At 39.4% G+C, this 60,948-nt stretch overlaps 1 protein-coding gene across 1 annotated transcript; it reads left to right on the plus strand.

Annotated features, from left to right (window-relative positions):
- Window positions 1–28,179: 28,179 nt before the first annotated feature.
- MMP2 (matrix metallopeptidase 2) lies at window positions 28,180–60,735 on the plus strand. Its single transcript, XM_008933482.3, has 13 exons — window positions 28,180–28,510; window positions 31,982–32,208; window positions 33,583–33,731; window positions 35,832–35,960; window positions 37,548–37,721; window positions 43,375–43,548; window positions 45,375–45,548; window positions 46,604–46,759; window positions 48,520–48,673; window positions 53,530–53,666; window positions 55,442–55,601; window positions 58,897–59,006; window positions 59,721–60,735. Exons 1-13 carry the CDS (start codon window positions 28,367–28,369, stop codon window positions 59,822–59,824), a joined length of 1,992 nt encoding a protein of 663 aa, XP_008931730.1. The 5' UTR covers window positions 28,180–28,366; the 3' UTR covers window positions 59,825–60,735.
- The last annotated feature ends 213 nt before the right edge of the window (window positions 60,736–60,948 follow it).

Consider the following 60,948-nt stretch of genomic DNA (forward strand, 5'->3'; position numbering starts at 1 on the left):
TTACTAATTCAAGAATGCCCACACCAGTCACTTTTATGGTAGGATTCAATTAGGCAATACTCCACAGGAAGCCCAACTTAGGAAATATTTTACAGCAGTCCACAGACATCTTTGGGACAAGCAAAAGTTTAACTACTCTTTTACACCACACCACAATGCCTGGCCACCTTCATGCCTGAGATCAAAATCTTCCTGAAACTCTACTGGTTTTCTTATCATGCTGTTCACAGCTATTGGTGAAGCCTGAAGGTAAGAGTGGGAGAGTGAGAGCAGGCTGCTCACACAGGGGTTTTCCTGCCACGTTTGGGGTTGGGACTGTACCCACCTGCAGGGACTGCTCCATCCCGCCACCCTCCCAGCTGTGCACACAGCAGTACCACTGTCTCCCTCTCCAAATCTTACAACCACGTGCTGAGTATACAAATGATCAAACGCCCCTTAAAATGCAACATCCAACCCAAAACTTAGTTCAAGATCCATGAAGGTTTCCATTGGCTGTAGCCAGCTGGCAATCCGAAAACTAGGAGGGCTGCTCTTACCCAGAGTTAATCCATCCCCCAAAGCAATCCTGCATCGCAGTTAGCGGGAGCTACAACTAACCGGGGCTACTAAGGCATTTTAAAAAACAGTCCTTTTTCTTCACCCTAGTTCTTTCAGAATGTTTGTGAAATGTCACCCTGGAGCTGACTGCAGATATCTGACCTTAGGAAGGGCACTTTAGAGCATTTACGAGGTGCTAAATAACATTGCACAGACCTGCCAAGCCATTGACTTTCTGTGCCGGGCGGGAAACTCCACAGCAAACAGCAAAGTCCTCAAATTGTTTCTTCCTCTCATTCAGCACTTACCTGCCTGCCTGCAGTTGGTATCAAGAGGCTTATGGAATAGAAACCAACTACCATGACAAGAACAAAGGACAAACTGCTGCCTCACAGCATTTCAAACACTTTTTACTTAGCTTTTTTTTTTTTTTCCATTTTGAAACAAATACACACAAAAGCTTTTTGCTTTTAAAGAGAAAATAAATACACAGAAAGGCTCTCTGAAGGTCGAAGGAAAACACTCCGCAGAAAACAACTTTGGATCATAAATATTTACTAAAACAAGTCTGTAGCTATATAAGGTCTTTCAGCCTGGGACTTCAATGTACTGGTTCCTGTGGTGAACATCCTACTCTGCTGTGTTTCTTCTTTCTGAACGACATCCCCTATTGAGCTGCCTAGCTTTTACCATGAAATACCTGAAATTTAAAATATCTTCATATCTACTTTAATAGTTTTTTTGAAATACAGACACACAAGTTGCATTAACTGCTGGAAGTAACAACGTAACATCCAGGAAGAGAGCCCTCTAAATTTTGACTTCCATTACAATACCTGTGACAAATATTTTTCTCTGTATTGTAGAAAAATATTTAAAGGTGCCTGTCTTTAAAAATCAGGGATACATATAACATAATCCTGCAAACAAACTCAACCTCTTTATCCCATGCTAGTTTTACACCAGAGAAATTCCCATCTCACTTGAATTGTCTGATGGATTGAAAGAAACTCCAAAAGCCCAAGAATAAGCCTAAATCATAGGGTTTGGACTGGACATTAAACAGAGCCAAGGTTTAGGGTGTCCATTACAGGACCCTGAACCATCAGGCACTGACCTAAATTTCAGAAAAAAGAATTGTAGTTGTGCTGGCCAATTACTGAAAATATACAGATATTACAAGACATCTCAATTCCTGCATCCCCTTCACACGTGAAGAGGCATGGAAACGTGCCATTTAATTTCCTTCACACTTTTTTTTGGTTGCTGCTGATAATACAAACCTTTAGCACTCGCCCAGCTTTGCAGGGGAGGGTCACATTGCTTTGCTATTCTGGCAAACATACAGCAATTTTTTGAGCTGGACGTTCATCACACGTTGCCCGAAAGCTGCTTCCCCGGCAGGACATTCCTTCTGAATGAAATACCATCCTCTGCCTCCCGTCCCAAACTGCAGAGCACAGCTGCAGGGGGGAAATGCTGTCACCTCAAAGCTGCAGCTGCTGCAAGGCCAGGAACTGCTTCAGAGGCTGTGCCACAAGGATTGCCTGCATCAGCCACAGCCTGGAGGACACCTTCGTGTTCTCAGCTCAGGAGGGTTTGAATTTCTGCTAGGGTCAAATTAAATTATGGCCATCCCCTCCTCTGTTTATGTATGTGGGCAGGTATAACCCAGAGTTTAGTTTCACTGGCAAAGAAATACTCAGACTTCCTTAGTGGATTTGGCCATTTGACTAATTAACTTTTTGTTTCCCCCATCCTTCTTTTTCCTTTTTGAATATACAATCTTTCTTTAAAAAAAAAAAAATCTGCAAGACCTGTCAGAGTATGTCATGGCCACCTAAAGTCCTCTAACACGCAGACCACTAATAAAACTGCACTATAATGCACAACAGCTGAGTGATTTATGTGCAAATCTAAATGGATTCACATGGAAAAAGCAAAAACTGGTAAGGTACCATAGAGACAAGAGAAATTGCACAGACTATTATGTAAAATCTGAAAAAGCAACTATTACTGGCTCAGCAACAGCAATAAAAGAAGATGCAAAAATCCCAAAGGTCATGTTATGTGCTCTGATGTACTAAAAGTAGGTTAACTTTCCCAAACTGTGTTGGTATTCACTTGTATCCCCAAAAGTCCACAATTAACCTTCTAAAATACATTTTTAAAAGTCTAAATATAGCAAAGTACTGTAGGAGAGTTGGGGGTTTTTTCCTTGCTTTCTTTTCTAACAAACAATTTGCAGCATTATTTCTCATGTGATTTCACTGATTTTCATTAATATTTTCAGAAAAATAATGCAGAGATAAAGTAGACTTTTTTTTCTGAGCTTGATGATTGTGTTCAAAGAATTGTACTATAACCTATTTTAGGTATGCAAAAGGGCCAATATATGCTAGAGAATCTGCGTTACTTGTTAACTGAAATAAAATGTCCACACAATGAAGCTGTGAACTGAACACAGACAAGAAAAAAATCCCCAGTTACTGAGTTTCAGATGAAGACATTTGTAACCCCTCTGTGCTGGAGCACACCAGGTATGTTCAGTTATAAAATACAGGTGAATCAAATAAGCTCTATGTACTTCCAGGTACACTTCAGCCCTGAATGAACACATACAACAACAAAAGACACAGACAACAACTCAAAAAACCCACCAAGGCATCAAATCTCCTGACTGACACCACAGCTACAAGACTGGATTTTTTTATTGCCTCAAAAGACCAGAATAAAAGAATTTTCTTCAGACTCAGAAAAATCCAATTCCCTCTCTGTCAACAAAGTTTCATTACTTGAGGATTCAGGTAAAACCATTTTACATGAACAGGCAGCACATCACATTCTAGTCCTCTTAAACCACACAGAGAACACCCCTGGAAGTCATAGACAATTAAACTAAGCAAGGTTCCACACCTGCATGGAAATCTGCACCCCAAGTTTAGCAGAGATCAATACCCATTCACTGTACATTGCAACTGTAATAGTAACACAATACTTTTCAATACTATTTCTAAGACAATGCCCAAAGTAGTCTCAAGACTTTCTGGTTTTCCAGCTGAGCTGACACAAAATACTCATTTCAGCTTCACAGCTGTAGATATTTAGTCACTGATAGTGGTAAAGTTGGCTTCACAAATGCACATGGCCTGCCTTATGTATATACACTAAAGCCAAAAATACAGGCAGGAATTCTGTTTTGCTTGCCCAGCAAAGCCCATTTAATTTTGAGAATTTATTCCCTTTATGTTACATTTATGCTTCCCAAAATTCTGAAGTAATTTATTATCTTCTCTCAACAGAAACCTGAGTCTGGAAAGCGAAGCTGTCTCCTAAAGAACAAACAGGCTGAAGGTAGAGCAGTCTACACTAAGGCTTGAAGCAATTAAAAAAAAAAACCAAGTTTTAAAAGTTCTTTATCACAGTATCTTCTATATTGCCCACATAAGCAGCCTAGCATTGATATTCTTCATTATTAGAAGCAACCCAAATAAACCACTGAGAGGAAATGAGGAATATTTGCTACTCCAAACACGTGGGTTCCAAATCAGCTGCTTTGACTAAAATCTGAACTTCTTTATGTTGAGATTACATCAATCCCCACTACAAAATACAACTTTTAAACAGGAACAAAATCCTTGAGACACTATATTTCATTAGGAAACATTCCATCCCACGCATTTGTTTTTTCTTCTCAAAAGCTGAGAAGGCCAGATAAATTGTCTGCAGTACCTCCAAGGCCTCTTGGCAGAACTGCAACACATAATAATAATCAGCCCAGGCTCAATTATAAGTGCATTAAAAAAACCAAAAAGCCACAATCATGATTTATCCTTAATCAGAGTTACACACCTCAAAAGACTCAATTAATCTAATGAAAAACCCTGCACAAAGTTTGGCTTTACTTTCTGGAGTTTGTTTAAGGTCACCAAATGGTCAGATGAGTTTATCACCCAAGACATCTCAAGGCCCAGAAATGTGCAGTTAATCCTCTTTCCTCTTGTATTTCAGCTTTATCTGCGACTTTCTAAGAGAAAGGTACAAGATACCTACAAACCTGACCCATAAAATATTCTCTCCTTTTTGAGGCAGAACATTGCCATGAAGTTCCTTTGACTCCAAACATAGTTTGCTATTCAATAGTCTGAAACTAGTAATTAACTATTCACTAGTTTTATAACATTGATCCATAAAACTTATTGCATCCCATTTAATGAAATATGTCTAGTTACTTACTTTCTGTGCTTCCTACACGTTTGAAACTTTAAACACAAAGTAGCACAGTGCTGCTGATTTCAGTGAAGGTATGTTAAGTAGCTTCATTTTTGTAAATTTTTTCACTACATGATATCAATAATTATTCCCAAATATAAACAAAACTTTCTTCAGTTAGCAACTGAACAGGCCTAGCTATGTATTTAAAGCAGAAAATAGGGATTTTTTTCAATTTCATAATAAGAGGCTTGTAAAAGTATTTTCTTTCCTGATGGGAGAAAAGATTAAGGAGAGTAAAGCCACTCAGGGATTCTACATTACTCACATTGCCTTTGAAACACACAGAAAAATTGATACTGAAAAATATCTGTTATTGAGTAAAACTTACTTTGTAGCAGATAATGCCTTCAACAAAGATGCAGATCCACTCCAGCATTCATAGAGACTAACTCCTCCGAAGTGAAAGCAACCTTTAGGGAGTGGGGGAAAAAAAACCTTAGACCCCTTAGATTTTCAGCTGCTGCAAATCTAGGTAGCACAAGTGATTTCAATTCCCTTTGACTTTAGGGATCTCATTTTGAGTTACACCAGCTGAGGACATTCCTGTAGATGTATTTACTTATGGAGACCTAATGCAGCAAATCATTTAGGGAAGGATGGGCCTGTCGGGGGGGATGCACAGCTGTAAGTCAGAAGCCTATCAGTGACCATAGGGATGGCCAGGAACTGAAGTAATCTGTGCAGTTCAGTTCCTGCTCACATTTGCTTTGCAAATGTCTTGCTTGCTTAAAAATCAATGCTTTGTTGCCTTGTAAGAGAATTGTTCCATTTCTCCAGAGAACTAGGTAGGAAAAGAAGGCATAGAAATTTTAAGCACATCTCCCTCCCCATTGAATGCTAAGGATGCATTGCAGACACCACAACAGAGTGTTCTAGGAGATACAAAACTGTGTTTGCCTGTAGGAGCTTCCCTGGTCTGGTTTCATGCACCTTGCCAAAATTCTTTGCTAGGAATGCAGCTGCCCTAGGCTTCCTATGATAGAAGTGACTCTGGAAGTGTTTGCTCCATCAAATGACCCTGCTATCCCTTACCCAGAAATTAACTATCTTGTTTTCTTAAGTGACTTTAATGATGTTCAAAACATCTAGATGGTTTAAATCTTAATACAAAACTCTACAAATAAAACCAACACAAAAGATATTTTGTTACATTTCAATAAACAAAGGATGTCCAAGACTGGGGGATCCATTCTGCCTGCAATTATCCTGATGTAAATGAAGGAGTGGGGGTATTTGCATGACATGACCAAATGCTAGCCTTGATCTGATCAGATGTAACTGAGAACAGAATTTGGCCTACAGCTACAAAGTGTTCAAGTTGAAAAATCTAGCTTTATCCTCCCAGGCAGTCTGCACTACACAGACAAATGCAATAACATGTAGATTTGGCAAACAACGTACTACGGGAGAGGGAAATGTCCCAGAGCAGCCCACAATAACAAATTGTCACTGTTCAGGCTAATAAGAACAAGCACTTAACAAAGTTGACATGGAGAACTAGGCTGATCTTACATGGGAGCAGGTGACAGCAGCGACAGAGACATTTATGGAATTTGGAACAGTACACTGAACAAGGGGACTGCTATCCTCCCACTGTGAGAGTGCCTTAGGCTGTACACAGAAGCATCAGGCTTTAATCTCCTCCATATTGCTCAGAACTGAGACCATAATCAGTATTAGATAAAGAGGTATTTTCATATTTGTTTATATTCTGGATGGCAGAGAAACACATGTCGTCATTTGAAGCCTTAGAAATGAGACGTGCTTGGGGTTTTGTGCATGTGTCACCAAGCATTAAAGACAAGTATCTCTCACTAATTTGCTAAAAGCTATTCCAGGCAGTTATAAAACAACTTTATAATTATCTGTTTGTGGTGACTGCTCCTTTTCTCTTTGATGTTGCATCCCAAATAGTACCCGACAGCAGAATACCTAGTGGGATCATCATTCTGCTGCTTACCTATAGTTCATCTGCTTGCTATTCTCTCACAAGCAGCAAGCCAAGCCTTTGTTTCACTCACTTCTAACCCATGCTGCCCATTAATTTTGCTGATCTTATACAGCAGAATAGAAGAGTGAGAAAGAGCACTTCTTACCACAGAACACTTGAAAAGACCATCACTCCTTCATGTCTGAATGAGAAGTTAAGAAAGGATAAGGATGAGAATGAGGAAGGAATGTTTTGGTCGTGGTTAGACAAGCACAAATGGAATGGCTAGAGGTTATAAATGTTTGCGTTTTTTAATAGGGTGCTGGAAGGCATTTTTCAGATAAATACAGACATAAAATGCATGTTTTGAGGAGCCCACAATCCAAACATTAGATTTTGGGCAACTGTTCAGGACAATGTTGGTCTATCCCTCACGTTTCCCTGAAACAAAAAGATCCTTCTTAACAACTGTTAGTGTGTCCAAAAACTAAGAGCTGATCTCTTCTGTTGCCCCTCTGACCTGAGCTAGTGAATGCAGCAGAGCTGGATATGGATGCAGTACAACAACACCCTCACACAGCGTGCCTGAGGAAGCCACACAGACTGGAAATCTCAGAGGGCCCTCTGTCAGGCCAACCCTGTAAGCCAACCTGAAGGGGCCCAGTTAGTGCAGAATGCTTCTCATGCTCCCATACAGTACAGGATACCTACTCTGCAAGGTCTGCTTCCAATTTACTGATTGGTACAACAGCAAATGGTCTTGATCTGAAAAGACTTGTGTGGTGGGTTTCTGCTAAGTCTGAGAAACTGAATCCCTCTCCAAAGTGGTGTCACTCCCAATTACATTCTCTGTGACACACACAAAAAAAGTTCCAAAGTTCATGCCAAGAGGCGTTTCCTGTTTCTCAGCCCTAGTATTCATAATCCTTCTTGGACCAAAAGTTAAGATTAGTGGGTGCCTTCAGCTTAAGAACACAAGAAAGGCCATAATAGTTCAAAGAAAATGTCCCATCCAGCACTATTAGGGCTGTCCCTGGGGTCAAGAGTACATGTCAAGGGAAAAACATAAGAGACTATAAGCTCATAGCATGATTTTTCTGTGTATAAACTTTACCAGCTTCTCAGAGTCAGTGGCTCCAGAGCTGGAGGATGCCTTTAGACCACTTTGACAGCAGTGGACTGATCTCTGAACCAGTTAAGATTAGTATGAACTCAATAAGCTTAGTACTAGAGTTAGGATCAGATCTGGCATTATTCAACATGACTGTATGTATATTAATTGACATTAACATTTCCTACCTCATCTGTGGGCTGTGAACACCAACTGCAGAGGTTGTATTTCACTGCTTAATTCAAGTGAACGATATATATTTATCCAGGTCACCTTGACATTGTTATTTTGAGGTAGTTCATAATCTTTCTTGCTCATAAGAGTTCACAGACCTGTGGCATAAGAGTTTTCATCACCACATGTGCTCTTAATGAGCAACTCAAGCACCTGAGAAAACAGACCCTCCTTGGCAGTTATAAACAGCCAGCATTCTCAGACCTTCGTCTGGTGGCTCAGTGATGTGGCATTTAGCACACTCACCATACACAGCCAGAGGAAGCACAGAGTTAGGGACAGCCCTAGCAGTGTGATGTGCTCCCTTCACTTCTCTATGGACTCCCACAAGTACTTCTGCTGTCAGTTTAAGTGGAGCAAAGGTCTTGTTCGTCTGGATTAATTTTAAGCTTGGAACAAGGAGAAGAAATTGCAATTTCCTTCTTTCGCCCTATTTCACTGTCGCAATCCCATGCACATTTACTGGGTCTAACACTTGGCATGGTTCCTTTCTCCTGACTCTTCAGAAAGGCAACTTCTCCAAAGAAAGCCTGACACAGGTACCTCCAGAGTGGAAGCATTGATGCTATTCAGTTACACACAGTTCCAGGTGATGTGCTCTGCTCAGTGCCTGAAAGTCACTCACTGGCTGTAACAAACTTTGATAGATATTAGTATCCCTTCAGACAAATTTGATGCCTTTATTATCACTTGTTGCCTGCAGAGAGTGAACTGTCTGACGTGGGTTGACACAGAAGACCCAAAATAGATTATAATGCTAAATCTGTAAAATGTCACTTTTTCTGCCATTTTTAGATGACCTTTGGGTAAATACAAGCCTGGAAAATATATATTAACTGTAACTTCAGCAAATCCTGCTGTAAGATAACAGAGATAACCTTTTTTACTTGCCAACAAACTTCACCCATGTGCTGGAAGTATTTAGATGAATTTAACATTCTTGAATTATTTGGGCCCCTTATTCTTAGAAATATTTATACTCAGCATGAATACAAGACGGTGTCTCCATCTAAAAATAGCATTCTGATTTGTAACTTTGCAAACATGAGTTCAGAAGTCAGAGCATTACAAACTAAATACAGCAAGTGTGTGTAATTATCCTCATTAAAATACTTTGAGTGGAAAATTTTCATTACCCTGGGACATAAGAGAAAGCAGGACAGGCACCCCCTGGATCCTGGTTGCAAGCTACTTTTATAAAAACCATGTAATCCTGCATTTCTAGTAATTTGCTCAGACTTTCAGGGACTTCCCTCCAGCCCTGAAGCTACAACCTGTCCATGCAGAGCTGAGGCAGATCCATGGCCACTTCCTGAGTAAATCCCTGTAAAATTACTCCGTGGATTTCTGAAGGCAGGTGGTCTGGACTTCCAAGTGTCAGAGCTGGAATTTGAAAAATGTTATGGGAAGGGTCTAAGCAGGACATTTAGAGTTCTGGTCTTCCAAGATTTCCTTGTTTAAAAAGCAATCTGCTTGACTACAAGCTGAGTATTTGGTGTTGCCACTCAATGGATTCTGCCTACAAGTGGGATCTACAAGTTGAAGTATAAATGAAAACATCACCATCCCATAATTGCCAAGCTGTTTGATATTCTGCAGATGTCTTCATGAGAATGGACATTTTACTTTTACTCTCCTGCTTTGCTTTCATTTTAAAAGCATAAATCCTCAGCACACATTTTCTCTCCCACACATTTAGGCTTTCTCCTTTTCCCCTCCAAACACCTTCATGTTGTTTCCCAAAGAACCCAGCATGTTTCTGCCCTACTGAATGAGGGGGACCACAATCCTTTTCACTTCTCCTCTGAATGAAATCACAGCAGGAAGAACTCCTCTGGTGATGTTTATTCAGCTGTGAAACCCTCTTCTAAGGGAAGTAGCAGAATTGCTAACACCTGAGTCATTTTATCACCATGCCCAAAGTACTACAGAATCCATGTCCTCTGCTAGCAGAGTAGAGCTGATCCTGTTTTGTCAAAAACCTCCCAACTCCTGCTTTCTTGTCTGAAGGATGTAAAATAAAATACAAATCAATAAAAAAAAGTTGTGCATCATTCTTCTTACAAGGTAAAAATTGCTTTGTTAAACTTCTGATTCTTGTTCTTTCCCAACCTGTGTTCTATGGAAACGTGCTCAGTTTGTCTTTCCTGTTGATGAGGTGACTCTGTGCAGGAGATGGACACTTTGGAGAACACACATTTATGGATTGACTTAGAATAATTAAGTGACTCGAATTTAACAGGTTTAATCCTCCAACACACTTTCTCTCTAAGTACTTAGTTATAAACCTAATCTTCTCGGTAAACTACTCTCTCTTCCATTTTCAGGATGTCAGATTAGCTTTTAATATATTTACTTATTTCATTGGCACATATATTTATCCACAGGAAAAAAAGACATATGCAGTAGAAGCAATATAACAGTAGAAACAATCACAGTCCTAGTACATGTTAACTACAGCACTTCTGCTGTATCAAAACCCTTTCCCCTGGAGCAGAAGCAGAGATAAAAGATGGCAGATAAGGAATCAAATTCAGATGGCTCCATAATGCCCCTTGCCTGACATTTTGTCGTGGTCTCACCCATTCTCCACATGTGCAAGAGAGCAATCCAGAGGAGGGTGCACGTACTGACAGGTCAACCTGTAAAAGAAGTGTTACTGCTCATGCTACTGGATTGCTGGCACTCCAGTGGAACACATTGCAATGACCTACATACTACATCTTTTTAATTTATTTCACGTTGTTTTGAATGCAGAAAGTTTAGAAGATCTCTAATTTTTTTCAATTTGAATCTTCAGAGTAAGATACATCACCCCATTCTGCACTTGCTCAACCAATTCAGGCTTCAAATGGTTAACCATCCTCCACAAAAAAAAAAAAAAAAAAAAAAAAAAGCCTTTTTCCTTCTGGGCTTCCTCACTACAGCTGAAACTGAAAACAGAAGGGCCAGAACACCACAATAAAGGCTGCTCTTACCGTATTTTTGAACCAACTAGGAGAGACAGGAAGATCAAGAAACCCTGCGAGAGATAATAAAAGACAAGCACTTGAAAACTGAATTGTGATGTGGCCACCAGAAATACCACTCTGAGAAGCAAAAATACTTGAAAAGTGCATCCCTAGAGGATAGACTGCCAAGCCCTGGCTCAGCAGCTCTGCTCTTTTTTTTAAGATAGATTATGCAAGAATCTTTTGCGAGTGCATGGAAGGAAAAACCAGCAGTGGCTTTTGTCAAGCATCAAGCTATCATGAAAATCTAGGAATTACCATATTAGATTAGGCTATGCCTCCTATCAAATTCCTCTTAGCAGTCATTAGCCCAGATGCTCCAGAGGAGGCTGAGACAGTTCTAGTATATCATATTCCCCAGGAGACCTTTCCCCCTCACCCCTGTTTCTCATAGTCAGTGTTTGGACAAAGCACTGGAGCACCACGGCAGGACTGCCTCTCTCTGTGCTCCACAGAGGGAATGCATGTAACTTGGCCCTGAACTGGTAGGACTCTGGATCTTTTCAGAGTAATTCAGAGTTAACTGCAGTCCAAAGAACATTTCATTCGTAAATGTTTTCAATAAAGCCATGGAAGCCACCCACATCCTGCTGGGACAGTATGGGTTTGTGTTTCTGAGCTCTTGAACCACTTCAGCAAAAAACTGATGCACACCAGAATCCTTTTAAATGTCATATCAGGCAGTAAGTGATATTTGGCATGGTGAACTAATTAATTTCTTAATAAAAAGGAGTTATCCAACTAATTTTTTTTTTCTGTGAACACACAAGAGTAGCCCCAGCTCAAATGTTTATGCAAGATGAGTACACAGCCCAGTTTTTTCCCTACTACCTTTTGAGAGGCATCAAGGCAGCCTCAGGCAGGCCTCTGTCTCCTTGGGAACATCACTGGGGAGCTGTACCACTTCAGACTTCTTCAAAATAGGAAAGCATTTCAAAACCAACCACACACTTTAATTACTGGCAATTAGAAATTCCTGGGTTTGTGTGTTTACAGCTGAAAAATGTTAATGTGTGCCAGTTGTGTCAGAAAGTTTGATTAAGCTCTTTAAACTGAACTTGAAAAACTTAAAACACTCCAAAGACTCTGATCAGAGTATCTTGGGGGGCTTACCAAAGCGACACGTAGAAGTCAGAACTGCTTTAATAGTCTCCTCACTGTTCCCAGTGGACCACAGCTTGCTTTTGCAAAGACACACACCCAACATAGTTGGCAGGAGAGATTTCTATCTGGCAGTTTTACAAAGACTAAGCAGCATCTTAATCATATCTAAGGTCACTATCTAAATGCCAAACTGGAGCTACAACTGAGGTTCCAATGAATGTACCTGATGTGAGTGGGGTTTCATAGGAGCAGCTATGAAATCAGATAAAGGTGAGGCTGTGTGGGTTAGCTGCTTTTTCAGCACACAGCAGAGCTGTGTTAGTAGTTTTCCTAGAAAATTAAAGACTGCAAGAAACAGCATCAATAAGAAAGTGATGTTAGACTAAGTTCATAAGGAAAATACAAAGAGAACAAAAGGTACTTTTTCCTGGCCTAACAGAGATATTTCCATAGACATGTAAGGCTGATGATGAATTCTTGCTACAGAGTTCTCCATGTGTCATAAAATATGAGCAATAAAATAAAGTCAAAGAATTGAAAAGACAAATGACAAGCCTCTGTGCATCATTAATGAATGATGAGGGTAGAAAAGCAGAAGATAACCCTCCATGCATATAATAATGATGTCTTTGACTGGTGGTGCTTCTCTATGCCTGCACGTTTAATAAGATGTGTTAGAATTAAAAATTTAAAAATCAAGTCCATGTGCTCCATAAAATATGAGGAAAGAAGCAACTCTAGCCTAAGTAAAGATCTTAGCATTGTACATCCTATTAAAGAAGGAGATGTGTTGATTTATGCAAATACTCATAAATGAAGCATGATGGTATTCTAATTCTGATAACAAACCAAGTCATACAGTCAGTAATCTCATGTCTCATTAAAGGAAGAATTTTGATACTTAGCAAAGAGTTGAAAGTCCACAGGAAATCATCTGTTATTGTATCAAGTGACCTTTCTCCAACTGCTTTATACCCAAAGCTGCTACAGACACCAGGCTGACTAACAGAGTTCTCTGTTTTTTCCTGAATAACATGGATTAGTGAGAAGATACTAAGAGTTCATGTTTTGCTCGTAACACTGTCCATTGCAAAGGAACTGAACACACTAATGAGCAAACCTGCATGCTACAGCCCTTCCAGTATCACAGGTACTCCCTAGTGGGGAAATGAAAGTCTGGGATGTGGCTAAACCATGGGATGGGAGGCCCCTGACTCACATTAACAACCATTTAGCAAGTGGTTTGACCCAAATCACCAACAACCCAGTAGTTAAACCACAACAGCTTTGATTTCATTATTTCAGCTGCTGCTAAACATTCAGACCAAATCTGCAGAAATAACTAATTATGCAGAAACAACTAATTAATATCTGAATTATTTTGTACTATGAACCTCATCAACAATAAAGAAACAATTAATTTTTACAAAGTGCTAGTTGTAGAGTTCTCTTGAACCAGAAGTAGAGGCAGCATGACCATTCTGGTACTCAGAAATGCCATTGCAGGAAGTTTTATACGAGTGAGCTGTGACTCTGGAGAGTGTGCTGGAGGGGCAGAAAGAGGAGCTTGTGTGTGCAGCCAGGTGGTGGGATGAAGCTGAAGTCCTAGAGGAGAAACACATCATAAAACAGGCAACAGAGTAAGACCATGTCACACCTTTTAAAAAGAAAGACCCACAATCCATCATGATATCTCAATACTTTGACACTTTTTTTTCTACAAGCACCATTAACAACTGTCTTTGCTCCCCCTCCATTTTTTTTTTCAGATTAAGAATAAGGAAAATGTGCTTTAATGAACAATTAGTGTCTCTCAATATCTTCCAGGCTACATCTACTCCACTTATGAGGCAAAGGATTTTCTTTTCTCTCTCTTTCATTTTTTTCCCCAGGCTTCCAGCTCTGCAAATGCAACCTGGAATGAGAATTCTGATGGTAAGGGCTCAAATATCATCACCAATAATAAAAATCTGGTAACCAAAATTTACCTGAGAGTGATGCTGTTAATGTGCCAGACAGAGCAGAACCCAGCTCACTTTCCCACAATTATATTGTCTCTTAGTTGCTGGCAATAGCAAAAGCTCGATTCCATTAAGTAAGTGGATATGTCAGACATATGGGGAGCAGGTCTAGGGGGCAAGTGCCATTGTTTTAGAGTCATTTCCCTCACTGTAATGGCATTTAAGAAAAAGTTATTTGCAGCATGTAAACTAGAAGACGTGCATGTGGGCATTGTGTGAGAGACAGATGAACTAAGAAAAGCATCTGGCTTCTATACAATAGAAATGTTAAACCTTAACGCAATTAAAGGTCTTTAAAGTAAGAAACTCTGTCCTGTTCCCCAGGGAAGCATATGACCAACATTCCAAGGTCTATGAGAGGAAGAATCCACCATCAAAACTTCCAGGAGTAAAGCACAAGCTATTTGTTTTACTGCACTTGAAAAGTTCTTGGTCAAAACACGTAGGTTGTAAAGAACTGATAATGTTAAGTTTCTTAGGCAATTTTCCTTAGGATCTAGAAATTCCAGTTTGCTACATAATGAGAACAGAATTATTTTTAGCATTACATTCAACACAAAAAGGACTGCAAATGGCCCATTTTCATGACTCACAACTCAGTGAGAGGAGAGGGAGCAACTTTAGCCCACAGGGGCTGGGAGAGAGAGAAGTGTCACTGGGTTGTATGAGAAAAGGTTCTGCCCATGCTTCAGGAGAGCACATCACACATCTAAATACACACTGCTGCATAGCTGTCCCAGTGAGAAGCAAGGAACAAACTCCACATCTAGTATGATATGCCAGTAAGAGGGAAATGACTTTTCCACACACCCTTGCCTTTCCCCACTTTGATTATAGCAGTGTCCTAACACTGGTCAAGGTGACTTGGCCAGCCCAAACTTTTTGTTTGGCGGAAGTGAAAAGCAGAATGAATGCAGTAAACTTTAAATCCAAGGATTGGTGTCATGGGAGAGTAAAAGGCAAACTTCTTATAAAAAGATCTTGGAGAATGGCAAATAAGAGCTGTACTGAAATCATATTTTTAAATTATTTTTATCCAGTTGAATGACAGAGCTTGTCACTTCTATGTAGTATAAATGACTGAATAGTTGGTATGAGTAATAATACCATGGCAGACTGAGGCAAGCCAAGATTTGATTCTCAGCTCTGCTACCAATTCATGCAGATAAATCATTCAAAGTCTTTGTGCTTTGACTTTCCCATCTGAGAAAAGAGATATTCAGCTTAGTTCACGGAGGTGTTGAAATGTTGATCATTTTTATGCACAGAGCAATGTGAACTCATTGGGTGAAAGGTGCTTTGGAAGTATTAAATATTCTTCTTGCTGTTATGCCTGCTTTCCTCTTCATACTGTGTATGAGTAGTGCTATTCTTTGACTGAACTTCAGCCTATTAGAATTTGACAATATAGAATTTACATTTTTTGCAATGATAAATGCATTTAATTTTCTTCAAGTAAATATATTCCAATCCAGTATTTAAGCATAAGACTAATCTCTTTTGTTTCACATGACTATTGAGTAAAAACAAGTGCTCAGGTGCTCTGTCAAATTGAGGACATAAGAGTTTTTGCAAGAATAAGCAGCAATTGGCAGTTGAAGTCTTTAATTTGAAAAAAGTTCTCTTCCAAATCTTGGAGAAACTATCAATACTTTGGTTGCTATCCCACCCAAATTTATGAGGTGTAGCATCTATACACACGGGTTAAAAAAAACCAAATAAGAAAAAAATAATTTCCCATCATAGTTTTGATTGTTCCTCTAGAACTGCAATATTCCCTGTTACACCTTGTTCTAACTCTGGAGGGGAAAGGAACACTAATTATAGGTCTAGAAAATTTGAGGGAAGAGGAAGATTCTTCCCTTCATCATCCTCACAGGGACTGGGTTTGTTTTTGCTGTTTTATCAGGTGTGGTACCTTTCCTACAACTACAAGAATCTAAAATACCAACAATGTCTCTAACCATTTCTGCTGTCTTCTTGTTTTTCACTTCAGTAGTAGTTATATTCCTTACACAATCAATGATCCAGAGTAAAAGGAGATGTGTGCAGCCTCTGAGCTATAACTCATGAATTCCTCTAGAGAACATGCAGTGTATCCATGCATATTTCATTGATTCCAATCTGTATATTCACATTAATAACAAATGGCTGCTATGAATCAGTTCTCATGCCTATCTGCAATAAACCAGAAAGTAATATAAACAGAGCTCACCTACACTGGTTTTCTTGAGATGTTGTATTAGGTCACAATCTCACTGTGACAATCAGTTTGTAATCTGCAACGTTACAGATTATTAGGATTTCATCTGACTTCAGAGGCAGAAGATTATCTTCCCTTTTGCATACAGTATTGGGGACATTCTTGGAATGATCTCATCAGCTTTATTGAGAAGACAGACTTGATGAACTTCAGTGAAATGAAAATGGAAGTTTCCGTTCATCTGAGCTAACATACCTATGAAAGAGCCTGGCACATAGCAAGACTGAATTAATGAGCAACATACTTGCAAACACTTCTTGAAATGGTGAATTCTGAGAGGCAAATCTAGGCAGAAAACTGGAAGAGCTAATGTGTAAAAATCTCCAATGGGCATGTGATGCAAAACCTAATAAAGCTGGGACACCTGAAGGGTCCTCCTTCCCTCAAACTTAGGTATTATTAAGGTAAGCAAAAGTTAAATTCTGTCATCAGGAAAGGTATTTGATCAGTTCTTGCAGAAATAGGGTTAAGATTAACTTAAAATTGGCAGCAGCAAATGCTGAGTGTCACTATGCTCAGAAACGGATGCTGGAGAGGTAGGACTGGATCCTGGACCAAGAGTATGGAAAAGCTCCTTGTCTTAATTTATGAGCTCTCAGTACACCAAAATAAATGGCAAATCACTTATTTCATTCCCCAAAGAAGCCTAAATGTCCTACCTCCCCCTTGGGAACTCAGAAAGTTGAATTTTTTTAGGTTACAGATTCCTGCTCAGTGAATTACCTGAGGGAGATTTGTAGACTGCAGGTACAAGCACCAGAGAAGTGAACAAAGGCTCAGTAAAGCAGCATCCAGAATGAAATCACTGTTCTGGGTAAAGCATCATGTCTCATCTCAGGTGACATGTGACTGCCATTCCCAAAGCTACTCAGGAGATCAAACAGAAAAAAATAATCAGCTACAACTGTTGAGGCTGCAAAGACACTCAATATGAACAGCTGAAAGCAAGACAACTCAATGCATTTTAAAGTATATCCCTTCCTGGAATAGGAAGATGACTCCATCACAGACTGTAATGCTAAAAAAAAACCAAAAAAAAACAAACAAAAAAACAAACAAACAAAACAAACAAACAAACAAACAAAAAAACAACAAAAAAAAAACCCCACAACTTTGCACCATAGAAAATGGCATGTTTTCAGAAATGCCTGTTAATCCATCACCATAAACAGAAGTTCCCGCTGCTTATTTTACTATCAACAGTAAACATTTATTGATTTGCTTATGATCATTATTCCCAATCCAAATCTATTACATTACAGCAGACTGGGGAGGTGGGGGGAGGCTAGGAAATAAAGAAATGAAACTAAAGTAAATCTTCATTTAAATTTCAGAGTAAAACCTTAAGCACTTTATTCTTTGAAACCGAGAAAAAACTACATGATCCAGACTTTGTGTGCAGCAGTAGTCATATTGCTTAATATCATCTTAAAATGAGGAATAAAACCCAGCATGAACTTGTGCAAATGCCCTTAGAATCAGTCTTCCTGACAGGAAAATGTAGACATGCTGTACGGTCGATCAAGCTGCCTCTGGAAGCAGTTTAGCCATTTATTTGCCCTGTATTAATAATGGTCAAGTATGAAAGAAATTAACGGCTCATAAAAAGCATAGGAAGAGTAATAAAAATGTTGAAAGACAAAAAGCTGGAATTTAATCCCTTTACAGAAACATTCCCTGTGCCCATTAAAATGCTGCCTTTCTCCAGCCCTTCCCATTAAGAGCCAGCAGAGCCCTGTGAAGGACAGGCAGGGGGTGCTGCTCCTTCAGCTTCCCACACTAATGGAGGTTTCCCTTTGAACTCGATACCTCGCACTGAAGCACTGCGGGCCGGCAGGCTTTCCTCACTTCTCCCCCTTGGGATTCCCATGGTCCCCTTCGATTTTTCTCCTTTTTGGCATCTTTGAGGCCGTGATTCTGTTCCTGAGATCTCCGTGATGAAGCGACGCCTGGTGCGACTTGTTAAAGGAAAGAAGCTGACCTTGATACCGAATTATACCAGCAAGGAACTCACGAGCTGGTTTCCTGAACAGCCTCCTCAAACAGCTCCTGCCCCCCGTGCAGAGCCACGAAGTGTCTGAGCAGCCTTGATGTAGACCCTGAGCTAACTTCTGCATACTGGAGCTTGAGAATAAGCCAAAGCTTCTCTAGTGTGATGCCATGAAATACTGCTCAGCCAGAGGGGAGCCTGTAACTAGATGGCATTTACTTTGGTTCAGCATTCTGAAAGCCCAGCCTCAGCTGCCCTTGCAATGGTTGGGGCTGCAGAAACAGCCCAGTGCTGTTAAGATTCATATACAAATATATCTGCCAGCCAAACAGCCTTAGATAATCAAACGTGAGTAACAATTTGCTTCAGCAAATTGGCTATAAAAACAAAAGAAGAAAATTCCAGATAAAAATCCTCCGTGACTGTGCCCAGGAATTCCATTTTAACAGTTAAAAAATTGTAGTTTTAGCGCTTGGTTGAAGTACTACTTGAAAAGTTATTAATATAAAACTGATGAACTTTTTGCAACATTACTAAGAGCAACCACTGAAGAAATCAAGTAATGCCTCCTTTCTAGGGAAGCTATTTCATATTTATAAGATATATTTCTATTTTTATAACTAAGACATTATTGCCACTGTAAAGGTAAACATGGTAACTACAGATGGTCGAATGATGTTCAGTATTTACCAAAAACATTTTTCAGAAACTGCTGAAAAATTGTGAATTGTATTTTCTTCCTGTTAAAACATTTCTATAGCTACTAAATAAGACATTTCTGAATTTTTGCCAGCTTGCAGCCACTAATTTATCCAAATGCAATTTTTTCCATTATTCATCTCCCTCTCAAGGCAATTTTTTTGAAAGACCTTGATGTGACTTATTGACCAATTTCCCTTAGCTATATTACATTGTAAATTTTGTTTAATTTATTAGCTTTTGTAAGTGTAGCAAGTAGTTATTCTTGTTGGTTAGTTTGTTTGTTTGTTTGTTTATGATGGTAAGATCACATGACAGGGAAATTTGGCAACCCCAAACAATCAACTAGTCCCACAGAAAGAAATACCCATCCCTTAGCAAACCAGATGACATGATAAAACTTAAAATACAATCCACAATTGTAAAATCAAAGCCACAAATATCCTCTAAATCTTTGCCCTTAGTAGGTAGAATAACCAGCAAGATCATGAGCTTCATGGAAGTCACTGCATTAGTGGGATAGCAGAATAAGTCCCCTAGACAAAAAACATATCTTATAAGAAATTTAGGTGAATCAAGACATACAGTAAGATCAAATAAACTGAAATAAAATCAACTGTCATAAGAAAACTATGCTCTCTGGTACAACAGATTTAAACGACAGCAATAAATTCTTCTACATGTTTGCTTAAGTCCAGTTACCCTAACACAGGCCAGAAGGACATGCACTTGATCAATGCACCAGGCTGAACTCTTCAAGATTCCATGAACTTCTCCTACATTGTCCAAATGAAAGCACTGCCTCAGTTTTCCTTTATGTGAAATAAGAATTCTCTTACTGCCTTGGCAAGAGTCCTGGAGGGAATACCTGAACCATACACAGCATCTTTCCACATCAGCTCTACAAATAATAAATGAGTATATAAGCATCATACAAAAACATGTCCTTTTTTTTCCCTTACCAATAGAGACATTCAAAATACATGAGGAAATGGGATTAGCAGGGGGAGGCAAATGACTGCAGGCCCCTTGACCTTACCATTACAGGGACCATTCTGTTTCCAAAAAAAAAAAAAAAAGCCCATTCTGTTCTCTGAGTCTGCTGTGATGAAATGGAATTTGCATTCAGCATCCATCACCAGTGGTCAGAGGGAATCACTGTCTTCGTCAAAGATTGTGCACTTTAAATCCTTTGCTAATTCAACTGCTATATATTTGATTTTAATTAAAGTTCTGCCATGAATTATAAAAGACCATATCTTCAAAGTCATTAATTAAGGCCCCTCGGTGTCTGAATGCTAACACCACAATGACAAGTGAGATGTCCCGTGCCTATCAACAAGCGGCTGCCCGGCAGCAGCAGCAAAGCAAGCAGAACTATTATTCTGACAAGTTCAGGATTGCACTTGCTGATTGTTAGAGCAAAGAGATCTCCCATGAATACAAACAGAACAGCAGTGGGGCATAGCCAGTCTTTGGCGTGGCACTGTTTGTAAGTAATGTGCCTCTTCCCAGAGTTGGAGAAATGGGTCGCTCAGTGCAGTATTCCTTGGGGTTTGGCTCTGAAATTTGAAAGGCACAAATGCCATAGCTCTGTACTGTGGGGCTTAGGAGCTGATCATGCAATCACATCAGTTTAGCTCTTGCTCTTACCATGTGGGTAGTAGTGGCCACCTTACTAGCTCAGGGCTAGATCCCATCATCTTTACTCACATGTTACACTGCAAGGTGCCTCATAGAGGTCAACATTGACAATATATGACACGAGGCCACACCAATGTGGATGGCAGGATCTGTCCCCAGATACTAATGACCATGCTGACTTTACCAAGCTTAACCAGATACAGCAGCACCGAGATTTCATTCCTCTGCCGAGCCATCAGTGTGTGGAATTTCCTTTACAGACAGATTAGTTCTGCATCTTGTATATACAAGGTCCAGTTATTTTTCAAATAGATAAGCCATTGACCAGACATTCCTCCCTTCCCTACAAGTATCCCTGCAAGTTGGGTTTTTTTAGACACCTTACAAATGCAGTACAAAAGAACATAAAACAGCTCAGTGGGTTTCAGACATTGCAACCAGCTGGGCAAATCCCGTGGCAAGTGGAATTTGCAAATTGCCATGGAATAGGATGCTTGAAAATACGAGGAAGAGCCAGTATGTGAAAAGGGAGAAAAAGAGGAAATACCACGTCAGACACAAATAGTCATTACGTTCTTCTTTGAAATAATATAAACTGATGCATTTCTTTAAGTTTTAAGCCAGGTGCTTGGGTTTGCATCAGAAACAACTTAGGTTTTCTAGGCCCTTTACAGATACATGGTCCTCAGAGAATATTGATAACTCAAAGCTGAAAGATCCTTACACGAAATCAGCTCAACTCACTTTCCAAAACAAAGGTTTCCTCTTACTCCTCTGCAGCTTTTTCTCCCCTCAGTACTGAGGAGCATCTTGAACTCAGTTTTCTCTCCCCAGACCACTGGTGTGTGGGCAGCCCATGCCCCTGGAGCCAACAAATGAGGCCCTTGAGGAAGTCAGAGCCATCTTGAATTTTCTTTCCTCAGGCAGATTGTCTTGACCAATAGACCATGCTGATTTCCTTTAAATTCAACAGGCCCATAAACTAGAAGGGAGTTCTTCAGACTCATTTTGAAAAACATTCTCAATACACACTTTCACAATATTCTAAACTAATTGTCCAATTTGTGACCTCTATTTTTAATTTATTGATCTTGTATAGAAATTATTTCTCTCTTTTCACAGTTCCACCGTAAGGAATTGCCTTATATTGTGTTCCATTTATGCTCATTTAGAAGTATCTCCCCACTCCCATCCCTTGGAGTATTAAACTATGTCATTTTTACTGAAAGCATTAGATTTGATATTTTACTGGCATAATTTTCACTGAAGACACATTCCAATTAGTAACCTTAACAGTTAGCAGGTCAGGCATATCTTGCATACTATAATAAGTCTCTAAATGGACATACCAAAAATATCCATTTTTTTATTATATCTAATGTTTGACTGAAATTCAGAGATGACAAGCAGGCCATGAACAACTTCAAACAAAAATATTTTAAATTATTTCTAACTAAATTCACAAAGGTTTTATAATTTCTGAACTAGCTCTCTAGCAGAATGCTCACAAGAAATGGGCAATCAGAACACAACAAATTCAAGTTACAGGAACTCATCAGATGTCACTTTATCCTTCCAGATCCTTGAAATCAAAATAGTTAAAAACAGGTCAGAAAGAGACTGGGAAAATGTGTAGGGAGAAGAGATAAATTTATAAAAGGAGTCTGAATTTTAAGCCTTCTCTAGACCACCTGGCAGCATTAAGAAGGCTCAAAGTTTGTCCTGGTGGCACATGCAGACTTGGCCTGGGGTTTTGCCCTAAGTAGTTCAGTGTATTTCCGCTGAACTAGTTTGCCCAACAGAAGCTTTGCAATGCCAATTAACACCAGCTGAAGACACAAGCAGGAATTTCTGGTTCAGGCAGAAGCATAATGAACAAATGCAATGGAAAATGCTTCGTTGAGAGTAACAGATTTGCTTAAAATTCATTTCTAATTTAGTAGCAAGCTAACAAATTAAATCCATGTGTCAACGGAACTTCACATCCTTAGGACTTAACTTCCCAAAACAGAAGGGTTGAGAGAAACAAAAGCTAAAATATAATTGCTACCTTAAATTCCGAAAATCACATCTGGTACCAACTATTGACCCTTTGTCAACAACACTGTCCTGCTCTAACCCCCTTGTGCACACACACACTGATTTCCAGCAGTTTAAAGACTCCCTCATGTGGTGGTCAGATATGGTGAATTAGATCACAGGAGTCTGAGCCAGATGCTGAGCAGGCAGAGAGCACATCCACACAGTACAGGATGGGGATGTTTAACGCTTACGTTCTGTTGGGATCAGCCCTTCAACATACAGGGCTTAGATGAGCTCACTTGCCTGCAATATAAATGAGTTCTCACTGAAGTTATTAATCCTTTTAAACTCCTGTGGGGACTGCTCTGACTAACCACTGCTTCCTGGAGACAACTTTGCTAAAACAGATAAACTGCTAATATCATGCCTTCCTCTGTTCCTACAGGGACACACGTCTCCATCAATCAACTGCAGGAGACAGCCACTATTTCTGCTGTAGGCACTGAACAGTACTTGGAGCTCAGTGAATTGCCAGTGCCAAACAGAAAGAAAGTAGTCCCTTAGTATATCAATACTGTTACTTGGAGAGATGGTCCATCTTCAGCAGAGGTACCACTAAGCAAGCAGTGAGTAGATAAATGATTCCTATGCACCTCAGTTTCAGTGGGGCCCCAGTCTGGCACCATGCTGGTTGCCTTTCCACCGCAGTGCCCTACAAGTCAGACATGTGGCAAAAGGCATCAAAATTCCTCCTTTAGCATAGTCCAGTCCTATGCTTTCTTCTGTAAGCTCTCTGGTTTCCTTGTACTTAGAAACTTCTCTTCCTTAGACAGGAAGAAAGAAGGCTCTGGAATGATGATCCAGGAGAAATTACAGAATGGGATCTCTGCAAAGAGAATGAGTCACAAACCAACCCTGGAAAACCATGAAGGAGCCAAAGGCCTGGATAAACTGGACCTTTGGTTAGTTGCATTGGCACCTTTCCTGAAGCTCAGGCAAACTTTTCCGTCATCTGAGCTTCAGGTTTTCCAGTTCCTTAGAAGTTCTAATTGAAACACTCTGAAAACACCACATTGGCTCTGACAATTTTAATTGGTCATTTCTTTTTTCACAAATCCTGCTACAATCAATGAAAGTCCATCTACATTAATCAAACTTCTGCTTTGCTTCCTGAACTAGAAGCTATAAACTGGCAGCACATAACCCAGAAGTGAGAAATACCAGAAGGGGTTATATTACATGTACCACAACAGTTTACTTGCGGACACACATCCCACTGCACCCAGTTCCAGCCAGCTGAGTCGGTAATCAGAGGATCAGCTGCTTTCTTAAGATCTTAATTGTCCTGATGATTATTTATTTCTTCAGCCTAGCAACAGGTTTCAAATTAAAATATGAAACCCCACTAGGAATAAATCCATCATCGTCCCACGGCCTGTGCTCACTGACACTCTGCCTAACATACTCCTCTGGAACCACCAGGAAATCATCAGCTTTTGATAAAATTTTGGAATTAGTGACAGTAGGAATTGCTACAGTGCACTTCTGGAGGGATGACTACTCTGTCAGCAAGTTACCAAGGACACCATCTGACCTCTAATCCTGAAACTGCTGAGTGCTCCCGAATAATTTCAAAAATAATTTTCCAAAACAGAAAAATGCTTTGATAAAAACAGCATGTTAGTGCATGCTCATGTGTCTCTTATCACAGTCAGATCTTCTGAGATATGTAGCTTACAGCTCAAAAGATATCATGATTCCCTTTTTACTGTTATTACTGAAGTATGTCCTCAAAAGAGGCATTTGCCATCTCAGACTGTGTGGTTTCTGCCATACAGTAACTATTAATGCATGAAAGTAGGCACTTAAAAAGTAAATCTGGCATCTGACTCATAAAGTAGATGGTTTAAAATTTTCAGTATGGAGTGGTTCTAACCTGAAACAAACACAGAACTAGAGAGGAGCTTTTTATGACTCAGGAGAGATGAACCAATGCATATATCACAAATAAATATTGAATATAGAAACTCTATGCAACATGGAAATAATTTTTTCCCACAAATACATCAAGGCTGTAGAAGGAGTTATAACTGTGTTCCTTTTCCTGTAGCTGATCCAGAGGTAGTGTCTGTGTATGTAGACAAAATATCTTATAGAGCACTAAGGTAAGAGAAAGGAGATATAGGTTACTGTTTCAGCTCTTCCATAACGTTGGTAAATGGCCTTATGTTCTCCTCAGGGGGGCTTTTTCTTCTTTCTCTTTGTTTTATATTGCTTCTTTCCTTAATGTTTTACTTTCAGGGAATCCATACAGAGGTCACTAATTAATGTCAGAGGCAATCTCTTCAGAGTATGGAGTGTTGAGGAATGTTTATGCACTAAACACTAACAGCACTTTAACTGTCAATCTGTCACTGTCAGAATGCATCCCTTCGAATGCTTCAGAGTCAGTCTCCCTGATTTTAAGCTTATCTAGTCCAAGAAGAGAAAACACATCATACCATGTTTTTTTCAAATTCAGCAAGAGTGGTAGATGATGGAGTACTTCAGGCTGGAACAGATCTCAGGAAGTCATTCAGCCCAACCTCTGGCTCAAAGCAGAGGACAGCCAGCAGCACAATGTCCCTACTTCCAGGATTTAGCACTACTGCACTCCTAGCCTGTAAAGGCAGCACCTCTGTAGCATACTAGGAACAGGATGATCCCATAGAGCTTAAGGACAAATATAAGGAGATAAGAAACATTTCACTCCAAATTCACTCGCAGTAAAATAGGACTTCTACTCTCACAAATAACTGTTACCACCATTTATTTTGCTTTGCCTATGTGAAAGAGGGCAGCTCAGCCAGGACATCCTAAGCTGCTGCTGATCTCAGGTGCTAATGGAATCGAGTGCCTTTCACTGACTGCTCAGAAACTCAATCTATTGGTTCACCCAGTACCTGTAAATCCAGTATTCCATTATGTATTATGTTTCCTAATTGAACATAAGTTGCTTAATTGTTCCCTCACTGAAGTGCTATCAACAAAGCAATTTACCAGCAAAATGCAAACAAAAGCGAGAAACAATGCATCACTGCATGGTTTCTATTGCTTTGACAATTCCTTTTAGGAAGTGCATTTAGAAGGTGACCTCAACCTACTCTCACTGTGAGCAAAGACAATAAACAAAATACAGGGAGATTTTCAAACCGCACAGACCTCACAGTCCATTCAAAAGTTTCCTCATCCATTTCTGATCCGACGTTCATTAGGACACACTGAGAACAGAGCATTCATTAGTTTTCAATGAGGCTTATGAGTGCAACAGGAATGTGCCAGGACACATTTGGCTTTAAATGACCTCACCACAGTACTGTTCTAAATGAAAGCTACTAAGCTATCATAAATTACATTAAAATTCTTATGAAAATGGCATGGTTCTTATGCTTTAAGATTCGTGGCAGCCCTTGACCTAACACAGAGCACAGAGATAACTGCAGAATCTTGCAACATGATACATAATATTTTTACTTGCTTAATTAAGGAGAGCTAAGAACAACTTGGCACATCTAGTGAAGGCTTTCTTAGCCTTTGTTCTCTTACAGTGTCACATGGCCAGATACAAATATGAGCTGTCATCACAAACAAAGCAGAAGAGTCATTCTCCACAAATATGTACTGGGCTCTGGAAAAACTGGATCATATTTTCAGAACTGCTGTTCATTAAGGCAACTCTTTAAGTGACCATGGAGTTTTGCTGGTGGGGAAAAGCTGACAAAGAAGGTGTAATTTCAAAGCTGAACCATTGGAGGAAAGTTGTTCACTGTAAGTCAAGCCACACTGGCTACACTCCTGGAAGGATGAGTGGATATAGAGACAAAGCTACTTGCTTACAAAGAAAGCTCCATTCATGCACGAAAGTTCCCGTAGCTCCCTTTTCTCTCTTGAGTGTTAAGTGTCATTTCCCATGGCTGATTCCCCCCACAGCCGTGCATACAGCTGCTGTGTTGGGTTGTCAGTGGAACTGTATGGGCAACAAAAGCTCCTGCAAATGCTTTCTCCCTGAGCCCCTCAGCCCACTCTTTGAAACCCTCGCCTTTATGTAAGGCTATTCAGTTCATGGATGATGGGGTGCAGTTAGCAAAATAGCTTGATATTAGCATAAATCAAAGAACTGTCAGTATTTACTATTTACAATCAAATATTACCAGTAAACACAAAATACCAGACAAGTATTTCCTTTTCATTAACAGTCCTATGTTAATAGGAGTCATATCTGGAAAACTTTCACTTAACGTTCAGTTAAGCTGTGACAACCTTTATGGTGACATAAAACCCAGAGGAACTGTCATGGTTGGACTCATGTTCAGTAGAAACTGTAGACACTTGGCTGGCCAGAACACAGTTTGCATTCATGCAGAACTGCCTGAATCTTGAAAATTACCTCCCATCTTGAAAAGTCGTGAGCCAAACCCCTAGATTAGGGGTATTCAGCTAAAAAAATATTCCACTTGTAATAACATCTCAAAGCTGGCAATATTATGAATGACAAAATAAATAGACTGTCCATGACAATGTCCATATTTACACAAAAATTTCAGACTAAGGCAGCTGCACCAGCAGATCTAACCCCCATTATAAGCAAATCCTGAATTTTGTACAGTTCCCCTGATATCAGTTACTGAAGTTAATTTCTATTTCTGAATCTGCCTAATTATCTCTTACCCCGTAGACTAAGGTGATACACTGTGCCTGTTGGTGGCAAAGCCTCCAGCTGGTTCTAAACCCAACAAGCCACAAGAATCTTGTTCAGAGCTCTGCACTTTTTGCACAGAGCAGGGGGGAGTGAGGCTCACACCAAGTGTGGGTGAGCCCTGTGTACACAGCCTGTGTAGCCTCAGCAGGAATGGGACAAGGAGCCTCACTCGCCTGCACTGGCCTGTGCAGGGTCTGCCCCAAATCCATAATCAAAATGTTTGCTCTGAGGCACTGTGTAGGAGCGTGACTGCACATGGCTAAAGCATATCATTATGTCTGTGACATAAAAATAGGTTAAAAATAAAAAAAAAATAAAAATTCTTAGCCAGGAAAATAATGTTTAGTAATTTCTTTCTCCTTTTTTTTTTTTTTTAATTTAAAGTATAAATGGGACTCCACATTCAAGAGAAAGCCAGATTTTAGTTTTTTTCCTGCACTCTGGCATAAGCAAACACTTTCATGTATGCAAATGAGGAGAAAATGTGGCCTCTTTCAGCAATAATAAGTATCTGCCTGTTGCTACCTTAAAATCACAGCAATCACATCTGGTAACTGCCCTTTTCTCATGTTTCCACTAGTTTTCAGACTTCCTCTTGTGGTAGCTTGAGACTGCGCATCTGGATGTTTTAAACATACAAAGGAATTGCTAGAGCAAGCAAAAGGGAAAACGGTGCCGAGACTTAAGATGTGCAGATAAGCAACTGGTGCACCGTGCAGCTAAAGTAACAGAGAGACGGTGGGGAAAAGCTTTTTCCAAAGAGGAGAGCACAAGTTTAGGCAGAATGAAGACTCACATTGGCTGTGGCTTCGTTTTTCAAGTACTATTCATCCAAATATATCTTTTTAACAAAACTATAGCTGCACCATCACCAATCATTAAGTTTCCTGGAGACAGCACTCCCAAAACAGACAAAGAACTAGCAGTGGTAAGTGTTGGTTTCATCTTTGCTTCAGATTTATATTGTTGTTTCATAAGCAGATGTTTCTTTCTTGTTTCAGCTGAGGCTAAGGAATGACTGTAGCATTCTCTCCCTGGAGTCTCTGGAACTGCTAGCTAGCTAGCAAAGGTATCAGCTTTCAAAAGTTACAACTGGAGCCAAGTAATGTTTCCTCTCTTAAAATTTTTAAAGCCAGCAAAGAAAGTGATTTGTTTTGTTTTGTTTTTTTCCTTAAGTCTGAACATACAAAATATTTTCATTAAATCATCGAGACAATGATCAAAAGATTGCAATAGTAAGAGGGGAGAAGGGCAAATAAGAGACATTTAGTTTTTTTACTTAAATCAAATAGAAGTGAAGGCTGTTGAGACTCCCTTAATGCATGTAGCACAGCTTTCAGAAGTGTATTTTCCAGAGTGTTTACCGTGTGTTGCATAAACACAGCTTTAAAGGACACTACAATTGAAAGCAGGCTTGAATTTCAGAAGCCATTGTGACTAGTTTTGACTTTGAAAAAAAATCTCATCAAGGGTTTAAAGAAATATTTTTTCCCAAATCCTATCTGGAACAGAAAAAGGAGTCTGGATTTCTGTGATATTAGCAAATTATAGCTATAACTCTACAGCATTTTATTCTAACCTTATTTTAGCCCTGTGGACATTCATAAAAATGACATTAAGGAGAAGTCCATTTAAAGGGAGATTGAGATGGATTATCCTTATTTTAGCATGTAAATTATAGACATTTCTCTTCTTCAGCAGTAAATCCATTTTAAGGAAGATTGAGATAAATTATTCTTATTTTAGGGCATAGAGACTTGAAAGTTGGTCACTTTTCTCTAGGAGTTTGTGTGCATCTTGGGAAATCTTGCCAGGTTAAAGAAGGTCTGGGGGAGGGTAGAGAGAGAATTTCCAGATGGCAGCTGTGTTGGAGAGTTCAGGATAAACAGACAAACTGACCCAAAAAGGGCACTCCTCAGTCGTTAACAAAACAAATTCACCCAAGGTTTTGCCTTAGCAGCACAGCAGCCAGGGGATGGGGGGGTGGAAGGGGCCAGTGCATTTGGGAGAGGAGAGTGGGGTCACACATGTCTAAGTAATTTAACCACTCTTAGATAATCTCTTTTCTTAGACACAGCCAGGCTTTTATTCAATAACAGCAATCCACATCTCCCCTCATCTGTTTCTTTCCAACAATCTATTTATTATGTGTACTCAGAGGAAAATTACAAGCTGGTTTAAGTCTGTAGTTCTTCTTTGTCTTTCTTGGAGTATTCTTGGGTAATGCTAACTGACTGCCTTTCCTCACACCCTCCATCAGAACAGCCCCAACACTCAGCATCAGAACACAAATTGCTATGCTGCAGCTGGACCCTGTTTCATTAATGGGCTGGATCAAAATTCCAGATCACCACAGCTCCCTGCTGACTCTGGGGAAACTGCATTTCACAGCCTTGGCCAAGATGTGGTTTACATAGACATTACATTTTCTTCAAAATTCTGTTCTAATAGAACAGCTGGTCATGTTCATTTCTCATCTTCAGTAAAATTTCCATTTTAGAAAACATTGAAAGGAGTTAGCTTTTTAATTTAAAATCCTAGCAATTAAAATTCTTTAGCATGCCTCATTTTATATTTGGTCATACATCTCTCTCCCAAACCTAAACTAGCAAGAGCAGAGGCCTGATTCTTGACTAAACTTCAGTTCTGATGTACAGTCTATATGACATCATGGTACCTCACTGGGAGATGCAAGCAGAAGCATCAGAAAATCTATCAAACTACATCAAAGAGAAAATTGGGATAAGAACAGAGCCTCCAAACTGGCTTGTTTGATTATGTTCTTAAGGCATTTCACATAATCTCCACCAGGCCCCATTAACTATGTGTAGACAGCAGCTAAGTGGAAGCAAAGGTGAAACCACTCTATGCCCTTTACTTGCCAGTGCCACAGTCTCTGCTGGAGAAATACCATATCAGAAGTTACAGAAATCACAAAAACTAGGCCCACTCTGTGCTTAATCACGGTGGATGGAGAACTTTCTGAAGGAAATGGTGTAACATTTTGATTAAATCCTTTTCTGAGTAAGCCCTGAACCATTTCCTATGCAGGGCAGATGAGGTTCCCCTGGACTTCGTGAGGAGGGTGGCGAAATTCAGGGTTGACCAACCACAGCCATCAAATATCCTTCACTTTATTTTGCTGATGTTGTGGTCTTATCCCCAGTCTCCTGGGTGAACTTCAGCAATTAATTAGACACATAAAGCAAGCTTTCCCTTGAGAATACTCTCTGGCACAAGAACTTAAGTGTTCAGTCATTTTGTCAGGCTTCTTGTAATCCTCAGTTTGAATAAGTTCTCCCTGATACTTCTGATATATTTTTGGCAGCTTTACCTTATTTAGTTGTTTTCCTACCTGTAGTTAATATTTTTGATACAATACCTGAAGGATGTTCCTTCCCCTGCTACAGACCATTTTTACCAGAAAGATCACCAACCTGCAGTCTTCTTGTCTAACAGCACCATGGGCAAGGGCACCTCTGAGCTCTGTGCTGAGCTGCCATTTGGGTGGCCTGCACAGCAGTTTGGGAACACCTGCCCTTTGATTTGGCTGTAACATTTCTTTGACAGCTCAGCATCAAATATTGTCAAATATCATAAACCCATACTTGAGAGAAAGAGAGGAGACTTGAGTGGGTATCATTTTAGGGAAGAGAAGAAAATAATGGGATTTGTCCCGTCTTTTTGGTCCCTTATGACTACTGTTTTTTTAATGAGAGATAATTTTGTGGACTGCCACCACAATTGTATCAGAAACATCAGTCTGGCCATAGTGTGCTGGAGCATTCAGTGGAGTTTTATGTACTCGGATCTTGACTGCCTGTAGCGTCCAAGCAACTGAGATGTTACCAAACACCTTCTTCCTCAGGTCTTAGCAATGTTTGACTCCAAAGCAAACACACAAAACATTCAAATAGCTCTGTGCAGTCTGAACAAAAAATGGGTTTTTTTCTTTGAAAATAATGCGGTCTCATTTGTGAGGTTGCTTTGATACCTTGACAAGTTTCTCAATAATCCAGATTCTTCCAAGAAAACATTACACAGAATCTAAAACTGTAAGCAGGTTTAAACGTCATAAAGAAACAACAACAAAAAAAAGACAAACCCATTTTTACTTTGTAGTTCTACATTAAAGTTCTATGCTCTACTTACTAAAAGCAATTCATTAAGTAAAGGTGATAGCTAATAATGGAAATGATTGCTTAATTAGCAATGTTGCGTGATCAAGGATGTTTTGTGTCAATTAAGGAGATTCTGCTGCCTCAGTTACTAATTTTGAAAAGAAAACTTGCAAATTACAGATGGAAAGGTAACACCAAATTACAGAATTTATTTGTGATGTTTAACTGTTCCTTTTATGAATGTTACAGTCTTTGTTCTCTGCTTTTTTTTTTCAAAGCAATACCTGAATAAGTACTATGGGTGCCCAAAAGACAATTGCAATTTATTTGTCCTGAAAGATACCCTGAAGAAAATGCAGAAATTTTTTGGGCTGCCTGAAACAGGAGACTTGGATCAGAATACTATTGAGACAATGAAGAAACCCCGCTGTGGTAACCCCGATGTAGCCAATTACAACTTCTTTCCAAGAAAGCCAAAATGGGAAAAGAATCATATAACATACAGGTACTGACTGGTGATGGTGGGTTCTGCTCACAGTAACCATAGTGCTCTCAAGAACCAATCAGACAAGCCACTGAGCACTGGAGTAGGTGCTTAGAGGGCTAAACAGGATTCCTTGAATGAGAATCCCCTTGTGTTTGGATAACTACCAGATGCTTTAACAAATACCTCTGTCACTGTAATATTTCAGGAATAATCATCTCAAGATCAACTCTGTGGTTCTGGTTGAAACTAAAGAGATTTGGGGTTTACTCTTTGCTCTGCAGCAAGCATCCTGAGGGAGCTGGAGCAGGAGTATCTCACAGTACTTATTGATTGCAGAGGCCAAGCTCATCTGCATTCAGCAGTCCTAAAAATGGAGATCATCAAATAAGTTTTAAAATCAATCATATTTCAAGTATATACAGACATGAGTTAAAGCAAGTCTCCTGCAATAAGTTTGGCACATTTCAATTTCTTCATCTTCAGCTAGAGAGTGAGGGACCAATACAGCTCTAATTACAGTCAATAGCAAAAAAATCATTACCTTGAGGTGGCCCAAGAAGAAACTTTTAGCATCAACGAGAACAAGCAGCAGATTTGTCTTAGCTGCTTGACTTAGTCTGCTGGTCCCTCACAAGTTTTGGCTCAAAGCATCCCTCAGGCTGTGACTAACCTAACAAACACTGAAAAAAAACGTGGTAGCCCTCGCAGCTCCCACTTGCTTATGTGCTTCCTCTGATCCTTCCTCATCCTCCTTAGGCACAAAGTAGTTTCCCTCACTGTGCACAGCCCCAGAAGAAATTAATTGGAAACTGGTCTTTATATAGAGGACAGTGGGCTATGAAATAAGGCACAAGGAAGTCCAATTAAAACATATGAAGAAGAAAGCAACACACTTCAGAGTTTGTCCCTTTCTCACATCAGGCCTACGTCTCTATCTTATGTGCTTTTTTCTCCCATTTCCCACGTAACCTACACACTAGTAAAGGATTAGCATTCAACAGGATGAAACAACACACAGGAACAAAGAGGAGGGAGAAGGGCTGCTTTTCTGAGCAAAACCATCCACACTTGAAACTTTCAGAATGTTATTGAGCTCCTTTTCTGATCTCAGTGCTGATGCAAAACCCAGAATATTTTGTGTAAGGCTCACTGCCAAGCAGGCTTTACAGCCTCTGGATATATAATTTTCTTCTTGCTGCTGCATCAATTCCAAAATAAAATAAATAACAAGAGCCACACCTAAACACATCTCTAATCCAAAGGAAGGTGTTTAGATCTCATGTGCAGCAGTGTTGCCTCTGAACTGGTTCACCTCTGAATCTACTCAGCACGTAAACAACTAACACAGGGAGTAGGTGTGTGAGTTAATTAACTCTTGCTTTTACCTCTAAGGATTATAGGCTATACCCCGGATTTGGATCCTGAGACAGTAGATGATGCCTTTGCTCGAGCCTTTCAAGTCTGGAGTGATGTCACACCGCTGAGATTTAACCGAATAAACGATGGAGAAGCAGACATTATGATTAATTTTGGCCGATGGGGTATATTTTTATATTTTTACATATGTTTTTGGTTTTGTTCCTTTCAGTAATCCCCAGTATTGGAATGATCCACCCTCAATAAGTAGCACCCATGAGCCTTTCTGGCAAATCTTGTCCTTGTTTGCACTTGGCTTATACAAGCTAAGATCTAATTTCACAAGGGTTTTTTTCCTTACCTATACATGAGAGAGAAGTATTTCTACAATATCCTCCTACTATATTTATCTTTCCAAAAGAGAATTGCTAGGGGCAAAATTTTATTTTTAAATTTACAAATCAGAAGTGAAACTGAGAAATATTGGTACAGATCTGCAGATGATGTGAGCTGGCTTCCCGCCACGGAAGAGAATGGAATGCCATCATACCATTTATTTATAGTTCTGTACATTATTTTCCATTGATAGTGGTGAAGGCTGTAACATATTGGAGCTTAAAAATGGATTTCAATTTTGACTCCATAGCTGGCTTCCATTCTTTAGTGTAGCAGAATGAAGGCTTTCAGTGTGTTCTTTGGTCTTGAGGAATTTAAAAACATGGATCATAAACTGAATTATGATTTGAGTGCAGCTAATGATAGGTGACTTGATTCATTTTCATTGTACATGCCTTCTCAATTAATTTTGGTTTCCTCTGAAAGAATGTTTATAGCTTTCCCTTGTAAACACAGGGAATTTTGACTTCTGGACAGTCACGGAATTTTTAATACTAATGAAGATACTTGTACAGTCAATCACTTGGGAGGTAGACTTTGGAAATGAAGTGAACAGTTCAAAGAATAACTGAGCTCTTTGTAAAAGCTTTCATTTCAAGCTGGTTTTCTTTGCTTTAGCCACTGATGAGTTGACCTCAAAAGCTTCAGAGATTCTGTACACTCAGATTTTCAGATCCTCATCCAGGCCAGCTCGGTTCACAAAAAAAAAAAGAAGAAGACTTATAAAAGCATAAGTGTTTCTGCTGGTTTTAGAACTTGCTGGTTATAGTCAGCTCAGAAACTGTGGGCAAAGAGCTCCTTGCACATTCAGTCATTCTTATCACTTTACTGAATGTCACATCCACAGGAGCTGAGCCATCCCCAAGTTTGTTTCATTTTTAACCTTTCTCTTAAGCAAAGAATCTGCTTTGAAATAAATGGGAGTAAAGCATCTAATGTATGTTAAAATCTTCTCCTTGACAACTGACACTACTCTCCTGCAATGAATGAACTGAACTAGTATTAAGAGAGTGACACCAGCCCGAAATCAGTGTAGCAGAGTAGAGAATCAGGCCTGTGTATTTAGGGCTTCTGTTAAATGGCAAGACATCAGACCAAAAGGCCAGAAATGATGCAACTAGAGATGCTGGCAGCCAGCTTTGATGCACAGGTCAGTGTGGTGGGAAGGCTATGAATACCAGGGCTATGCCCGTGCCAGCCTGCCTTACCCACATGTGGTGGACTTCCAAGAAAAGCCTACAGTGTAATAACAGGAGAGCTACTTAACCTGCTGCTGCCCTGTGAGCTGCCTGAGCCTCAGGGTGGCTGATGTGGAGGAGGAATAGGCTCCTTCAGCACTCAGAGTAGCAAGTAAGATCAAGTTTTCTCAAGGCTCACTGCTGAGACACTCAGCTTTGCTTTCCTGCCTGAAGTAGTGAGAATCCTGCATAAAGAAAAGAGTAGCCTGCAAAATGAAATCTGACTTTACTTTCCAATTTCTGTGTTGGAGACTGATACAAATTACCTGAAAGTATCCCTCGTCTACAATATTTATTTTACAGCTCCCTGTCAGTCTCCATTGAGAAGTAGCAGTGCATGCAGTCATACATCTAATGCACAATACTTCACTGTTCTTCACAATCTTTGATTCCTTTCCACAATACTTATGAGATATAAAATAACATGCTGTGACAACTGCAGTACTGACACTTAATGTTCTTTGTAAGAACTGGCTGCTTCTCTTCTGGTTCAGTCTTGCCAGCACAACCTGAACCAATAAACTCCCTCACTGGAGCATTCTGCTGCTGTCTTGAATAGGGAAGTGCACATGATAATCATCATTCATGTAGAGAGTCTGACAGAGCTGAGGTCATTAGAAACTGCTCTATTTTGTCTGCTTCCTCCTGCAGAACATGGTGATGGCTATCCCTTTGATGGCAAAGATGGTCTCCTGGCTCATGCCTTTGCACCGGGGCCAGGAATTGGAGGAGATTCCCATTTTGATGATGATGAACTGTGGACTCTTGGAGAGGGACAAGGTACCAGACTTTTTAATGTTTCAGAACATAGAGCCTGCCAGCTGCTGTATTTTAATGCTGTTTCAGGGCACTGCACTAAATGTTTTCATTGACTGTCAGTAAATATTAGGAGGTGAAAACTCATTTATATGATTTTTATGATTTAAATTGTTCTCTACAACAATTTTATGTAATTCCTTAATAAATGTCACAAAGGATTTCCCTTTCTGTTCCTCTACTGCTGCCTCATGAAAAACTGAATTAACAATAGGCCTGATGCTGCATAACCTTCACAAATTGTGGTAAAAGTACAAAGCCATGACTACATTTTTGAATGCTCCAGTTCTCAGGCATTCAAACTACACCACCTTTTAGTTCATTTGTAAGAGGCCGACTGGTCAATGTTTTTCTGCTGACATACCCTTATTTAAGCTGTGGCTCCAGTTGTTAAAAGTAGAGCCATCCACTTGAGCAAGTTTTTATATACTCACAGTATCAAAAAACAACTGGAATATAAATCACTCACGCTGATAAGCGAAACAAAATTGACATCAAACAGTGGATTAAGAACACCTCCAAGAATCTTCAACAGGCAGTTCTTACACCTTTTAGAAGAAACAACTGAGATTCAGATAATATCACCTGACCTAGACAAACAAGACTAAGTATTAGTAGTTTGGAACCTCTTTTTCTGTTTGAACTTTTCCACACCCATATAGTACTAATTATAATTCTTGTACTGTAAAATAATTTGGAACACTTAGAATAAGAATGAAAAGTCATGTTTGTCTTTCATTTCATGTTCTAGTTTTCTCATCTGTCCTCCCATGAAAAAAATAATTGAACTTTAATACCAAAATAGTCATCTTCCTTCTGTTGGGCTCTTTTACCTTTAGTAGAGTCACTGACTAGTAACTGTACTACCTGGACTGGATCTCTGCCCCAGAGACAGAAGGAAACTGTTTTCCATATAAGTGAAAATACTACACAAGCAACCAGTTAGTTACTGACATTAAAAGAAATGCTATGGAAAAGTGAATTATCTATATTTATATATATATATATTACAGCACCAATACTGCAGCCATAAGACCACATGTGATAAACTGTAATAAATCCCAGGATCTGGGTGTGCCTACATTTCCACCCTGTCCCCCTGTTCCCAGCAGATCTCATTCAAGTCACATTGGAAATAACCAAGTGGTTTATGAGGCACGAGGCATGTTCAGCTCATGTTCAGCTGCTGCCTGGAACCTTTGGAACTATACTGAACATTTCAGACCATATTACCAATAAAATTAAATTACTAAATGTATTAATAGCCTGTTTATAACTTTGCCTTGCCATGGTAACAACATATATATTTTTCTGGGCTGATTTTAGCACTTCACTGTGAGTAATATCCATGTAATTCTTTTAAAATTGCCAGTTATTATTTCAGCTCTGACCATCATGCCAATAGAGAGACCAGCAGCATATTGAATTTCAAAGTGGAAATTCAGACTGCATTTCTATATCAGTATCTTCCAGGAAAAGAAGATGTCCAGAAACTGTATTTTTTATATCAGTTGGTAGCTAATTTCACCACTGCATTTGTTCTCTTTGTAGTGGTTAGAGTGAAGTATGGAAATGCAGATGGTGAATACTGCAAATTTCCCTTCTGGTTCAATGGCAAGGAATACAACAGCTGCACAGATGCAGGACGCAATGATGGATTCCTCTGGTGTTCCACAACCAAAGACTTCGATGCAGATGGCAAATATGGCTTTTGTCCCCATGAATGTGAGTAAATCAATGTCTCTACTGTTTTTTTCCTGGTAGACTTTTCCCTTCTTAGTTGCTCATCCACTTCTCCTTGTACTTTTCCCACTTCCTTTCTGGCAGATTTAGATTTACAGCTCCTCATTATCTCTAAGCAGATAAAACCCATTACACTCTCCCTTGGTTTAGCAGAGTTTGTAACTGATGAAGAACCAGGCCAAGGTCTTTCTCTAAACACACAAACATTAAATGTGTGCCTGAAGCCATGTCAGCCCCATATATACATCAAAGACACTCCAGGTTGAGTTTTACAGTCAAGGAAAGACCTTTGAGAGTAAGGATTGGGCAAAATTTGGAGATGGAGGACACTAAATGACAGAAATTTCTCCCTAAATTGCAGACCATTCCACAAACAATTGAAATTGCATCTTCTGCAAGAGCAGTAGTTGAGAAAAATGAGTTATTAAGGGTGAAACCCATTAAGTCAAACCTCCATAGCTTTGCTTACCAATTTTACCAACTGGTAGCCCAGGTTGCACAGGAGCCCTTGCAGAGCAACATGACACTATTATCGTCACAAATCACCCTTTAAATGATCTCATACTGCTTTTCAAAATGAAAATTACCAACTTTAAAGCTAATATCTGTGCCAGTACAAATTATTTATATGTTGGTACATTGCAAATTGCTAGCCAGGAGAGCACTTGCATTTTTAGAATTTAGGGATTTATTCTTAATGCATGCCTTAGGACTCCTCCTCATGAAGCAGGGACAACAGCCCACTTTAAATATGGGAATTAATGTCTTTCAGAAACCATAACACTGCATCAGTATCTGTACAAAACTGTTAGAGGGTCTAGGAAAGCTATGACTGTACTTAATTCCTAACTTTTTGGAATGTGAACAGAATCCTCGGTTTCACAAGCAAATGATTTCACATTTGGAAACACTCATTTAAAGATTGGACAAAGTGTATAATGCCTTTATGTAGCCAACACTTTTTAAAAGTATACACAAGTTTATTATCTTTCAAACGAAATTACGACAATATGTTTCCTGCTAAACAGCAAGAGCACATTTTTCTGTGCTTGAAAATCTTGATGAGTCTTTACATCTCGAGGATACAACATTTTAGAGATTTTATTAGTACAAGTGTGAATTTCATCTCCTGTACATCACACAGCAGGAAACCTTTAGAGAAGCAATTAAGTATAATTGGCTGTAGCCTACTGAGCAGGTTAATCAGCAGTGAGAAGAGTAGAGGAGGTAAGCTGCTTTTAGCCACTTGTTCCATCTCCTCTTTGCCAGTTCCTGGCACATATATTAACAGACATTCCCAGAACTGCAGTTTCCCACATTCATTTATTTCCCTTTGTACTGCTATTAGCTTTGGGTAGATATTAGCAGGGAGTGGTTCATCTTTTACCTTACATATCAAGCAGTGGATCCACAGGGTCTCTAAAACTCCTGCCTACTACTGCTTGGTCATAACAAATAATAAGAGAGTTATGAAAGAGAACAAACCAGAAAGCAATGGTGCTTTTTTCAGACTCCTGATTTTTTTAATCCTACTTAAAACACTAGTACTAAATTTACCTATAATATTATGGCTACATGCAATTTGTACAAGGAAAGAGAACGGAGATTGCCGGAAGATAATTAGTGGTGCTTAAGATGCAGAGCTAACAAAACATCTTCAGGGGTTTGTGAGCCCAAGAAGGCACAAGCACAGCCCAGCATGCCCCAGAAGCCTCACAAGTATTATAACACATGTACGTGTGTTAATGTGCTCGTGTCTGCTAAGAACGCACGAGGTATGTGTAGGTAGAAAAAGTTCAGGTGCTCTGTCTCCCAAACTTCTCCAGTATCCTATTGCAGCCAAGCACTAAGTGGACTCCTGCTTGACAGGCTTTGGGGCTTTTTCAAGCTTGCTTGCAAGACCCTACAGTTTCCAATACAAGATTACAGATTTTCTGCATCGGGATGCTAGTAGTTTCCAAAGATAATCTGTTGTAGAACATGTCAGTCTTCTAGCCCTAACATGGTAAAAAATTATTCTTGAATTTCCAAACCCTTAACTACCTGGTACAGATCACATCTAGAGCTGGGATATACCACGATGGCAGCTATTTATACAACCACAGAGGATGAACAAGCGGGAGTGTGAACTTTTAACAGACTTCAGCTAATTAAAAAAAAAAAAAAAAGTTATCATTTAGTTGCATGACTTTCAGAAGTAGCTTCTTTAGCCTACGATTTCCTTCAGCAGACTATATGTATGCACATGCACTTACCTGCACAATCTTGTCCTGAAACTTTGCTACCTCCTTCATTTCCCGCTTTCCCCAAATCTTATATCCCTCAGATTAATCCTTTCAGTCAGAAAAGAGAAAAATGTGGCTTATTTCTTTAAAATACTCCAAATACTCAAATACAGTCAGAGCAAAGCCCAAATTATAGGTAACTGGGAAAATGGAGATCCATGTACCCTAAATTATACCTTTGTAAAATCCTAAAGTCATACAAGGCTGAATAAATAAGCAGTGAAGCACTGTCAGGGAGAGTTCATTCTGAAAGTGAAGTTCCTGGATATGCTTGTGTCAAGGTTTCTGAAACAGAACAGAAGGAACAGCCTTTTGTTTCTGATGTAATTGTTTTGCAAGATCCACGAACAGTTATTCACAGATGGTTCTTATTAAATCCAGAGTGGCATTGTTCACTCATTATTCCAAGTTACCATTTGCTAAACCACAGCAAATAAATTCAGATAGAGGAGGATTTACATCAGAGTCTGTGTTGGGGGCAGCATTCCTAGTTGTTGGTCTTTGTTTCTGTCATGTTTAACTCACTGAAGTGAGTTTCAATTCTTCTCATTATAGCCATGGTGCATGCATGGAAACATTTTTAAAGCTATGGTACTGAATCAGGCTTTTCTAAAGTAAATCCCAGATCAGTACCTTAATTTTGTAAACTGATTCAAATATCCTTTGTCAAAGCAGAAGAAAGTAGAGCAGAAAGTTACTACACAAATCCTGCGCAGATGTGCCAAACCTCCCCTTTGCCATATGGGATCAAGGGATCTTGAATCTCTCTCTTTACTCAACTCCACTGACACTAAAAGCAGTTTAGGCTCCTTACTTTGATTCTCTAAAATATACCATTGCTGAAATCTGTTCTCTGCCTGTACCCCCCTCACATCAGCCACGGTTCTCCCAGGCTGCTGCCCGCCTGCTCTCCCAGGCAGAACCCTCATGAAGCTGCACTACCTCCAGCTTGGATCTGTGCCACAGGGGTTTTAGCAGCCTTCCAGACTGAGGTTTCCTGACATCACAACTGGTGGATTTTTCTAGGAAGAGCTAACAGTGAAGCTCACAGATTAGTAATGCCCAGTCCGAATCTGCTCTCGCATCAATGTGCCTTCATCAAGTTTTAAATTGCTGAGCTTGCCATGAGGCAGAACAAGAGTCAGGCCCTTTAAGATCCCCTTACACATAAATGAGGCTTTTGTTTTGGGGAAACTGACCCAGTCTCTGCCTTTAAATTTCATTTACATTATAGCAATTTTATAGTTAAGGCAGGAGGGCAGGGGGATTGAAAACTTAACAAACCGTTGTTGTTACCATCACATGATATTGCCTCAAGCAAAATGAAAAGCTGCATTTTGACTGTGACTCAGAAAGGCTGCATGCAAAGCAGTAAGAGACCGACTTTCCATATGGTTTTTGCAACTTAGCCACATGTAAACCAACATAAAAAAAGGCTATTAAAATGCAGAGTTTGCCAGACCCAGAGCTGGAAGCAGCTCATGTGGTAAATGAGTCATCTAAACAACTCAGTTTAATTTTCCCCTCCAATTCTATAATTTCTTTATTAAAAAAATAAAGTCTTTCTCCAATCACAACAACCACAGTCCTAGTTAATGCACCTTTTTGAACTTAGTACAACATCTGAGACAAAACCAAGTATTTGCCACTTGCTCTTTCGGGGAGGCACAGTGTGTGTTGCAGTTCCCTCTGCCTAGAGACAGGATCTTTGTGCAGCTGTTTCTATGCCCAGGATGCAAAAGGATAGAAGCATTCTCTCAGGCAGATCAGAAGTTCAGTGAGCTCATATATGTGAGCCAGGACTGCAAAACTCCAAGCCCTCTCATTAGTGGGACTGGAACTTACTTCTGTAACTTGCTGGTTCATGTCCCTGATGCTGTGGCCAGTTACTAGTTTAAGTGGAAAAGGCAAAATGAACCATCTGTGTCACAATACCCCATTGTTAGAACCCTTCCCAGTCACCCTTAGGGCACAGAAAGTCTGATGGTTTTAGTTACTGCTACTCTAAGTGAAGCACACCCATAATTAACATCACTTCCCACTGATGTATGTGACTAAGCAAAGGTAAACCCTCTCCAATCCTACACAAAGACACCGAGGCTGTAATGGCTGGTTAGTCACCAAAAACAACAACAGCAAAGTTAGAACTGACCTGTATGCCTTCCCACATACATATTTGCAGCTTTAACTGAGTGAGAGAGAGGGATAAAGTGCCCTTGGGCACCTCAAAAAAAGTCCAAATCATGCATGTGTTACACTGGGAATTCAAATATTCTTAAATCTCAAGGGGAATTAGCACATGGCTGCATGAAGGATTTTTTGTCTCTGTTCAGTGCAAGGCCTAGAGCAGTTTGTTTCCTTCACAGTTTCTCCTCACCAGCACATGGCACTCACTGTCCTGCCATCGAGGATTCCCACAGATAGAGCAGCCAGGAGAAGACACTGGCAGATTCACAAGATGTCAGGTGCTCCAAGCCACCTGCATTTCCATGGAATTCAATTTGGACATATATTTTTTTAATGAGATTTTATCTGTCTTCATCTAGAAATTCCAAAAAGTTTACTAAAATACTAAAGAGATCCCAGAACCCTTGAGTCAATTTAGTCTGTACTCCTTCATCCACAAGAGAGATTTCTGATTCTCAGAGTTGAGCCACAGGGCTGTGTTTGTGCATACGGACAGACAACACAAGACTAATACACAACCTTCAGGAACACTGACCAAGCAAAAGACAGGAGAAGCCTCCAGTGTTCAGCTTTATTGGAGCAGCCTATTTGTCCTCTCTTGCTCATGTATTGAGTGCCTGTGCCCAGCTCTGGGGATTCTCAGAAATGGGATGCAAACCTAGAGGAAGAGCCTACAGGTTATTATCCAACTTCACTGTATGCCAGCATTTTAGAGAAACTCTGGCCAAAGTCTGCCATTCTAGCTAACATCTTTGACACAAGGTAGATGAGTCAGCAGAGGATTAAGGACCGTGAGTGATTTTCTTGGAATCCTCTTTCTAAATGTTGTTTTAAGAAGGAGTATCAATTTTCTGTTATGAGGCAGGCTATAGGATATACACAAAATCACATTCAAACAGCCTGGTAGAATTTTCTTCATTCCCAACTCACTTATAGAGATCAATCAGTCATTCTTTTCTCTATGCTTGTGAGACTGTAACATCCCTGATCTATCTTGCACTTCAGTGTTGGTGTAAAATAGAGGTTCTAAGTGTGAACTGCACCACATATGATGGCTGTCTAATCTCTGTCCAGACCTTCACACATTGCCACTGGCACACTGTGATTCCCTGTTGATGCTGAGCCTTGTGTGTTGACGTTCTCCTCTCTTGTTCTCCCTACAGCCCTTTTTACAATGGGTGGCAATGGTGATGGGCAGCCATGCAAATTTCCCTTCAAATTCCAAGGCCAATCCTATGACCAGTGCACAACAGAAGGCAGGACAGATGGATATCGATGGTGTGGAACCACTGAAGACTATGATAGGGATAAGAAGTATGGATTCTGTCCAGAGACTGGTAAGAGGAATGTTGCTCGCATAACACAGTCTAATTTGTCATTGTTTTAAGTAACAAGTCTCATTTTGCACACCTTCACTGGAGCACACAAAAGTTGGTGAGTTAGACCCAATTTCAACAGAGGTGGCCAAGGAAGTCACTGGAACAGGAGCAATCTGTGTAAACATTGTATGTCATAGCACACCAGGTTTATCAGGGATACACAAATGTCATTGAACTGGCTACATGGCTATCACTGTGGGATAATTACAGGCTGATTACAATTTGTTAATGGCCCTGGAAGAGAAGTCTCATGTGACAGAAGAAAGCATGAATAATATTTTAGCTTAATACATTTACACTTGAAAAAAGAAATCCTGTTTAGTATGTTAAGCTTGTGTTAATAGATCTTTTCAGCAATTCAGAATTAAGTGAAATGATTTAGCCACAAAAATAGATTTCAGCTTTCTTCACAATTTTTTGTACTTTTTGAGTTTTACCACATAAAGGAGCAAAAAATAATTTATAGCCTTGTAATGCTTGGCAGGTGTTCAATTTTAGGATACAGATTAGAGCCACAAGCACTGAGACTGTCTAAGTTAGCTATGGCAGTTCTAAAGTCTCTGGCTTTTAACAGAGCCAAGGGGAAGCTATAATCACCCTGTAGCCCCCTGAAGATACATTCCAACCTATATGCATCCTGCTTTTTGATTTTTTGGAATCTTTTGAAAATGGCCTAACCATTTTCAGGAGAGATTTGATGAACTGGTATTTGGCTTCCTGTTACTTTTGATAACCAGATGTAGCACTTCAATCTTACATATCAGATGATTAAAATCATAATAAAAGAAAGGATCAATTTCATGATAACTTGCTGCACAGTTAGAAAGAGAAAATTCTAAAGGATTGTTCAACAGACAAAAGAACCAGTATATCTGGAATCAATGTATTCAAAGTCCTAGGTAACAGTCTCTATCACTGAAACCAAGAAATACACTTAGTTTAAGCTGCTTTTTTTCAGCATAAAAGGCTATTGCTTGAGGTAACTGTGATTTTTTTTTTTTAATTTATGGCTTACTAATAAGTAATAATGAATGATAAATAAACACTATTAAATAATTAGGGTCACAACCAGCTTTGTCTCTGTATTACTCTCATGAACCTTCCCAGAATATAGACCATAATTTGAAAGGAAATGTAATTGCCAGGTAGTTGTGTAAATGAATTTTAAATAGTTTTATATTCTTTTCATATCCTCTTCATGATACCTACTTTAAACTGTTATTTACATAAAATTACACCCTCTTACCTGTAGAAAAACTTGTTAAAAAAAGTTATTCACATTTAATATATTCTTTTCTTTAGAAAATGTTTTAAAATCATATGGGTTTAAAATGCACCCTGCTGTCAGGGTATAAAAAGGTTCAGTGGGACACCCACTAGCCAGGTGGATACTCAACAGTTCTTTAACCTTTCTGACACTAATCCTACCTTCCATCTATTTGAGACAGTTTCAAAATATCCCCAGGAAAGATCACCAAAAGATACCTGCCAGGCAATCCCCTTCCACAAAACACTGCTAACTGCTGCTGTCTCAGAGCTGTGAACCTGAGTCTGGGGCTCGCTCTTACTCCCAACCAAAACTATTGGCTAGTTCATTGCAATGGCAATGCTTAGACTCTTTTATTCTCTGTCAGACAATTTTCAAATATTACTTTTAATCTCGCTCTTCATATTCTTTAAAAGACTGCAGTTTTTCTCCTCGCTCTCTGGTTCTAGTGTGTAGTGTAGGAGACGACGCAAAAGGGATCCCCCCTCTCACTGCCTTTTCCCCTCATTTTCCACAGCCATGTCAACAGTTGGTGGAAATTCAGAGGGAGCTCCTTGTGTATTCCCCTTCATCTTCCTTGGGAATAAATATGACTCCTGTACGAGTGCAGGGCGCAACGATGGCAAGCTCTGGTGTGCGTCCACCAGCAGCTACGACGACGACCGCAAGTGGGGCTTTTGCCCGGATCAAGGTAACACAGTTTGTCAGAGCAACAAACAGCAACTGAGCAGTGACCACAGTGGTGGCATCACACCTTCTCCCCAGCCCAAAATCCGAGACAAATCCCTGCCTTTAAATGTGAGGCTACAGCTAAAGAGCCAGTCCCAGAGCTCGTCCGCATGAAATAAACAGATTTTCTAAGGTTATAATGATGAAGTGTCTTTCCAAAATGTAAACCAAACAAATAAACAAATAAATTGATGTTTTTCTCCCCAACAGTTTTCCCCTCCAAAGCTAAAAGCCACAAGTACTATACTATTTCACTAGCATGCAGTACACTGATATTGGCCAAAATAGAAACAAATGCTAAATGTAAAAAAAGCAATACATTTGTGACTGATACCACCAAGGATGAAAAACATGTTTAAAAAGTGAGACAGTATAAAGTTCATATGGTGAATAAGGGTATTTAAAATTATTTTGGTTAATATTTGTCCTTATTTCTAACATGGGCAAAATTAAGTGTAGCAAAAGGTTTTTTTCACATTTACAAATAAATGTAAGATTCAGTTTTTTCTTTCAGGAAGAAAAAAAAATGCCCGTTTGGGCATAATTAATAAAAGATCGTTTTATGATTTTTAACCTAACAATATTTGGTACACCAGTACTGATTCAGACTTACACATCTGTTTATCACTTACAAGCCATTTCATGGTGAAAAGGAAAATTTGATATTTAGATTGCAAGTTTAATTTTTTGGTGCTTAAAAAGGATGTTTGATGTTATTTGCTACGCTTCCTTTTTTTCATAGAAGTTATAAGACTGCAGTCAGAGTCACTTGCATGGGAGAAAGCAGCAAACATCATCTACAAAAGAGGTTTTAGAATCTCTCCAATGAAATGTCATTACTGGCAGTATGTGTGACATTCACCATTGCAGGCTGTAAATGCTAATTATTATGTTTACTATTGAGATATTTTTTTTAATGGGCAATGAGGAAAGTAAAATTGCAAGACTGTGAACAACCTGTGTGGCACAATTCTATTTACAGGAAAACAGCTAACACTGTCTTACTGTGTTATTCAGGATACAGTCTCTTCTTGGTTGCTGCCCATGAATTTGGCCATGCCATGGGATTAGAGCACTCTGAGGATCCAGGAGCTCTTATGGCCCCTATCTACACCTACACCAAGAACTTTCGACTTTCCCAGGATGATATTAAAGGGATCCAGGAACTATATGGTAAAGTCCTCCCTCATCAGCAGAACTCATCAGAAAAGCATGCAGCACAGGTTGAAATTTGGGACTCAGAACTTGCAGTAAATTGCAAACTGCACAAACCCATCAATGCCAGAAACACCCTCTGTTCCTTTCTCCCTGCTTTTTTCATGTTAATAGCAGGGCTTCTACTTCAAATCAAATATCATAATTTAAGGATGGGGGTTCACTAAATTTACTGAATGAGAAGGAGCTCCAAAATGCCCCATAACCAAACCTTTATATGAAAATTTCTAGTACCTTTACTGGGTCAATGAAATGCCATGTTTGTCTCTAGCGTGAAACACCTGATGTGGTTGGGGTTGGATGTTACTTTCCATAACACCCTGAGCTTCCCAGACAGCAACTCCTGGTAGGAGGGGAAGGACACTGTTTCCTGTGTCCCAGCTTGGAAGCATTTCATGTTATCTTCCTGCAACAATTCAAGCTGTACCATCACAATAATGTGCAGAAAGTTTGTGGGAGCTGAAACTTCAATGTAAATGTATTTGGCAAGCTCCTGGAGAAAAAGTGGATTTAAGTATTTTTACATTGCTACATCTTTAAAATTTGTTATTTTCTCCACCAATAGTGTTAGTAAAATGCATAAGTATTATTATGATTAAAATTCCTTGCATGTATATATTTTCCACCTTGCAGAGGCACAAGTATACTACAGTCATTTCTATATACTCTTTCTCTTTCTCTGTTTTTCATTTTTCTACTGAGAGATCTTCCTAACTGGAACTATATTTTACAGTATTCAACACTTTGGAAATTTTAATAAGAGTATACCAAAATGATTATCACATGACACAAAAATCCGATTTGAATCTTCATTTTTCCTTGTTCTTAGCTGCTTTAATTAGGAATGGGAATTGAGACATGGGCAAGGTTAAGTGAGTTTTTCTAAGCTCATGCCATGTATCTTTGATAAGAGTTCAGAATTTAACCCAGTTGTCTCAAGGCATAATTCAAGACCTGAGACAAAACTTCAAGACAAAACTACCTTTCTTTCCTCTTTATAACTGATATAACCCTTTAAAAACTGCTTTCTATATAAACCAATAATTTAAAAAAAATATTTGTTTTCTCCCCTTATTAGTATTATCACAAATCATCTACACTCCATTTTTTTCATACAGTAAGCCAACCTGATGCCTAAGAGTCATATGGCAATATAGCAGAAGCCAAATAATAAAACAAAATAAACCAGATGGAAAAGTTCATGTTCTGAAAAACACATTCTGATTATTGGTGAGGGCAGAAAGATCATGCTAATGGCTCAAAATTCATCTTTGTAACTAGGGAAATATTGGCACTTCCTTAAAAAAAGAAAAATCCTCTTTGACTACTCTCTCAGCAGAGTTGCTGATAATTCTGAGTAGAAGGACTTTGAAATGCATTTCTCTTCCTTTTAGAAGCCAGCAAAACAAAAACTGTAATGTTAACTTCTGAACCCAGTATAGTCACTTCTGAATATCTCTCAGGTTAAATAGGCAGCTCAGCACAGACACACACAGGCACAATGTCTCCAACGAGGCCACGCAGCAGATTCATGCAGGACTGGAAGCCAAGGCTTCCTCAGCTCTACCCAACCACCCTCCTTCTGAAAAGATTTTATGATAAGTTTTTCTCCTTCAAGCACTGCCTCCGAATGATTCCCCTTCTAGAAATCACGGTAGCTTGTGTTCTTGATGCAGCACTATCTCAGTGTAACAGAATATCTCTGTCCACCTCCACAGAAGTGTCACCTGATGTTGAACCCGGGCCAGGGCCAGGGCCAGGACCAGGCCCACGTCCAACCCTTGGACCTGTCACTCCAGAGCTCTGCAAGCACGACATTGTCTTTGATGGAGTCGCACAAATTAGAGGAGAAATATTTTTCTTCAAAGACAGGTAAGTGAGATAAATTGCTTACCAATGGGGTCTCAAGTGAAGGACTCTGTGAGACACACTCATCAAAATCTAGAAATTTGTTATCAGATACAATATCTGCCCTTTGTTTTGTGTGTTCAGAGATGGCAAAGTGTCCTAACCAACTCGTAAGGGAAGCAGATGGGAAATTCTGGTTTTATGAGTAAATTATTCCACCTTCTTTGCCACAAGGGTACACTGCTGGCTCAGGGTCAACTTGGTTTTGACCAGGACCTCCAGGTCCATTTTCACAAAGCTGCTTTCCAGCCTGTTGGCCCCCAGTGTGTGCTGGGGTTGCTCCTCCCCAGGAGCAGGACCTCGAACTCCCTGTTGCTGATCTGCATGAGGTTCCTGTCACTTCATAGGTGAGATAATTATGGCATAAATTCACCTTTTCTTAGAGATACTCTTAAACTTATTTGAGAGTCTGGAATTTTCAACTTCAGTCATTATTTTAGGCAGTTTTTTGACACTTTTAATTTCTGGTTTCTGCCCTACACTGGGACTGTGCATATCAAAATGCTATGACAACTGGGCTGGTGATAGTTCTAGTTAAAGTCAGGACAAGGAAATGCCACAAACCTCAAAAAAAACCCAAAAAAACAAACAAAAGAAAACCACAAGAAAAAAAAGACCCATTCTCTCATTTTCTGCCCAATTTTACAAATTGGAGAGCAAAAATTAACCCTGGTGTCAGCTCTACTGGCCTGTGAAGTCACATGTGACTTGCTACAGTGAAGTGGTTGTGAGACACATGCAAACTTCGAAATGGATTGTAATTCAGCAATGGAAATCCCATCATTTTCAGGGGAGTAGAGCTCTGAAGGCATTATTATTTCTGATTTCATTTCATACAGTTTGTACTCCGGACAGAGGTTTCATATCTGAGTACAGAAAAATTTCCAATCTCAACTTCTAAAAATACTCCTAAAAAAAAAAGTAGTTCACCCAAAACTAGTGGCAATATTCTCAAATGACTTTTACAATGGAGAAACTGTTTTAGCAAATCTTGGATTTTAGCATAACTTTCATTATGACAGGCTAGTTCAAAAAGGATCTGTTCCTTTCCCACGTTCATAAAGAAAAAAAATCATGGAAATCCATGAGCAAAGTTTTGTTCTTGATTTGTTTTTAATTCAGGTTGAGTCCAAAATCATTAAATAACAGTGTTACACAACTCATGGCTGCTGTAATAACACACCCAGGACACTGGTGATTGAGACAGGCTCTGTGTGTGCAAAGCCTCCAAGTCTGAAGATACCAAAGACATTTTTGATGCAAAAGCAGAGACATTGCTGATAAAACGTGGTGGCTGCACAGCTGCAGCTCCCACTGCTTTTGCCAGGGCCTGTATTACCCAGCTGCTCAGCAATGAAGAGCATCTCCTAAGGAGTGTGGGACTTGGCAGCACCATGGTGAGAGACACTAAAGGTCCTTTTTCCCTGCCATAAATCAATGCCCAATTTGAAATCATTTATGCTCAGTTACACTGAACACTCTCCCAACACCATTGAAGATTTGAGCCCACATACATTCACTGAGCTTGCCTAAATCAAACACTGCCTCCTGTCATATGAAAACATACAGAGCATCTGAAGTCGAGGGAAGTATTGCAACTCACCTGTTCATTGCTCCTTGCCAGATGTCAGTGGAAATTTAAAAGGAAGCAAGAACCAACAAACAAGTCTGCCTCACAAAACAGCAATTTAACACTTATTTCTATTTCCTGGTGATATACCTGAGTCCCATTGAAATTTTCAGCTAGAAGATATGAAAAATTAATTACTATGCTGCATGGTTTAGCTCTATTCACCAGAATTTTGTAACAAAAAGTCATGGTCAATTGGATAATTTTACAGGCTATGGTATACAGTAATTCCTTCAGTGCATTTGCTTCTAGCCCCAATCTATGTGATATCCAGAATAATGGCACTTTGCATTTGAAGTTTGACTTAGTATTTTTCACAGGGTTTGTATTTTAGCAATGCAGAAATGGGATTTAAAGCTTCTGACTGGAAGAACATAATATTTCCATCTGTACGACAGCTGCTTGGGGCAAAAAGGGTTCATTCAATCTGGCTATAGAGACACCTCTGATACCTTTCAAACTTTTCTTCTTGGCCATGTCAGCAGTAGGCTAAGATTCCAGTGATCCCTACTGGCAAGGAACAGCCCTTTTTTGGCCACAAAATGGCCCCAGAGTACCAAGAGATCAGCCCCACAGAAAGCTGCACTTGGCCCTTCCACCAAGAGCCCCACGACCCCAGCCCAACAAGTCTGTCAAAACTGGTGCCCATGTTTGCTAACACAGCCACCCAAGAGCATCAGAGTATTCACCTCATCCCAGTGTCTTCAAAGCAGTCATTCTCACAGCAGTAAAACCCCTTTCAAGTTCCACAGTATTCCCAGTATTCCCATCCCATTCTCCTCTTCTTCTCGCTCATGGGCCTTGGTTTTCTGCCAGACTTCCACCTTGCTTCTGCTTTTGCAAACTGGTAGTCACGCAGAGGAACAAGGTAAAATCTATTCCTAAATCAGCAAAGTGATCCAGTATTTTAAATAATCCCAACAAAATAGAAGTATTTTCCATTTAGATACAGTTGGTCTAAGAAGTATTCAAATACCAAAACAATCTGTTCAGACTGGCTCAGGCTTTATCTAACATGCAGCAAAAGCAGACAATTATTGAATTGTTTTGCTCTGGAATGGCTTTGCCTATCAGTCTTGCAGCTTTCCAAGTATCAGGCAAACAGCATTATGACTCACTTTTGGAATTCAAGAAACAAATGTCTGTCATGTGTCGTGTGACTTTTATGATTCATGAAAATAAGCGCAGAATCCAACTGTCACATGGTACAGGCAAAGAGAGTAAATAGCAAAAAGGAGGTCAGGTATGATTAATTTTTTCAAAAAAAGTGTTTCCCCTCCCTCCTCAAATCAAGGAAATGAAATTATTGCATTACTGAAGATGCTGTTGGATGTAGAGAAGAGCTGAGCTTTTCCACTGGGCACAAAATGCTGGAGAAGAGCATTTACACAGATGGTTTTGTTCTGAGACTGAAAAAAATTCAAACTTCTGAAGTTTACCAACACATTAAAGAAGATGTACTGATTTAGGCCCTTTAGATAACTGCATGCAATAATAATAATAATAATAATGGCAAATGTTGGTTATGTAAAAGTATGATGTAAAATATCTAATGTGACAAAATTAATAAATCTGTCTATAAATGTAGTACTAAAATTTAATATAGAGGAGTAAAAAACATTTTATCATGTTCAAAGTGAAACGAGAAAGCCAAATTTATTTTATAATTTATTTTACCATTTCCTCAATGAGTAGAAATAAAAATACCTCCTACTTCATTCAAAAACAAAATAAAATTCAGCTTTGACGAAGTTTCCCGTTCCATAAGAAAACCTCAATATTTTAACAAGACCCTTGAAATGTGTGGTTTATTAAAAACCTGGTGTTCAAGTCTCCATTGGCTCTGAAAAGTTTGGAATTCATGCAGATAGCAATTATTAGAGCTGATTCAGCCATAAATCAGGGCCAAATTTGACTTAGAATTCTGTAACTTGGATTTTTAAAGGAGCTACTTTAATGAATGCAATGTTAGAAAGATTTTCGATATGAATTTCCATTCCATAGTACCATACCTCAGGTTAAATTAGTACATAATTTTAATTAAGAGAAAAGAAACAATGCACTTGCCAGCTGTACTGTTCCTCATAACAAACACTATAATTCAGCATACAGCAACTGATCACACTTGCAAATGCATTTCAAAATATTTTATTTGTCCTAGCAAGCTATGTTTGCAGTTAAACTTCTGTTGATAAAAATACAGCAATTTATTAAATGAATTTAAGACTGCTCCTCCAAGTTCCAGGCAAAACTAAAATTCAATTTCAGATCTTGGGTTTCTCAAAGGTATAATTATTCTAGGCAGGAACGGGTAATGACAATTTATACTCTGCAAAAAATAAGACGCCAGTAGCACCTTGAGCTTCAGAAACATATTGCTGGTAAAAGCTGTTTGACCTCAGAATTTAACAGCCTGGTGCATTCCACCAGCCTGCTGATTTTTCATTTTATGACCATGTCAAAACTTTTGTTCTGTTGGGGAAAAATTCGTTCATTCTATGAAGGAGGAAATAGCAGTGCCATTTTTAATACCAAAAGTCCTCAGCACAAAGCTCTGCCATGTAGAGATAATTAGAGCTTTTTAAAGCTTAAATCAAATGATGATCCTACTTATACATAAAATAGCCAATAAATTACCCTTTGCATTTCTCTAATGAACACTTTTAGTGCCAGCAGTTTCTTTTATAGCCAAACTCACTTCCCAGCAGTATGATATACTGCTATTAGATTTGAATTTTTAGTCACTACAATAGTAATTGCAAGAGCAATTCATGGAATACAAAACTCTGCTTTTGTCAAACATTCATCCATCTGCTCCAGACACAGCAGCAGGAGAGCTCCAACAGTTTAAATGCCGTGTTAAATGAGTTTATTTGTATACTCAAAGCACAGGATAAATGTTGCTCTGATGCAAAAAGCAACAGGAAGCCCAAGGCAATCAGTGCAGCAATTTCCCCTGCAGTCCAGTATGCAGCTTAAGGTGCAGCCCTTCAAGCAACATACTCCTAAATAAATGTGTTGACTTTTCAGTCACTGTAGGAAAAGAGTCACCAATGTGTGTTGCTGTGAACGTCTGTGTGCACATGTGTGTCTACGCAGGCTTATGTGGCCTTTGCCAGAAGTGATGAGAAACAGATGTGCTGGTGAATTAGTTCATTGTAAATCTCATACAACTTTCTGTTCTGCTCAGATTCATGTGGAGGACTGTAAACCCCCGAGGAAAACCCACAGGTCCTCTTCTTGTTGCTACATTCTGGCCTGATCTGCCAGAGAAAATTGATGCTGTCTACGAGGCCCCTCAGGATGAGAAGGCTGTGTTTTTTTCAGGTATTGGTTTTAAGTTTCAAAATGTAAGTAGCTATTTGCATAATGTGGCATTCGAGCTCAGCTTCCTCTGGGCCAGGGAACAGCCCATCTAAGAGCCATTAGAGCCGTCAAGTATGGGTGACAGATCTCCATATTCTCATGCTGAGGATTTAGGACAAAAGGTTGAATCTGAAAGACTCTGAACAACATTCAGCCCCCAGTACAACAGAAGGGGAGCTATAAGCACCTAGGAAGAGACATTCAACAGTAAGCAAGACTAAACAGGAGTCATTATTTAAAAGGAAAAGCAACAACAACAGTGGGAGCTCTGTTTCATCAATCACTGCTCTGTTCTTCTGCCCTTTCCTTCCATTTTAAGCTATTGTCTCTGCATATGTTGCCTGAGAAGACTACATTATTTTTTCTCCTCATGCATTTCCTTGTCTCCTCCTCTTTTGCCAAAAACTGACTTTGACTCTGGCTTCCAAGCATCTTCCTTGGTGGCTCATCAGGCAGAGGATACAGGTGGCCGTGTGAGCTGCCTCCATGGGAGAGAAGGAGAACAGGAAGCACAGTTCTGTTGCATGTCACACATGGTTCAGCTGGAGTGGCCAAATGAGCAGAGCTCTGAGCCTGTTTTCAACATGAAAAACTGAGCCAGCAAAAAATGGGCTCCAGTATCCACTAAAAACATGACTAAACATCTCCAATCATGTAAAAACCATATGGCCAAAGCTGCTGTACATTTTCAGTACAGGAGGGAAAAAAGTAATGATAATCTATTCCACATGTCTCAGAGACCATTTGCTTTAGTTTACAAGGAGGAGGAAAAAAAAAATCTTAAAAATGTTTTATTTCAGGCAAGCCAAAACACTTTAAATATTGCATATATTTTGTTTAACCTTATTCCATCTAAACCTCTCCCTTTCTTTATAAGTTACAGGCAAACATAACTAAACTGCTTTTTTAAAAAATAAATAAGAATTAACAAAAAACAAAGATTGGTTTGAAAATAATACAACTACCTTAAAATACTTTTTAGTGAGACCTACCCTTTACTCCTGAATGGTGAAATAATAACTTCTGAGGATCTCAAATGCTACTCTTTACACTTTTCTCATATTAATACTTCACTTATTTATTTCCCACTAGCACAGAATCAAAGAAATGTCCTTTCATGAATTAATCTTTCTGTGGTTTTCAGTGAATCCAGTGAGGGCATTTACTAAGTAAATTGTAATTCCATGTAAAGAACACAGAACACTACTACATCTTCCACTAGTACATATTTGGAGAGACATTAAAAACTGTTGCATCACAAAGGACAACAGCAACTCTGAGCAAAAACTTCCTGATAATCACTCAGTCGAACTGCTCAACAAAACAGAGGGTGAACATGAGCTGCTGCATCTGAAACTCAGGTGCCTCTGCCTGGTTTCAGACCATCTTAATCATACAAAAGGTTACCAGTATAAACTATTTATTTTAGCATAACTCCAATGTACCAAGATAGTGTCTGCTTCGAAGATGAGTCAGCTAAGAAGGGAGGAAGCAAGAGCACACTGAAGTGATTCTTTTCTGAGGCAAGCAACACTTGAGTAGCAGAACCAGTTGTAATCATAGTACACCTGCACTGTGACCTAGTGCTTCACAGATGGTAAAGTACTAGAAAGACTAGTAATACAGTGAGTGCAATAAAAAGTCACATAGCAAAGTAAAAAAAAAAAAAAGAAGAAATACACCTTGTTACTGACTAACAAACAGTGTTTGTTTGCTTTGTTTTCTCCCCTGCTTAGGAAATGAGTACTGGGTTTATTCAGCCAGCAACTTGGACAGGGGTTATCCAAAGAAACTCACCAGCCTGGGACTGCCCCCTGATGTGCAACGAGTCGATGCAGCTTTTAACTGGGGCAGAAACAAGAGGACATACATCTTTGCTGGAGACAGATACTGGAAGTAAGATGCAGTGAGTGGTGGTAGGATGCTGTTGGCAGAGTTTGGTCTCTAGGGCTGAATGCACGCTGAGGGTCAGGAGGCAGGGACCAAACACAGGGGTTCATCCTCTGAGAATACAAAATGAGGGCTGCCAGAACAGAGCTGACAGCAGGAAAGGGTTTCAGTACAGCAGCAGCAAACTGTTTGAGAAAACAGCTTGCAATGGAAGAGGGTAGCTGGGAATGCTTGTCAGGCTGCTCACCACTACCAACCCATCCCTCTGCCCCCAGGTACCAGCAACTGCTCCATGCTGATCTCAGGCTCTTAAGAGGGGCAAGCTGTCCTTCCTGTCAGCTCACAAATGCTGGGAGAAGACTCTGAGAGGAATTTCTTAAAAATGCACTGATCTCCAATCACTTGAATCCAAAGGCTGACCAGATTGCCTTTGAAATTCTTTCAGTAAGCCAGCAGGCTTGGAGGCTCTGTATTGAAAAGAAACAGCAGTGTGACTAGCAAAGCATGCTGGGGCTGACTGTAAATCCTTTCAGCAGCTGATCCACCAGTCACTCACACCTTTGCTCTACTAATGTATTTGGCACAGGGGGAATCTGAACAAACCACAAGTGTATCTGTTAGTACTTTGAGAAAAATCTTAACTTAAATTCATCTTGACAGTCTCTAAATCCTTTTCATGTTTCCTGTGAAACTCAGGTGACCTGCTACCACACTCTTATCTTCTTAGATTAAGAAAGAATGTCCTTAAAATGTCTCAAGGCTATTACTGTGGTAGAAAAGTATCCTACAGTTACACCTGGAGAGTCTACTAATTGTATAATTGTATTTAATAGAATCTCATTATCATAATTGGCAGAGAGATCTGGCACAAAAGATCACCTTAAAAAGCAGAGGCACTTTGGTGCTCTGAGGAACTTTGTGAGTTACCTCCATGCTGACTATCAAAATGCCATGAGAACAAAAGAGAGACACTAACCCTGTGGTCACTGTCAGAGGCCTGTTCCAGGAACAGGACTTTACTTCAGGAATGCAGACATTACACAACAAGCTGAAAGTGGACCCATTCATTAACTGACAATTGAGAAGCAAGTTAAACATCAGAAACAACCACCAGAATCCTAAAAGATTCCCCAATCTATGAGTTCCTTCTGAGAGATGCTCCATCTAAAATATCAGAGGAGGTCTCAGTATAATTGAGTCCATTTTATGTGAACAATAATTTCATGTTATGATCAAACTGAATGACTGTCTTCATTATATCCTAATGGCTGTGGATTCCTGTAAGTAAATAAAATATCCTTTCACAATTGCCACTTGATCATAACTTTCAATTACTTTGAGGACAGTAATCTTCTCCATTATCAAAAAAAAAGAAAAAGAACTTAAAAGCTAAAGAATGTTATTAATTTTTTATTGTTGTATTGTAGAGATCATTTAAGCATTTGCAAGCAGTACTAATACAGCCATTTGCAACACTTCAGGTTCCTGCTAAAACCTACAGACTATGAGTTAGCAAAGCTGCTGGTCTCCTCTGTGCAAGCTATTGTTTTGATTAACTGTACTGCAAGGCCTCCAAGTAATTCATCACTCTAATCACAGGCAGTATTTCTATCTTGGTACCTTACACGTTGCAGTCGCTGCAGAATGCGTAATTTTTTGTTAAGGAATCAAAATAAGCTTAAGTGATTTCTATCTGTGTAAAGAAGAAAGCAAGCAGTTGACAAACATTTCAGGGAAAAAATGCACCTCTGTTTAACAGACACTCTAACCCTTAAGTATGTGGCTGTTACATTTTATACAAGGACTCTGTCACATGGAATCAAAATAGTTACATACCATAGCCCTTCCTGTGCCATTATCACACTTACTTTAAATGGATTTTTTGGAAGCCTTCTCCCTCCCTCATTCCAGCCACAAGCTATTTTAGTGTTATTATAACAAGACTGCTAAGCATAGCAAAGTTTTGTGAGGGGGGGGTGGGGGTGGGAAGAGGAGCTGGCTCAGATTCCACAGATGAAGTTTTAAAACTACCCAGCAAGGTACTAGATTTTCTTTAAACATCCAAGGAATAAAATAGTGAGGAATGTAAATTAATAACTTAAATTGATCTTGGCCATCTACTGCTCAGTTGTACTGGTGTAACTTTGGATGTAATCCAAGTGGTTCCATACAGCAGCGAGGGAAAGGTAACTTGAGATACCCACAGTCATGGATAAATAGAAATCGGGAACATAAGTGCTTCCCTCCCTGCAGTACTAGTCAAAGATGATCTGTCTGAAGTCCACTGCTCTTTGAAGAGGTGTTCCTGGGGTGACTGAGGCCTCACATGCACTGGAAGCTTGGTCCAAACTATATCCCACACCACAGCTCCTCAGGACAACTCCACTCTTGCTTAGCACTGACCCGCCTAAGAACCAGAAACATGGGGAAACCAGGCAACAGCCCTGCTCCTTCCACCTTCCCTGTCAATGGTCTTGCATGCCTGGGACATTTACTCCCTACATATGAAAGGGAAAATCCTGGATTACTTTTTAGGGGGAGTGTAAGACTGGCTTTGCCCAAAGCTATCTGTGCATTCTGCAGTGGAAAGCACAGGGACTGCAGGAAACAACTGATCATCTGTGGATGTGGGTACAGACAGACCCCCTCACATGGCAAGTTACATCTCACTGCTGTGGACTGACGAGGACTTACATCAGCTGAGGGTTTTTTCCTTTAAAATATACATTGTAAAAGCCATTGTGGATTTGAGGGGGTGTGTCCCCCTCAAGAAAAGCATATATTTTTAACTTGGTGTTTGTGTGTCGATCATCACCAAGAGAGAGACACTATGTGAAAATAACAGGGGATTTCAATGGAATGTTAGGGAAAGTAATTAGTAATTTAATACCAATCTATCAACTGCATGGACTACAAGCATATTTCAAATAAAATTTTAAAAACAGTCATTTCACATTAAAATCTGCTATCTTTAGATGTTGACTGCTGTCTGAAAAAAGTTACCTTTCCTAGAATTATGTTTGGAATTTTCAAATTATATTTCCGAAAAAAAATTTCCCTAAAAAGTTTCTTTTCAATTCAGCAGGAATTGCATTTTCAAAGGAAAGATGTAAAATTTCACAGGGTTTTAAAAAGGAGCCAGGAATAATAACAAAGAAATAGAAACAACGTTGCAATCTCAGATGTTATATTTCTGTTTGATTGTTTTATAGAGCCATATTTGCTGAGGACTCCCTGAAAAATTATGTTGCATTTTAACATTAAACACAGATTTGTAATGTAGAGACATAATTTCCCTCAGGTACAACGAAGAAAAGAAGAAAATGGAGCTTGCATCCCCTAAGTTCATTGCTGACTCATGGAATGGTGTTCCAGATAACCTCGATGCTGTCCTGGGTCTTGCTGACAGTGGTAAGCTGTGATTTGGATTTAAGTCACTAACAAGCTCTCTTATTTGTCTGCTGTGAAACTTATTGAAGACCTTAATTTCTTGTGGTCCATGAGTAGGAGCCAAATTGAGCCTGATGCACAGGATGTCCTAAGACCAGAAAGCACAACCAAGCCATTCCCTATGGCTTGGAAATTTCCCAATTCTTTGATAGCTCCATACCAGCACACTGTCACAGCACCATCTGAGCACCACCCTGCTCTAGCACAGTCAGAACTCAGTATATAACCTCCTTGGTCACAGGCATGACTGGGTTTTATTTTGTAATGTTTTTAACTTCCTATCAACTGCAGCTGAGAGCCTGGCCCTGGTTTTAAGGGGCCTTATATTTTGCACAGATATGCATAAATGTCTGAAAGCACCACTGGTATCACATGAGTCTCCGCTCAGTGACATTTTCAACATTTATTTTGCCAACAAACATTTTCTCCAAGAAAATTCTGGCTTACAAAGTAGTAACTTGACTAAGGCTCCATTTAACAAGACCTCTCTTCTACAGGAGGGGAATTTTAATGTAGATTAAAAATATATCTTTTTTTAATCATACAAATACAATTACATGCAAATATTTTGAGAAATAAGTCTTCTAGTTCATTGAGATTCATCAAATCATACAGATAAAAAAGCTTTGATCAAGAATCCATAATCTGATCATGCCTTTTTATTTATCTTCACAGGATACACCTACTTTTTCAAAGATCAGTACTATCTACAAATGGAAGACAAGAGTTTGAAGATTGTTAAAATTGGCAAGATAAGTTCTGACTGGTTGGGTTGCTGAGCCCTATGAGATATTAATAACCAAATATTTACTTTTTTGTTATATGCCTTATCTGTAATTAGAAATAGATCTGAATGCTAATTACTGGACCAGTCTGGTACTGGCACCAAAACATTAAGTACCAGTACTGTACACATCAGATAATTTAAGAGTGTTTGCCTCCTCAGTATACAAAAGATGTTTACGTATATATTCTGGTACAATTTTTGTCATGCTAGTCATAGTAGTGCTACTAACAGAACAGCCACCGTTCTGTATTCCCTTGGTGCTTAAACAAAGTGTTGAAACCTCTGGAGACTGGATCACACCCCTCTGTTATACACATACCAGATAGGCCCAAATGAGATGTACCAGCAGTGCACTTTGATTTTTATTTTTTTTTTAAGTACAACTCTGTTATAAATAGATGGTTTGTCTTGATGTTTTTCACCCTCTTGCGAGTTTGATCATTACTTCCATTTATTTACATAATAATACAGAAAGACTGTCAAAGGCACAGGTTGCCTCAGGATCTGCTTTGTGTTGATGCATGATGGAATCATGGCAAGAAACTGTGTTAAAGTATTGTTTTAAAGTACTTTTTATTTTAATACCTTAGTTAAATTTAGCAATTTGCTTCATGCACTTTGTTACTACTATATAACTTGTTTATATGGATGGAAACGACTCAGATTTTTGAAGACAATGCGTTATACATAGAAGTCAAGTATTATTGTTTAACTTGTTTTATTTTTCTGTTCTTCATAATGTTGGGGGTTTGGTCAATTAGATTTTTTTGCTTATGCATTGGGCAACAGAAAATGTTCTTTTCACAATCTGATGGAATGTTTCTCATTTAAAAAATAAACCAGGAAAGAATGTCCCACACATGAAGTGCCAACAATACAAATAAAATCAAATTACACTGTCAACACTTCTCATGGGCAGGCTTCCTTGTATCATTTGAAATTAGAAATGTAGTAGCATGTTAAAGCAAAATACCTGTCAAAGGAAAGGAACATTACCTCGGTATAAAACTGCTTCCTGGGTTTATTTAGAAACCTAGGCTGTTTTCTCTGTTAGTCCTAAGATGCAACTGCAGCAATTTACATTGAAGAGATGATATGGCCCCCTGTCTCCACAGA

This window comes from Manacus vitellinus, unplaced genomic scaffold, assembly GCF_001715985.3.
Source record: "Manacus vitellinus isolate BGI_N305 unplaced genomic scaffold, ASM171598v3 scaffold_10_pilon, whole genome shotgun sequence".
Classification (NCBI taxonomy): domain Eukaryota; kingdom Metazoa; phylum Chordata; class Aves; order Passeriformes; family Pipridae; genus Manacus; species Manacus vitellinus.

Bases quoted from the DNA above. Each gene is read 5' to 3' on its own strand.
- MMP2 (XM_008933482.3), top strand. From the start codon at position 28,367: ATGAAGACTCACATTGGCTGTGGCTTCGTTTTTCAAGTACTATTCATC. The intron at 48,674-53,529 runs GTAAGTGAGATA...TGTTCTGCTCAG, and splicing joins ATATTTTTCTTCAAAGACAG to ATTCATGTGGAGGACTGTAA. The intron at 53,667-55,441 runs GTATTGGTTTTA...TCCCCTGCTTAG, and splicing joins GAAGGCTGTGTTTTTTTCAG to GAAATGAGTACTGGGTTTAT.